This window comes from Nerophis lumbriciformis, linkage group LG28 (genome assembly GCF_033978685.3).
Source record: "Nerophis lumbriciformis linkage group LG28, RoL_Nlum_v2.1, whole genome shotgun sequence".
Lineage (NCBI taxonomy): Eukaryota > Metazoa > Chordata > Actinopteri > Syngnathiformes > Syngnathidae > Nerophis > Nerophis lumbriciformis.
This window is the reverse complement of record NC_084575.2, coordinates 22,152,746-22,224,834: the sequence shown is the minus strand read 5'-3', so window position 1 is coordinate 22,224,834 and position 72,089 is coordinate 22,152,746. Positions and strand designations below refer to the sequence as shown.

At 40.3% G+C, this 72,089-nt stretch overlaps 3 protein-coding genes across 3 annotated transcripts in view; 1 reads left to right on the top strand and 2 right to left on the bottom strand.

Moving 5' to 3' along the window:
• The window catches only part of LOC133570981 (blue-sensitive opsin-like), a 6,516-nt gene extending 5,346 nt beyond the window's left edge, over positions 1 to 1,170 (bottom strand). The window contains exon 1 of the mRNA XM_061923884.2: positions 700 to 1,170. Coding sequence (XP_061779868.2) covers positions 700 to 1,078 — 379 coding nt within the window. The 5' untranslated portion in view covers positions 1,079 to 1,170. The remainder of the gene's footprint in view (positions 1 to 699) is intronic.
• Positions 1,171 to 12,242: 11,072 nt separating this feature from the next.
• LOC133570982 (blue-sensitive opsin-like) lies at positions 12,243 to 14,938 on the bottom strand. Its single transcript, XM_061923886.2, has 5 exons — positions 14,390 to 14,938; positions 14,150 to 14,318; positions 13,912 to 14,077; positions 13,583 to 13,822; positions 12,243 to 13,489 (listed from the first exon to the last, which is right to left on the bottom strand). The coding sequence occupies exons 1-5, from the start codon at positions 14,766 to 14,768 to the stop codon at positions 13,388 to 13,390; spliced, it is 1,056 nt and encodes a 351-aa protein (XP_061779870.2). The 5' UTR covers positions 14,769 to 14,938; the 3' UTR covers positions 12,243 to 13,387.
• A 9,350-nt stretch (positions 14,939 to 24,288) lies between these two features.
• hcfc1a (host cell factor C1a) lies at positions 24,289 to 55,143 on the top strand. The gene is made up of 28 exons (XM_061923883.2): positions 24,289 to 24,445; positions 25,487 to 25,686; positions 29,728 to 29,876; positions 31,609 to 31,769; positions 31,852 to 32,060; positions 32,186 to 32,270; positions 32,391 to 32,497; positions 32,577 to 32,756; positions 32,847 to 33,089; positions 33,181 to 33,326; positions 33,398 to 33,580; positions 33,664 to 33,888; positions 34,504 to 34,608; positions 34,728 to 34,944; positions 35,891 to 36,027; positions 36,136 to 36,283; positions 36,379 to 36,599; positions 36,832 to 37,567; positions 39,174 to 39,331; positions 39,455 to 39,589; positions 42,389 to 42,605; positions 42,718 to 42,993; positions 43,080 to 43,186; positions 43,271 to 43,405; positions 43,482 to 43,667; positions 46,484 to 46,781; positions 52,832 to 52,895; positions 52,973 to 55,143. The coding sequence occupies exons 2-28, from the start codon at positions 25,491 to 25,493 to the stop codon at positions 53,010 to 53,012; spliced, it is 5,064 nt and encodes a 1,687-aa protein (XP_061779867.2). The 5' UTR covers positions 24,289 to 24,445; positions 25,487 to 25,490; the 3' UTR covers positions 53,013 to 55,143.
• Positions 55,144 to 72,089: the final 16,946 nt, after the last annotated feature.

Below are 72,089 nucleotides of genomic sequence, written 5' to 3'. Positions count from 1 at the left end.
ATAACTTAGATAAAATTATTCTGACACTAATAACATGTGATTAATTATAATTAATCGAACTGCATATGCATTTAATTATTCTATTTTTTTATGTATAACTTGCTTTAAAATCATAAATAAAGGTGACAAGCAGATATTTAACTATTTGTTTTTATCTCACAAAAATAGTCTTGCAATACAGTATATAATAATATAATTGGCATGATCCGATGATATTAAAGTTTAAAATATGCATTTTTTCTGTCAAAATTGAAAGAACTAATGCATTTAGTAAAAAAAAAAAAAATAAATAAATAAATAAAAAGTATTTTATTGAAACCCATTTTTTCCAGGCTTTAGCGGGCCACATAGCCAGAACTGGCCCCCGGGCCTTGAGTTTGACATCTAAATAAATAAATGATAAATGTGTTATACTTGTATAGCGCTTTTCTACCTTCAAGGTACTCAAAGCGCTTTGACACTATTTCCACATTCACCCATTCACACTGTGGTCTAAATTGCAAGGTAGGATTGTTTATATCACCTGCAATATATTTTTCAATTGCACTAAAATGTATAAGTTAGCAACTGTCAACCCTTGACAACTTTATTTTGGTTGATAGGCTGTGCAACAGATGAGATAAAGACGTTTCAATATGCAAATAAACACAACTATTTTTTGATGATCCTACAAAAAGAAAAAAACTTTATCTTACTTACCCCCAACAGTTGCGGTAAATCCCTCAATCTTGCACCCGATTGGCCCGAAAATCATGTATCGGAACGCAAAGCAGTAAAAACACGTGAAGGAGCCTATCGAGGAGACCAGCAGGTTTGCCACAGCTAGGTTGACCAGGACGTAGTTCAGGTGAGACCGTAGCTTCTTGTATTGAACAGTGCATGCGATGGTGAGGACGTTGACGGTCGTGCCGGTGACAAATATGAAGAGCATAAATGCTGACATGGCATAAAAGATGCTCTTGTTCCCGAGGTGATCCTGGGGAACGAGGTAGGGGCTGAATAAAGTGATGTTATCTGTGTCCAAAGGGACAGGGATCCAGAAGTCTTCTGGGAGCTCCATTGGGTAATTTCTTCTCATTTTGTGTTTGTTTCTCAAATAAAAAAGAAACAAGGAAAAAAAACAACTAAATTTTGCTTTTTTTTCTGGAATGTAGATCTTCTCCTGTAGATGTAGCCTGGTAGGTCTCTCTTATTGTGACCTAAAGCTGTTTTTGTAGGACCTTTGTATGTTACTTAGGCTTCAATTAATTGGCTCAAGGAAAGGATTTAAAAGATTTGGTTTAAACCCTTGTGAAGGAGCACACATAATGCTTGATTTTCAGAAGCAGACAGGTAGACCATTTGACCCTATTGTGGACGTCATTTAGATGTCAATTTGACATCACTCATCAATTACAAACAGTCTCCCAATTTCCTTAATTACTTGGGCATAAACAAAGCTATACTCTGTCAAAAGTGCACTGATTAATTGAGCTCTGATCCAATCCACTCTCATAACTTGTTATCTGCAAAAAATTGAATGTTGGTTTTGTGCATATTTGCATACTTTAAACATAGCTAAGTTTTAAGGTGGATTTGTAACTTTTTGAGAAAATTCCAAAGCGTCAAAGGAAGACGCCAAACATTTGCTCATGCTTAATATGAAATATTTTTGCATTGTTTTTTGTTCTTGTTATTTTTGGGTAACAGTTAACCATGCAGTAGGGTTGTATGGTATACCGGTTGTAGAAGTCGCTGTCTTGCGGTTCCACAGATATGCACGTCAAAGTACACAAGCGTACAGATTTGACAACAAAACATGGCTAGCTAATGTTTTTCAACACAACCATCAAATACTATGCTTTCTTCCAGGACTTTCCAATCTCTCTCCAAACTTCCTCTCCCTCCTGCACTCGGCCGCTCACTGTTAAAGACAACAGATGATTAGAATAACACATACCACCTGTGAAATCTAATCACCTGCCAGCTGTGTCTCGCCGTCAGCACATGTCCCGCCCCTGCCCGATGGCGCTCATCCTAAGCACCACGGACAGCAGCGGTGACTTTTACTCCTACAGGCAGCACTGGCTACATCTCCCCCCACACTGGTAAAGGTATAGTATCGCGGTACTAATGAATCAAAAACGGTACTATACTCTGTTTGAAAAATAATGTTCGCCATATTTTTTTTTCACAGGCATGACGGCGCGTCGTCGTCACGCCGTGAGATTGCTGGAGCATGTTCGGCAGTGCACAATCACAAAGTACTTACAAACAGACACAGTGTGTGGACAGAAAAGGGAGCTTGGACGCATTTTGGCTTAAAACTAACGACCCCGGAAGGGACAAGCGGTAGAAAAGGTATGGATGGATAAAGGTGAAGCTATAACACAGGAAGAGGTGCTTTAAAACATGGCTAGCTAGTTAGCGGGTAATGTCCATCCACAATTGGCAGTGTTTTAGCTACTTCTAAATCACTAATCCTTGCCTCCATGGCGACAAATAAAGTTCGTTTTTTACAAGTATCATCCTTGCAGGACGAGGAATAGCTAAACATGCTTCACTACACACCATAGGAGGATACAATAGCTCACCGGCATCGCAGTGTAAACAAATGCCATGGGCATACTTGCCAACCCTCCCGAATTTTCCGGGAGACTCCCGAATTTCAGTGCCTCTCCCGAAAATCTCCCGGAACAACCATTCTCCCGAATTTCTCCCGATTTCCAGCCGGACTTAAGGCCCGCCCCCTCCAGGTCCGTGCGGACCTGAGTGCGGACAGCCTGTCGTCACGTCCGCTTGGCCAACCAAAAAGTAACCATAGAACACTATACCGTATAGTGTTCTGTGTTTACTTTTTGGTTGGCCAACGGTTTACGTTGTATTGCGCACCCTGACGGCAAGTGTGGGAGCCGGTTCTGAAGTATGAAGTAAAGAGACGTAAGTTTGTCACCTCGCCTGGTTATTGACTCCAACCCGGAATATTACACTGCCCATACTTACGCTCCTTCAAAGGCTGTGCTACTGGCTGCAAAGCATTGCACTTTCAAATACAACAATGAGTAGAAAGGAGTGTTATGTGTGTATATGTGTAAATAAATGAACACTGAAATTCAAGTATTTATTTTATTTATATGTATATAAATATAATAAAATACATATATCAATACATATAGCTAGAATTCACTGAAAGTCAAGTATTTATTATATATATATATATATATATATATATATATATATATATATAGCTATAAATATACTCCTCCCCCTTAACCCTCCCCCCCGGCCCCTAACCCCGACCCCGGAGGTCTCAAGGTTGGCAAGTATGGCCATGGGTGGATCTACACCTGACATCCACTGTAATGATACTAAGTACAAGAGCGTATCTAGTACTATGATTACATCAATATATATATATATATTGTTGTGATCCGCTGCCCGGATCATATTTTTTATTAAGGGGGGGGTACTGTTGTGATCCGCTGCCCGGATCATATTTTTTATTTACGTTTTCAAGATACTTGTGTTTTTGGTTAGTTTTGGACTCCTTGAGTACCTGTTTTGTACACCTGAGTTTGTTGCCATGGCTGCTTATTATTTTCACCTGCCGCGTTTGTTCCCGACACGCACCTGTTTGTCATCACTGACATTATTATTTAAGTCTGTCCTCCCTGTCATTCGTTCTGGCTTCGTAGTTTGTTTTCGTGCAACAGTTGACGACTTTTGTTCCGGCTCTGTACCTGTTAACTTCCATGCTAAATTCATTTTTTTACCTTCTAGCTCCCATGCTAGCTCTTTTAGTTTTTGCCTTATGTGCTATGAGCACCCTTTTCTTTTTTCCAGTATAAGTTATTTATTAAATAAATACTTTCTTACCTGCACGCTGTGTCTGACGCCCGTCTGCATACCTGAGAGAACGAACCCAGCATCACAGTACGAAGTCAGCAAAAAGTTCTTTCACATCGGACCTGACGGAGGTGGATGAAGAAGGTGCGTGGATGGTCCTCCGAGCGATGGAGGCAGAGACGCTCCGCTGCAATCCAGATGAGGAGATGATATGGGGACCTGGAGGTGTTCTGGTCCCGATCGACTCCATCTGGCCCGGGGAGGTCCGCTCTCAGCCCGCTCGCACGCGTCAGCGAAGGCGGAAGTCGCACAAGTCGGCTTCAGCTCGCGACAGAGACGCGCCACCCCCGCAATTCTTCCCTCCGGAGCACAGCCAAGCAGCCCGGGATTCCCCTCCGCCGATGTTTGGTAATCCCATCACTCACTTTGCCAAACAGTTCACTGATTGGGCTGTCAGTCAGCAGGAGACCCGCGCGGATGACGTCATCCCGTCCACTGGTGATGACGTCATAGACGAAGACATTTTTTTAAATTCAGTCACCTCTTTCTGTCAGCCGCCTCCAAATGACTTTAATTCAACAATTAAATACTATCAGGACATTTGTGTTAATTATAAGTCTAGTCAGCACCAGTCACATTCTGGTTTTCAAGCCCCACCTCCTATGGCTCAAGCTCCGCCCACTCCTCTGTTTTCTCCCTCTTGGTCGTCCCTACAGTCCACTATTGAAGAGCAGAATAGTCAATTTGGACAATCAAAAGGGGAGGAGCTTACCCACCTCCTCACCTCCTCCCTCCCACCCCTAAAGACTTTTCCAGACTGCACAAGACACGTCTGGGATCCGCTTCTTGAGGGGGGGGCTAGTACTGGGTGCTTTGCTAGTGGGCGGGCACAGCTGCGCCCAGCCAAGCCCAAAACTCCATGCCGGCCTCCGCCACCAGACATTCGGCATGCTAAGCCGCAACCCCCGGCCAGGCCACCTCCGCCAAAGTCACGCCCAGCACCTGCTCCAAGTCTGGTTCCCACACCAGCACCGACTCCAAGTCTGGTTTCCGCACCAGCACCTGTTTCCACGACAACGACAGCCCGGACGCCTGCCACTCTGACGCCACCATCAACCCTGGTGGTCCTGCAAACACCATCCTCTCCACCTCCTGCTCCATCGCTGCAAGGCACACGAGACCCCGCAGTGACCGACCAAGTCAAAAGGGCATTGCACCAACAGGCCAAACAACTTGGACAACAGGAGGAACAGTTTGGCGTTCTTGGGGCTTGCGTCAACGCCATGGCGGAACGCCAAGACGCCCGCCTTGACGCTTTGGAGAGACAGCTGGGAAGTATTCTCACCGCGCTGCAGGTGATGATTCCCCCTACGGCCAACACAGCAGTCCAGCTCAGACATCCACCACCCGCAGATACTCCGTTGCCTGCTCCGCCTCTGACTCCGCCCACGACGACAGACGAGCCGCCTGCTCCGCCTCTGGCTCCGCCCACACCGACAGAGACGACGCCTTCTGTTTCCACGGCGACGACGCCTTCTGTTTCCACGGCGACGACGCCTTCTGTTTCCACGGCGACGACGCCTTCTGTTTCCACGGCGACGGCGCTTCCTGCTTCCACGGCGACGACGGCGCTTCCTGCTTCCACGGCGACGACGACGCCTCCTGCTTCCACGGCGACGACGACGCCTCCTGCTTCCACGGCGACGACGACGCTTCCTGTTTCCACGGCGACGACGACGCTTCCTGTTTCCACGGCGACGACGACGCTTCCTGTTTCCACGGCGACGACGACGACGCTTCCTGTTTCCACGGCGGCGACGACGCTTCCTGTTTCCACGGCGGCGACGACGCTTCCTGTTTCCACGGCGGCGACGACGCTTCCTGTTTCCACGGCGGCGACGACGCTTCCTGTTTCCACGGCGGCGACGACGCTTCCTGTTTCCACGGCGGCGACGACGCTTCCTGTTTCCACGGCGGCGACGACGCTTCCTGTTTCCACGGCGGCGACGACGCTTCCTCCTGTTTCCACGGCGGCGACGACGCTTCCTCCTGTTTCCACGGCGACGACGACGCTTCCTCCTGTTTCCACGGCGAGGACGACGCTTCCTCCTGTTTCCACGGCGAGGACGACGCTTCCTCCTGCTTCCACGGCGAGGTCGACGCTTCCTCCTGCTTCCACGGCGAGGTCTGCTCTCTCCTCGTCTCAGCGACCTCTGGTGTTCTGGCGGCGCAAGCGGCGCTCTCGGAGGTTAGAGTATGGACGCCAGTGGCGCAAACAGCAGCGACACCCGAGACGTAGTCGCAGAACTCTCCGGCTGCTGAACTTCTGGCGCCACTCACGCCCACCTTCTCGGCAGCCACAAATGTGGCCTTTCCGTGGTCGCCCGCCTCGCCTCCGGCAGCGGCGTTCCATTCGCCGCCGCCACCTGACTCGTCCCCGGTGGATTCGGGGACATGTGACCTGGCGACCCTCCGCCAAATCCTCCCTCCACCCTCCCTGGACTCTTGAACTTTGTTATAGTTGGGGGGGTTTTAGTTTTTCAAGGGGACATCTGGAATCTGTCCCTTAAGGGGGGGGTACTGTTGTGATCCGCTGCCCGGATCATATTTTTTATTTACGTTTTCAAGATACTTGTGTTTTTGGTTAGTTTTGGACTCCTTGAGTACCTGTTTTGTACACCTGAGTTTGTTGCCATGGCTGCTTATTATTTTCACCTGCCGCGTTTGTTCCCGACACGCACCTGTTTGTCATCACTGACATTATTATTTAAGTCTGTCCTCCCTGTCATTCGTTCTGGCTTCGTAGTTTGTTTTCGTGCAACAGTTGACGACTTTTGTTCCGGCTCTGTACCTGTTAACTTCCATGCTAAATTCATTTTTTTACCTTCTAGCTCCCATGCTAGCTCTTTTAGTTTTTGCCTTATGTGCTATGAGCACCCTTTTCTTTTTTCCAGTATAAGTTATTTATTAAATAAATACTTTCTTACCTGCACGCTGTGTCTGACGCCCGTCTGCATTCCTGAGAGAACGAACCCAGCATCACAATGCGCCCCGGTCGTCACAATATATATATATTTTTTAATTCATATTTTATTAATAAACTCAGGAAATACGTCCGTGGACACATGGGAACTTAAATTATGACCAATGTAAGACCCTGTAACTACTTGGTATCAGATCGATACCTAAATTTGTGGTATCATCCAAAACTAATGTAAAGTATCTAAACAACACAAGAATAAGTGTTTTTACATTTTAACAGAAGTGTAGATAGAACATGTTGAAACGGAAAATAACCAGATATTAACAGTAAATGAACAAGTTGATTAATAATCCATTTTCATAGCTTGTCTTTTATAATTTTGACAAAATAATATAATGAGAAATGACACTATGTTACTGCATACTTGAGCAGACAAATTAGGAGCCTTTGTTTGCTTACTTACTACTAAAAAACAAGTCGTCTAGTACGTTTACTATTTGTTTTAAGGACAAACTTGCAACAAGAAATATATGTTTAATGTACCCTAAGATTTTTTGTTAAAATAAAGCCAATAATGCCATTTTTTGTGGTCCCCTTTATTTAGAAATGCATCGAAAAGTATCCAAAAGTATCGAAATACATTTTGGTACTGGTACCAAATTATTGGCATCGAGACCCCTACTATGCAGTAAAAAAAACATCCATAAAGTGAGGACTTAATTTAGTATGCTTTCATGACACACTATGTGATGTGACTCAAATATTCCAAACTACAATGCAATCTGTTGGGTTAATTTGTGTGTTTTTTTTGTATTTGGTGTTTGGCTAGATTTTGTCAGAATTGTTACTGACAGTTTGGTTATGTTTGTGGTTTTCCTGTGTGTTTGTGTTTATTTCCTGTCAGCGCTCTTATTTTAGTTCCACTTCCATGCATGTCTCCCCGAGCGCTCGTTTCCCTCACCTGTCCCCGATTGGCATCCTGGCACACCTGGTTGCAGTTGCCAATCAGGCTGCTATTTATGCCTGCCTCGCCCTCCAGTCAGGGCTCGATGATTGTTTCCTGTTTCCCCTGCATGTGCACTTACCAGATGCACTATTTCCTTTTAGACATTAAAGTCATGTTTTCCTGCGCTACATCTTGGGGTTCAAGACCAACAGCACCTGACAGATTTGTCAGCTTTGATTTCACAAAAAAATTACAAATAATACTCTTAAGGAGTTTTTTTCCTTTAATTTCTGTATGCTTTTCGCTCTTGTTGTATGTCACTGGTCCGTGTCTTCTGTCTAGCATTCACATATGTGCTCAAGTGTGGAGGGCTGCATGTTTGAATTAGGAGAGATTCCAGTCTGCTTCTTGAGCGCTGTCAACATGGCCTTTGAACAAGGACCCAAACCACTAAATGTTCAAATGTGCTACACCCTGGCACATTCTCCTTCACTATAGATCAGGGGTGCTCATTACGTCGATCGCGAGCTACCGGTCGATCGCGGAGGGTGTGTCAGTCGATCACCAGCCAGGCATTAAAAAAATAGTCCTAAAAATGAGCGATCATAAATCTTCACTATGACGTCACTTTCGTCACTTGATTGACATTCACGGCACCCGAGTGTCAGAGTTTGTAGGTGACGAACCCCAAGATGCAGAGAAGGCGGAAGGCACTGTACGAGAAAACATGATTTAATTATACACTAAGGCAAAACAACAAACGAAAAGGTAACAAAAGGCGCGCACAAGGCGGAGAACAAACTTGGCTATGAACTAAAATAGCACAGAGGCTAACTGTGGACAAGAAACCAAAAACACTTACTGTGACACGAAGGAACTAGGACATGAGCAGAGTGAAACCAAAAGTAGACAGAGCTACAACGACAAGTATTAAGAACAACGACACGACAGGTAGGAACGACAATGATCCAGCAATGACTGGAGGAGAAGGCAGGTTTAAATAGTAGCTGGCTGATTGACACCAGGTGTGGCCAGGTGCCAATCAGCCACAGCTGAGGGGAAGCAGCACTCAGGGAGACACTCAGGAAATGAAGACAAAATAAAAGCGCTGACAGGAAACTAAGACAAACACAGAGAAAAAACTAAAACAGTCAAACTGTCAGGGACAAGCCTGACAGTAGCCCCCCTTCCTACAACGGATACCAGACGTTCTAGAACCCTCCCCCAAAAAGTCCAAAGTCACGGGAGGGTGGAGGGAGGACAAGGAGGTGGGCCACCAGGCCAAGTGTCCCCGCAGCCAGCGGGGAAGAGTTAGGTGGCGACGGCGAGTTGAACGCCGACGCAATTGGCGAGGCGGCTCGACCGCCGGCATGGGAGGACCCACCGGAGACGATGGTGGCGCCCTCTGCTGGCCCACCGGAGAAGATGGTGGCGCCCTCTGCTGGCCCACCGGAGAAGATGGCGGTGGCGCCCTCTGCTGGCCCACCGGAGAAGATGGCGGTGGCGCCCTCTGCTGGCCCACCGGGGAGGATGGCGGTGGCGCCCTCTGCTGGCCCACCGGAGAGGATGATGGTGGCGCCGTCTGTTGGCTCACCGGAGAGGAGGATGGTGGCGCCCTCTGCTGCTGGCCCACCGGAGAAGAGGATGGTGGCGTCCTCTGCTGCTGGCCCACCGGAGAAGAGGATGGTGGCGCCCTCTGCTGCTGGCCCACCGGAGAAGAGGATGGTGGCGCCCTCTGCTGCTGGCCCACCGGAGAAGAGGATGGTGGTGCCCTCTGCTGCTGGCCCACCGGAGAAGAGGATGGTGGCGCCGTCTGCTGCTGGCCCACCGGAGAGGAGGATGGTGGCGCCGTCTGCTGCTGGCCCACCGGAGAGGAGGATGGTGGCGCCGTCTGCTGCTGGCCCACCGGAGAGGAGGATGGTGGCGCCGTCTGCTGCTGGCCCACCGGAGAGGAGGATGGTGGCGCCGTCTGCTGCTGGCCCACCGGAGAGGAGGATGGTGGCGCCGTCTGCTGCTGGCCCACCGGAGAGGAGGATGGTGGCGCCGTTGGTTGTAGACCCACCGGAGTGCATGGTGGCGTCTGCCGGCCCACCGGACTGCATGGTGGCGTCTGCCGGCCCACTGGACTGCATGGTGGCGTCTGCCGGACCACCGGACTGCATGGTGGCGTCTGCCGGACCACCGGACTGCATGGTGGCGTCTGCCGGCCCACCGGACTGCATGGTGGCGTCTGCCGGCCCACCGGAGTGCATGGTGGCGTCTGCCGGCCCACCGGAGTGCATGGTGGCGTCTGCCGGCCCACCGGAGTGCATGGTGGCGTCTGCCGGCCCACCGGACTGCATGGTGGCGTCTGCCGGCCCACCGGACTGCATGGTGGCGTCTGCCGGCCCACCGGAGTGCATGGTGGCGTCTGCCGGCCCACCGGAGTGCATGGTGGCGTCTGCCGGCCCACCGGAGTGCATGGTGGCGTCTGCCGGCCCACCGGACTGCATGGTGGCGTCTGCCGGCCCACCGGACTGCATGGTGGCGTCTGCCGGCCCACCGGACTGCATGGTGGCGTCTGCCGGCCCACCGGACTGCATGGTGGCGTCTGCCGGCCCACCGGACTGCATGGTGGCGTCGTAGGTTGCAGACCCACCGGAGATGATGGCGCCGTCTCTTGCAGACCCACTGGGGCGAGAAGTAGCTGTGCCTCCCCAGCTGCACTGCTACTCATAGCCCCTCCCCCAAGGGACGGATCCCAGACGTCCCCAGATAGGACCACAGACGACAGGGGTGGGAGGGAGAGGGCTTGAAAAGCGGCCGAACTTTTCTTCAGATTAGCCACTAAGTCCAAAACTTTGTTAAGCCTCTCCGCGATGGACATCTCTGCGAGATTCGAATTTGGCTGGATCATTATGTCAGAGTTTGTAGGTGACGAACCCCAAGATGCAGAGAAGGCGGAAGGCATTGTACGAGAAAACATGATTTAATTATACACTAAGGCAAAACAACAAACGAAAAGGTAACAAAAGGCGTGCACAAGGCGGAGAACAAACTTGGCTATGAACTAAAATAGCACAGAGGCTAACTGTGGACAAGAAACCAAAAACACTTACTGTGACACGAAGGAACTAGGACATGAGCAGAGTGAAACCAAAAGTAGACAGAGCTACAACGACAAGTATTAAGAACAACGACACGACAGGTAGGAACGACAATGATCCAGCAATGACTGGAGGAGAAGGCAGGTTTAAATAGTAGCTGGCTGATTGACACCAGGTGTGGCCAGGTGCCAAACAGTCAAACTGTCAGGGACAAGCCTGACACCGAGGGTCTTCTGAGATGACGCTGGCTGCTGCCAGCTCATTAAAATTACCGACTGGAAGGCGAGAAACACTTTATTTCAACAGACTCTGGCGCCGTACCTGTCGTCAAAACTCCAAAGACCGACTGCACAGTTGCAAAGTTGCGCTAACAAAATAAGAGTCTCAGAAAGCTGGCGTGCACAAGCTAGCAAGCTACGGAGTTTGCCGACAATGTATTTCTTGTAAAGTGTATACAAAGGAGTACAGAAGCTGGACAAATAAGATGCCAAAAACCAACCACTTTCATGTGGTATTGGACAGAAAGGAGGACTTTTTTTCTCCTCCATTCGAAAATGCGGACGTTATCCGCACTACTGTCTGATTCCAATCAATGCAAGTCATCAGAATCAGGTAATACACCAACTTATACTGTATTCTTGTCTTCATGAAAGAAAGGAATCTATATGTGTTAAACATGCTTGTATTATCTTTAAACACCTTTAACTTGTTAACAATATTAACTATATGTGTTAAACATGCTTGTATTATCATTAAACACCTTTAACTTGTTAACAATGTTAACTATATGTGTTAAACATACTTGTATTATCTTTAAACACCTTTAACTTATTAATGTTAACTATATGTGCTAAACATGCTTGCATTATCTTTAAACACCTTTAACTTGTTAACAATATTAACTATATGTATTAAACATACTTGTATTATCATTAAACACCTTTAATTGATTAACAATATTAACTATGTGTTAAACATGCTTGCATTATCATTAAACACCTTTAACTTGTTAACAAAAACATATATTTCATAAATAAGTAAATATAAATTATATATATGAATGAGGTAGATCCCCACGACTTGATCAATTTAAAAGTAGCTCGCCTGCAGAAAAAGTGTGAGCACCCCTGCTATAGATTATATTTATTTATGCAAGTGGACTGCATGGATGTAAAATACCTGTGTGAGTCAAGATACCAAAATCTACATATGAATAAATAAATAAAAAACAAATGAGTTCACTTTTGTCGGCGTATGTACTTTATGTGAGGAGTGCTTAGCAGTAGCTTGAGAGATGAATCTGTGATTAAAAAACAAAAAACAAATGCTGGATGCATATTTTCCATTATGAACATAATGTTTTTCATTGTGTTGAACACAATACAGAAACTTGCTGGGAGAATCTGTTTTTATTATTTATTGTCTGGTCAAATCCCTGTCTGTGTGCAACAATGTCAAATATTTAGGCCACATCATCATTGACAAGATGGAAGATGATGCTGACATGCTTGGACAGAGAAGAATGCTGTATGTCCAAGCCGATATGCTGGTAAGAACATTTCACTACTCTTCTGATGAAGCCATGGTGTACTTGTTTAGAGCTTACTGCACCCCTATGTACACAGCACCCCTCTGGGTGAGGTTAAAAAAAAGAGAGCTTGCACAAACTCCAGGTTGCATATAATGACCGTCTCAGAATCCTGCTCAGAAGGGGTAATAGTGCCAGCAAGCTTTTTTGTGATTTAAGGATAAACACCTTCTACGACACCCTGAGAAAACTGATGTTTAAATGTATATGTAGACTGCAGGGGTCCGAGAATGATCTTATTATACAGATAACCAATCCTAGGTGTAGTTCTGTTAGGTACCAATCGTATGTATGGAAACACTGGTATCTGTGCCTTTTATAGAATGTGTAGACACATTTTTTTTAAGTATATACAGTATATATATATTTTTTAAATGTTTTATTTTTTTATTGCTGCTTTTATTTATTTATTAGATGCCTTTTACTGAATATGCACAAGCACTGTTTTTAATAGTATGTGATTTTACCTTTTATACTGTATTTTGTTTGTTTTATATACTGTATGTGATTGTATGTCTACTTGGACATTGGAGTCTGCAATAAAGCTTGATTGATTGATTTATTAAAGATGTCAAAAATAATGATTTAACTCATGTGATTAATCGGCATCAATTATCAGGTCAATGCGTAGGTTTGAGCAAAATAAATGATGCACATTCAAGTAAAACATTATTTTTAAATGTTCCTGGATGACCTTCTGACAAAACTGCATTTGTGTAGATTGGGGTCATTTTTAAAATGTAATTTCAACTATGCGAGCGACTAATAATCTGTGATTAATCATGGTTAATCCAACTGTGATTAATCTGATTAGAAAATGTAATCATTTGACAGCGGTAGTTTTTATTATGAGTATTATTTTTTTTATTTTTTTTGAATATGCGAAAACATACATTTATAGGTATTTACAACTGACTCATGCAACTCATTAGAAGCGTACAAATCAACAAGTCCAAGGTCTAAGCAGGCCCAACTTTGGAGACTTCAGTCACTGATGATGTTGTTGATGACTCTTCTTCGCCGCTACTCATTCCAATCATAGTCATCATGCATGAACGGAACTGTTGTTGGAGGCGGGGAGATGGGGAATTAAGTTATTAACACCATACTGGACTCGTGCTTTGAAGTCTGTGTTTGTACTACTTTATACACACCTGTTTGTTGAATAGGACGTAGATGATCGGGTTGTAGACTGCTGAGGATTTTGAAAAGCAAGCAGGTATGGTGGCCATTCGCAGGTCAAAGGTTTGCCCACGGTTAAAGACCACCCAAAGAGAAAAGGTGGTATAGGGCAACCAACACACCAGAAATCCCAGCACCATGAGGACCACCATCCTGGTCACCTCCTTCTCTGCTTTCTGGGTAGAGGCTGAATCTGCCTGGGCTTTTGCCGCCTTTGAGGAAGGAAACAAAATTTATGAGACACCTAAACATACAGAAAATTTACAAAATTAGGTCACTGCCAATCTATGCTTTACCTCACCATTTTCATTGTAATGAGCAGCTGACCATAACAGAAGACGATGGTGGCAAAGGGAACGGCGAAGCAAAAGCCGAAGAGGAACATCACATAGGACTCGTTGTTGTATTTATTGTTGGTGGTATACCAGTCCGGACCACAGGAGCACTGCAGGCCTTCGGGAATGTATCTGTAAAAACAGAAATCACCGTCTCCATCTCCTTCTACCGCTAATTATGGTGTGGGTTTGCTTAATACTGACCGGCTCCAACCGAAAAGTGGAGGAACTGAGGCAATAAGTGCGAAGATCCAAGTGAAAACACAGCATGCCATAGCATGGTCCGGCTTGAAAACAAAGTTTCCGAGTGGCTTGCAGATGACCAGCCATCGTTCAAAGGCAATCACAGCAAGAGACCACAGGCTTACCATACCTGGTGTAAAACAAAAACACGGGTTTTTAAATCTGTTTCATATTGTTATAACTAAGGTTATTATTGCTCACCGCCAAGTGTTGCCATGAAACCTTCAATCTTGCACGCCAGCGGTCCGAAGATGAAATATCTCGACGCAAAAGAGCAGCAAGCAGTGAAAGAGCCCACACAAGACACAAGAAGGTTCGCCACCGCCAGGTTCACCAGGATGTAGTTCAGGTGGGACCGGAGTTTCTTGTATTGTATGGTGCAAGCGATGGTTAGAGTATTGATGGCGGTGCCGACCGTAAACACAAAGAACATGAATCCAGCCATGCCGTAGAAGGTGGCTGTATTCCCCAGATGGTCCTGAGGAACCAGGAATGGACTTAGCATTGTGATGTTGTTGGTGTCCAGCGGGATGGGTATCCAGAAGTCTTCCGGCAGCTCGGTGGCACGAGAGCCCCTCATTTTGCTGTATCTTTTTTCTTTCTTTCTACAAAACAAAGTCAAAACCACAACTCGGCAGTTGCTTGCTTGTGATGACCAGCTCAAACAACCACATGCATGAGGAAGCAGAATAAATAAATTCTGGTTTGTTTGAAAAAAGAAAAAGGGATACTGCAACACAATGCAGGTCCCTAATGTCTTCCTCAGCCCCTTTGGAGAAGCATTTATATAAAGAGCGAAGAAAACCACTTAGCCACATTAACGGATAAATCGCTTCGATAATTGACTAAATGATTTAAGTTTGCATCTATTGATGTAATTCATTTAGTGGTTTCCGGTTCTGTCAGCTGCCAAGTCGGCAAAACCGCTCTAGGATTAAAGTTTTCTTGCGTGTCTGAGGGTGACGTCAATGTCACCGCAACACATATACTCCGACAATGACCATATGGGTTGAATCAAATCAAATACAGTATATTTTGCTCTGTTTTTTTGTTTCTAAATATGCTATATTCAAAGTTATTACACTGTTACAAATAAAGGCCGAAATGTTTCAAGCAGAGACATTTACAGATACACACACACCCTAGTTCTCAACAACAAATCTCATAAAACAGGTTAATCCCACTTTCTTAAGGAAGCGCACAGCAGGCCTTTACCTACTAATCTGGTTTCCAGCAGCATCAAATCCTATAATCTCACTTACTGTAGCACCGCGTAATCCACTCTGCGGGTTTAACTAGAGATTTGCGTTACCTCTTTGGCATTTTGCCTTCTTGACTGCACAAGATAGTCACAACATCATATACAGTAATTGTGCTGAACAAGACATCAATACAGCCCATCGTTGTAGACCAATACAAGTAAGGAAAGAAGAATGACTCATCTGTTGTTGTCGTCTCTTCTTCTTCATAAAGTTCTGGTACTTCCTTTTCACTAAAATCAGTTAGTTGTTCTGAACAATCCTAAGGGTCTGATCTACTAAGACCAAAATGACATGCTCTAAACAGCATGTGCAAACTATAAAATTGTGTTTATCTATTAGTGGGCGTGTTGCAAGTGATCTACTAAAACGGTGTTTACAATTGAAAAGTGGTGCAGACTACACTATTTAAATGATGTGTTTGCCTAATGGCATTTTGTGCCCTCCACATTTATGTTATTGTTCTCTACAACCTGTGTGTGATGTTGTTAAACCAGCAGCACACATTTATAATCTGTACCACCTTTTTTGCAATATAGAATCGCAATCTATACACAACAGACCAATCCAATCCACTTTATTTTACAAAACGGAAAACCAGTTAAGTTGGCACGTTGGGTAATTCGTAAATAGATATTTAATGTTCGAACTGAGAAACTTAATTTTTTTTTGCAAATAACCATTAACTTTGAATTTAATGGCAGCAACACATTGCAAAAAAGTTGGGGTAACACTTTAGTATGGGGAATATATTCACCATTAATTAGTTGCTTATTAAAGTAACACAGATTTAATTTACAGTTATTGGGACACTAGGGGAACATATAAGGGTTAGGGTTAGGGTTAGGGTTAGCTTTGGGGTTAGGGTTAACGTTGGGGTTAGGGTTAGGGTTAGGGTTGGGGTTGGGGTTAGGGTTAGAGTTAGGGTTGGGGTTAGGGTTACTAATAAGCAATATTTCTGAGGTTATTGAGGGAAGACTCTTAGTTAATGGTTTACTGGTTGTATAATAAGGCCATGCAGAATAAGGCATTAATTAGTACTTAATAATGACTAATTAAGAGCCAATATGTTACTAATTTGCATGTTAATAAGCAACTAAATAATGGTGAATATGTGTTCCCCCTACTAAAGTGTTACCAAAGTTGGCACAGGGGCATTTTTACCACTGTGTTACATGGCCTTTCCTTTTAACAACACTCAGTAAACGTTTGCAGTGAGTAATAATCAGTGAGTAACAATCAGTGAAGAAGAAAAAAAAAGAAAAACGTTGTGATGCGTTTTTGAAATTAATGCGCCGCGTATGCTTAAAATCAGCAAAATACGGAAATATTAAATGTTATAATAAATGTATATAAAACTTTAATGGAGTTGTTTGGATGTTTTTTAGGCGCTCTATAGGCAGAATGGAACGGCTCCCATAGGCTCCATTGTAAGCATACTTTTGATCGAATTTATTTAACATTTAGAATGCATTTTTTTTCAATCCGTCATTATGTCGTTTATAATGATTGTGAATGATAGGGAAAAATCCAAAAATAGAGCAGTTACCCTTTAAGAGACGTAATCCTCTGCTCATCACCCTAGCAGATAACATTTCCGTGTGCTATCATGTTTACACGCGTTTTAGTACATGCAAACCTTTAGTAGATGAGGCCCTAAATATGTTTTTTTACACATTCCAGCAAAAGTAACTCCTAAAAGAAGAATGTCATGAGAGTACTACAGAAGAACTTGTGAGTTGATAGAAGCTTCTTGTTACACATAGAAGTTAATAATACCAGAGGTCCAGGATTCTTTGGTCTTCAGCCCAAAGAACTAAACTTAACTCTGAATGCTTGCCAGCAATGTAGCACCAAATTCTGGGCCCATTTATACAAGACTTCTAAAGGGCCCCTCAATGTTGACGCACCCATACAAACCTTATAGGTCAGGGATGGGCAAATTATGGCGTTTTGGTGTTTTTATGCCGACTTGCCAAATATTAGAACAGAATTCAGCAAAGATCTGTTATGAGAATTGCCACAAAAAAACTGATACTAGACTTCTACGCACGGGCAAAAAAGGGTGATCAACAACACAGCTCCCACTAAAATACAATGTAAGTGTTAACCCTTTAATAATACCATTTGTATGTTTATTTGATGTTCTGATATGATATTGTTGAAAATGTATGTACTATGATTAAATCAGCTCATGTTTGAGAAGCCTACTCTTAGTTCCAACAGAAATGATATGCTTTGAAATGCATCACGTGCTCGCCTGGCCTGTCTGTTAAAAATTCCAAAAGCCAATGTGGCCCCTGAGCCAAAGAGTTTTCCCACCCCTGTGATAGGCTTACACACACACACTAAAAAAAACAAATAATTGCATGAATTTGGTTGAAACCAGCTTTTTCGAAAACATGTAAAAGCCGTAATTAGGTTTTGGACTTTTTTAAAGCTGGGATGAACATATCTAGATAATCCCCCCTCCAAATGTTTGGGTTTTGTTTAAGAAAAAGTTTGTAATTTCTAACAATAAACTGCCAACAAATTCAATATAAAGTGGCAATTATATGAATTTAAATAATCATATAATCTGACATTGTTCACTTATTATTATGGTATTCTGAGTATATTATTATCTGTGCATCTCCTGGGGCTTAAGTCTCCCCTGTTTTTTTTAAAACCAAATGACACCTCTTTCTAACTCTAATCCTTGTGGTCCTTGAACGCACCACAATCATGTGCAATGAGACGCAAAAGTGAAACTTGTACATAACTTTCTCCTATGCTGCAACAGATAGATGTATTTATTTTTTATCTTTATTCTATCACTTCATCCTTGTCCCTGCTGTGTGTGAATACCTAAATGTGAGCTATTTCTCTGTATTTCCTGTTTGCAAGCATGCAGTGCCTCCGCAAAAGCTCACAAGTGAGATATAACCTACATGCTCATTACTGGGAAAGCATGAAAAAAGGCGATCATCAAGCCAATCATCAGATTTATAGACACACATATTGAACACTAGGGTGAATAAAATAGCAGAGTTGTCAACTGGCACACTTCCTAATAAGTAGAATTGGTAGCTGGTTGGACTGAATGTCTTGGCATGTTGGCCCACATACACAGATTCTTAAACTCTCATTAGTGGAAGCCAAGTTCATCCCAATATAGTTCATGATCTGCCAGCGCTGTTGGTCATGCCAAACTAAATACCAACAAGGACATCCTTTCATTTTGTTTTTTAAATAGTCTGGGAGGGTCCAGAATTGTCTACCAGATGTAATGTTGAGTTTACCTGACACAGTGGTGAAACCCCTTACTTTAACCTAACCTAAAGCCAAGCCAATAAAACTCAAACCACTCACACTTTTTTGCATCCACAAAATTGTACCTGCGCGTTTAACCTCGTGGTCCCAATTGTTCATCCTGCCCACGGGGTGAAGATATGTCTTCAAGCTAAAATTCTAGTGGGAGTATTTCATTTTGGCTAATCTAGTCTCTGAGACACTGTTTCAGATCGAATACTGTCAGGTTCAAACACTGATGACATCTATTAAACAGACAAAGAAGCAAGGAATTAAACAGAGACAGAATTAAATTTGGCTCAATGAGGAGAAACGCGTAGACCTGTACCCTTGTACAGTGTCCCACCATGCTCTGACGAAAGATTGTACGCTTCCTCTTTTATTTGGACTTTCCCTGATTACATGGCAACAGCTGTTTCTAAAGGTACGGGGGCCGTAAATAGCCGCTGCCTTTGGTCACAAAACAGTTCAAAGAAAAGGTGCCTGGAGGGGGGTCAGGTCCTGCTTCCTCTCCGCTTTGTAGATCTCGGGTCAAGACAAAATCTTCCTGTGGATTACAATACATCAAAGAAACAGACGCCTTCATGTCGCTTCCCATCCTACACAGTGGAGTTTTACAAGCCTTTTGATTGGTAAGATCAAAGACAGCTTTTGTCTGCTCGCCGGGAACTCATTGAAACACAAAGTTTTCTGATAACTTAGACACAAATATTCTGACAAATACCCAATTTGTTAAAAAGTGACTTTTCAAGAATGTATTTGGTCAAATTTCCTAATAACCCTCAAAGCATGGGTCCACAAAGGTTTTGACTCGGGGGCCACATTGATTTAAAATAATTAATCAGTGTTCTTATGATTCTAGTCGCTACAGCTTGAGGTCATAGGACATGTTTGTTCCTAGAGCCAATACAGAGGTTTGAAAAAATGATATCAGATATGCTGCTCCCTGGTCATGGAATGACTTACAAAGGTGAGCTGATCGCTTTAGGGGAATTTCAGGCCATTTTAAAGGATCGAGAAACTGTTTCTATTGGGCATTGTACCTGTTTTTAAAATATTTTTTACTGAAATATTCATATCACGTGTTTTTATGTTAATAAAATATAGTTGTTGTTTTTTTTAAATTGTGGTCTGTGACTGCTGCTGTTTTTGTTGTTGTTTTGTGTATTTCTGTAACTTTGTTTTGCAGCCCTCTTGACCAAACACTACAAATGATGCAACAAGAGAAGTATCGCACACACTTTTCTGTACAGTAAATCTGTACAGCAGATTTGGGCATCTACATCAACAATATGATTTGCCTGAGCGACTGGACAGGATAGATTACATAAAATTCATAAATACAATTAAAAAGTATATATATTAATTGGCAACACTAATTTGGCCCTAGTGTGTGAATGTGAGTGTGAATGTTGTCTGTCTATCTGTGTTGGCCCTGCGATGAGATGGCGACTTGTCCAGGGTGTACCCCGCCTTCCGCCCGATTGTAGCTGAGATAGGCTCCAGCACCCCCCGTGACCCCGAAGGGAATAAGCGGTAGAAAATGGATGGATGGATATTAATTTATTTATTTTGTAGCAGATTGAAGATGCTGGCGGGCCCTTGCCTTGGAGTACCGTATTTTTCGGAGTATAAATCACTCCGGAGTATAAGTCGCACCGGCCAAAAATGCATAATAAAGAAGGAAAAAAACATATATAAGTCGCACTGGAGTATAAGTCGCATTTTTTGGGGAAATTTATTTGATAAAATCCAACACCAAGAATAGACATTTCAATGGCAATTTAAAATAAATAAAGAATAGTGAACAACAGGCTGAATAAGTGTACGTTATATGAGGCATAAATAACCAACTGAGAACGTGCCTGGTATGTTAACGTAACATATTATGGTAAGAGTCATTCAAATAACTATAACATATAGAACATGCTATACGTTTACCAAACAATCTGTCACTCCTAATCGCTAAATCCCATGAAATCTTATACGTCTAGTCTCTTACGTGAATGAGCTAAATAATATTATTTGATATTTTACGGTAATGTGTTAATAATTTCACACATAAGTCGCTCCTGAGTATAAGTCGCACCCCCAGCCAAAGTATGAAAAAAAACTGCGACTTATAGTCCGAAAAATACGGTATATTAGGATTGTTTTCTTCCTTACATGTAAATTGTTGCTCTATTTCTGACCATGACTTTTATTGTGGTAGTCAAAATAGAATATTTTTTTCCTACGAGGCTTATTTTCATGTTGAATTTTCATATTTTTCTCTCAATTTTTTTTATATATCAATGATAATCAACACAATGACAGCCACTTATTGTTAAAAACATTCTAGAAGTCAAATTAAATAACCCAAAAAGAATCCAATTGTTCAACACTTTTTAATGTTTCGTTTACAGCGCTTGATGAGCCTATACTTCTGATCCCTGGCTTTTACATCATGATCTCTTTAGGGTTTCAAAGTTGTTTTAATGATTGTGCCCTAATGCTCTTACTGTGTGTAAACCCTTACAGGCAGCTCAAGGCAGTGCAGAAGATCAAGGCATTTCTCTGAGCCTTACTGACCCATTTAAACCACTTGCACACTCCCAGTACAGACCCGTGCACCGAAAACTTTGCAATGCATGTGTTTGTTTGAAAGCATACTCAAAATGAAAATGGAATTCAATAACAAAACAATATGTTCGAGCGTTCATCTATGAACCTGGTAACATGAATATAGGAGGGTTTTAACTGCCATGGTAAGTATCTATTCTTAATTTTAGAACCTAAAGAACTTGTTTCTTGCAAACATTCCAATAATTTACCAATTACCATCTGAAAGGGAGCCAAATTAACAGTAGAATAAATACACCACTGGGCAGGCTTCGAGACAAACTGAACCAAGATTAAAAATGAATATGCACAGTGCATCCGGAAAGTATTCATAGAGCTTCACTTTTTCCACATTTTGTTAGGTTACAGCAATTAATTGTTTTCCTCAAAATTCTACACACAACTACCCATAATGATGATATGAAAAAGTTTATTTAGAAGTTTTTGCAAATGTATTAAAAATAAAAAACAAAGAAATCACATGTACATAAGTATTCACAACCTTTGCTCAATACTGTGTCGATGCACCTTTGGCAGCAATTAGAGCCTCAAGTCTTTTTGAATACGATGCCACAAGCTTGGCATACCTATCTTTGGGTAGTTTCGCCCATTCCTCTTTTCAGCCCCTCTCAAGCACCATCAGGTTGGATGGGAAGTGTTGGTGCACAGCCATTTGGGATTCAAATCTGGGCTCTGCCTGGTCGTTGTCCTGCTGAAAGATGATCCATCGCCCCAGTCTGAGATCAAGAGCACTCTGGAGCGGGTTTTTATCCAGGTAGTCTCTGTACCATGAATTGATTAACGTGGACCCCGACTTAAACAAGTTGAAAAACTTATTGGGGTGTTACCATTTAGTGGTCAATTATACGGAATATGTACTGTACTGTGCAATCTACTAATAAAAGTTTCAATCAATCAATCAAATACATTGCTCCATTCATCTTTCTCTCTATCCTGACTAATCTCCCAGTTCCTGCCGCTAAAAACATCCCCACAGCATGGTGCTGCCACCACCATGGTTTACTGTAGGAATGGTATTGGCCTGGTGATGAGCGGTGCCTGGTTCCCTCCAAACATGACGCAAAATAATTTTGTTCCAGATGGTCTGAGAGTCTTTCAGGTGCATTTTGGCAAACTTTTACGAAGGAATGGCTTCCGTCTGGCCACTCTACCATACAGGCCTGATTGGTGGATTGCTGCAGAGATGGTTGTCACTCTGTAAGGTTCTGCTCTCCCTACAGAAGAATGTTGTAGCTCTCACAGAGTGAGAGCTACAACAGGTTTTAGGTCGTCTCCCTGACTAGGGCCCTTCTTCCCCAATTGCTCAGTTTAGACGGCTGACCAGCTCTTGGAAGTGTCCTGGTGGTTCCAAATGTCTTCCATTTACGGATGGTGGAGGCCAATATGCTCATTGGGAACTTTAAGGCAGCAGATATTTTTCTATACTATTCCCCAGATTTGTGCCTCTAAACAAAACAGTCTCGGACTGTCCAGATGCACTGACTGTATTTGTTTATTGATTCATACATCTTTTTACTGCATCAGTATATAAAGTCTTTTTGGTGGGATCTGATCTTCATTCATAAAATTACCATTTTAGACTGACCTGGTGATACCCAAAATGGTAAAAACAACTAAACTTATCCACAGAAAAATAGATAAATAAATAATAATTGGTGAAGTAATCATATGAAATATAGCTTAATTTTATTTTATTTCTGATTATTATTATTATTAATGTATTAATATTTATTTTCTTTTTTTTCTTTGTTTATTTAATCGATCGTTTCTTTCTTTTTTGGGGGGGGAGGGGGGTGGTATGGGTGGGATATAAACAAAAATATTTTGACATTTAGGGCAGACAATAGATATATGATTTATGTGAATATGATGTAATGGATAGGAATGTCTGATGCTGGATGTCAATAAAAATAAAATGAAAAAAAAAGAAGAAATATAACTCACTTCACTAATTATTATTTATTATTTATTTTTTTATTGTGATTACTTATGGAGTATATTGTGAATAAATTGAGAACAGGAAGTGAACAAAAGTTTTAGCAACTGTTATGTAAAAGCAAAGGGGTAGGATTAAATAAGCTCTGCATCTTCCTACTCCTTTTCGAACATGTTGAAAAGAGAAACTGGAAATTGTGATGTATCATGTTGTATGCTTGCGTGTTCGACATAAACTCAAACTCAACTCAACTTAATAGGCAATGGAGAGAAAGCCTGACATCTAACGGACAAATAACATATTGCAATTATCGGTGTAATTACTTAAACAGCTTTCGGTATCATTTTTTCATTTGATAATTATGCTTACTTTGGTATGTTATTTGTGTTATCACATGAGCACTATTTATGACTTGTATTTTTCCAATGTTGCTATTATTCTTTTTTTTTCTCGTTTGACCACATTAACGTAAATATTATTTATTTTCGGTTTTTCACTTTTATTATAGTAAGTTAAATACCATTAAAATATATGAGAACGTGACTAGAATTGTTTGTGCAACATAATTGTGGCGGGCATGATTATTAATACAGTCAGTGTGGGCGTGGTAACTTTGTAATATATGAACAAAAAAATCTATTTTTTAATGCTCGATTGCGGTAGTTTTGAATTGACGCACATGTTGATTTGTGTGGCGGCGAAAAAACAAGCCACTGCAACATTGAAATAAAAAAATAGATTCAAAAAAACGATGTCGCCATCTTTAGTAAGGGACAATAAACCTCGGACGATATTGCAACTTGTTGTAATTTGTTGTAACTCATATTAAACTGTGCCGCCGTGGTAAAAATCGAGTGTTTAATAAATCCCCTCGTCGCAAGTGGAATCGCACGCCGATTCACTGACGCGAAAATAAAACCGTACATTCGTTTATTTCCAACATAGTCAGCAAGTTGTTTCTCGGTCGCCATGTTTGCTTTGGGTGACGCCAAACTCGCTGCCATTTTCCTCCGCCTCTGGTTGTCAAGAAGATGGCAGCTTCCAGGCAGGCATGAGAGGAAATATTTCTTCGCAAATTGAATGAATCTGGATTATCACCACAACCTCAGACCGCCTATCAGTGCTTTTGCAATTCCTGCATCGAACTAGGTACGTATGTGTTGCATAGATCCGCTCGCCTCCGTTCTGTGGTGTTTTGTTGTGGCAAAACCGCCCGGCCATTTTTCTTGAGGGAGCCGTAGAACTAGGCCAAATGGTGAAAAGATGGCTGCTTCCACTGACGGCATGAAACACAATAACACTCGGTTTATGCACTCGGACGCGGTTTAGCTGCATTCTAAGAGTCGTGTTGCAACGCTGTTCGTATAAGGTAACGTGTGCATGCCGGGATAGATTAAAAACACATTGCATTTAATTGTCAAATTGCGCGACGCTTTGACAGATGCTAGCCGCTCAAGCTAACGCTATTAGCACATGCTAATGGTTGAGCAAGTAGCCGCTTGTGTTAACAAAATGCGAGCTGTCGAATGTTTTGTTTGTTTAACTGTAAATGTGTGTTGCAACACTGGACATTTGCGGTACTTTGTGTGGTATAGGTGAACTTAAATGCCGTGTGCTGTTGTTAGTAAATGCTTCGGAACGGCTCTAGCGAATGCTAAGTTTGTTAGCTACAATATGGCGACTTCCAGAGAGGCATGAAAAAAGCCGACTCCTGTTTATGAGTTTTAACCGTGATTTAAACGTGACTTGTCGTTTTGTACGCGTCTCCGTGTTGACACGTTGTGTTATTTTCCCAGTTGCAGTACATTTGAACGGTTCTATGTAAATGTATTCGGCGGTTGTGTATTTTCCCCTTTCATTCGCTTCCGCCATTTTTCAGACTGGCACTAAAGCGTAAGCGGGGGCTTGTTTGGTTACAAGATGGCTGCTTCCATGAATCGTATTCAATGGTTAGAAACAACTCAAACTTGTTTTAATAGATATTTTATTAATCTGCTGTTTTGTCCTACGAAGTATCAACAAGTGTACGTGACATTAAGTTATCATATTTTGTGAGAGGGGTTTATCTCAAAACAAAGCTAACTGTAAAAGTGAGAGGCGCACCAACTGTCAAGTTATTGTTTTTTCTTCTTCTACGGGTTATAGTCGTCATTTCGGTGAATTAATGCCCCCGGTTTCATTTTCTGACAGAATCATGTCTGTCCCTGGTTCTGCGGTGACTGGGACCTCGGCGTCGGTTCTGCAGCCGCGGTGGAAACGGGTACTCGGATGGTCCGGTCCTGTCCCCCGGCCCAGACACGGCCACAGAGCCGTGGCGATTAAAGAACTGATGGTTGTGTTTGGCGGAGGAAACGAAGGGATTGTGGATGAATTGCATGTCTACAATACTGGTAAGAATACTTTTTTTTCAACTTATGTTTACTCCTTTTAAAGCAGAAATGTACATAGAAACATCACTTTAAAAATGTTAACCCTAACCCCTTTTTGATATGTATTGTTTACGTCTAGAAATGAGACTAAAATGAATGATTTGAGTGCATGATATTGAGTTCAGGCCCTAAACAGTGTAGTCTACTGTGTCGCCCCCTGCTGGAGAAGGGTCACTACTGATTTATTAAAAAAGGCGGGCTAAAGTAAAATGGATGATGCTCGTTGAAGTACTTGTACAATTGACTGACAGCTAGGGGTGTAACTGTATACAAAAATTTCGGTTCAGTTCGTACCTCGGTTCAGAGGTCACGGTTCGGTTCATTTTCGGTACAGTAAGAAAACAACAAAATATACATTTTTTGGTTATTTATTTACCTTTACCTTTATCCTTTTAACATTGGGAACACATAACATAATTCTGCCCACGTTAATCAACATTAAAGTGCCTCAAGTTGATGCTCAGATTAAATAGAATGACAAAACTTTTCTTCTACATATAAAAAGTGCAACATTAAACTGTTTCAGGTCAACTCATCATGCTTAATTTATTACAGTATTTGGGAAGTTGATTTTTATTACCGTATTTTCCGCACCATAAGCCGCCCTGGGTTATAAGCCGCGCCTTCAATGAACGGCATATTTCAAAACTTTGTCCACCTATAAGCCGCCCCGTGTTATAAGCCGCATCTAACTGCGCTAAAGGGAATGTCAAAAAAACAGTCAGATAGGTCAGTCAAACTTTAATAATATATTAAAAACCAGCGTTCTAACAACTCTGTTCACTCCCAAAATGTACGGTAATGTGCAAATGTGCAATCACAAACATAGTAAAATTCAAAATAGTGCAGAGCAATAACATCAATAACTTAATGTTGCTCGAACGTTAATGTCACAACACACAAAATAAACATAACGCTCACTTTCTGAAGTTATTCTTCATTCATAAATCCCTCGAATTCTTCTCCTTCGGTGTCCGAATTAAAAAGTTGGGCGAATACGGGATCCAAAATGGCCGGCTCCGTCTCGTCGAAGTCATTGCCTTCCGGAAAGCTCGGACCACAGTTGTGACCGAAATATCCGCCCAGGCATTTACGATCCACTGGCAGATGTTGGCGTATGTCGTCCGGCGCTGTCTCCCTGTCTTAGTGAAGGTGTGTTCGCCTTCGGTCATCCATTGTTCCCACGCCGTTCGCAGTCGTACTTTAAATGCCCTGTTGACACCAATATCGAGCGGTTGGAGTTCTTTGGTTAATCCACCCGGAATGACGGCGAGTGTTGTATTTGTGTGCTTCACTTGTTTTTTGACACCATCTGTGATGTGGGCGCGCATGGAGTCGTATATCAACATGGAACACACAAAGGAAATGAAACGTATTACCCGCGCGCTTCTTCTTCTACGGGGGCGGGTGGTTGCTTACCGTAGAAGAAGAAGCGCTTCCTCTTCTACGGGAGCGGGTGCTTACCTTGGCAGTTGCTTACCATAGAAGAAGAAGCGCTTCCTCTTCTACGGGGAAAAAAGATGGCGGCTGTTTACCGTAGTTGCGAGACCGAAACTTTATGAAAATAAATATTTATATTAATCCATATATAAGGCGCACCGGGTTATAAGCCGCACTGTCAGCTTTTGTGAAAATTTGTGGTTTTTAGGTGCGGCTTATAGTGCGGAAAATACGGTATGTAGTGAAGTGAATTATATTTATATAGCGCTTTTACATAGTCGTCCCCAAAGTAAGAACTGAACTGGGCAAGAAAGCATTTAGGTTTTCAGCACCGAAGGCTTGGAATAACCTACAATCGAATATTAAACTTCAAACCCTAGTTACGTTGAATGAGTTTAAAGCTTCTGTGAAAGGACTGCAGTCTACCTTGTCTGTATGCACATGTGTCATGTGAGCAAGTTTTAATGTTGTAAATGTGATGTTTTATGTATTTGTTTACTGTTTTTAATGTAACCTTGCTGCTGCTCTCTTGGCCAGGTCTCCCTTGGAAAAGAGATCTTTGATCTCAATGGGATTTTACCTGGTTAAATAAAGGCTAATAATAAAATAGTGAACCCCAATATCTAAGTTACATTTAAAGCAGTGTGGGTGGCAGTGGGAGCAGGTGGCTAAAGTGTCTTGCCCAAGGACACAACGGCAGGGACTCGGATGGCAGAAGCGGGGATCGAACCTGGAACCCTCAAGTTGCTGGCACGGCCACTTTACCAACCGAGCTATACCGCCCCATGTAAATGTTATATTTTTTATCAACATGTGATAGCAGGCACCCTGCCATTCAAAACTAGGCTGCTCCATTACTAATGATTAATGTAACTCTAGCTGAAAAAATAGTACAATAGGAGAGACTACACACACACACACACACACCGCAAAATGAGCTAACGCTACGCTAAAAGCTAATTAGCCTTCACCTCAAGCCAGGACTGCGAGCGAGCTGAGCTGCAGTTTTAAGTTTCTAGAAGGTCAACGGGCTCAAAGTGATGTTACTAGTAGTTGACTGGGAGGTGTTTATTTTAATTTGGGGAGAATACACTGCCTGATGCTCACCTGCTAAACACCTATCTGCTTGAAGCTGAAGCGCTGACTACCGTATTTTCCGCACTATTAGCCGCACCTAAAAACCACAAATTTACTCAAAAGCTGACAGTGCGGCTTATAACCCGGTGCGCTTTATATATGGATTAATATTAAGATTCATTTTCATAAAGTTTCGGTCTCGCAACTACGGTAAACAGCCGCCATCTTTTTTCCCCGTAGAAGAGGAAGTGCTTCTTCTTCTACGCAAGCAACCGCCAAGGTAAGCACCCGCCCCCATAGAACAGGAAGCGCTTCTTCTTCTACTGTAAGCAACCACCCGCCCGGGTAGAAGAAGAAGAAGAAGCGCGCGGATATTACGTTTCATTTCCTTTGTGTGTTTACATCTGTAAAGACCACAAAATGGCTCCTACTAAGCGACAGGTTTCCGGTTCATGAAAAGACGCAATCTCTCCATCCGCACACGGACTACTATTTCACAGCAACTGCCTAAAGACTTTCAAGAAAAGCTGGCTACTTTCCGTGCATATTGTAAAAACAAGATAGCTGAAAAAAAGATCCGGCCAGAGAACATTATCAACATGGACGAGGTTCCACTGACTTTTGATATTCCTGTGAACCGCACTGTGGATACAACGGGAGCACGTACGGTGAATATTCGCACCACAGGGAATGAGAAGTCATCCTTCACTGTGGTTCTAGCTTGCCATGCTAATGGCCAGAAACTTCCACCCATGGTGATATTCAAAAGGAAGACCTTGCCAAAAGAGACCTTTCCAGCCGGCGTCATCATAAAAGCTAACTCGAAGGGATGGATGGATGAAGAAAAGATGAGCGAGTGGTTAAGGTAAGTTTACGCGAAGAGGCCGGGTGGCTTTTTTCACGCAGCTCCGTCCATGTTGATATACGACTCCATGCGCGCCCACATCACGCTGGTTTTTAATATATTATTAAAGTTTGACTGACCTATCTGACTGTTTTTTTGACATTCCTTTAGCGCAGTTAGATGCGGCTTATAACACGGGGCGGCTTATAGGTGGACAAAGTTTTGAAATATGCCGTTCATTGAAGGCGCGGCTTATAACCCAGGGCGCCTTATGGTGCGGAAAATACGGGTACATGTGCTCTGAATACGCACTGCTGATTGGCTGTTACCACTTTGTGTGTACCAATCAGATGAGTGTGTGGGTGGGACAATGCTGGGTGCTGAAACAGAGGCAGAAGAAGCAAAGTAGCTTGTTAAGACTTTAGCTTAGAAACTCGTTCGGTACACCACCGAACCGAATCCCCCGTACCGAAACGGTTCAATACAAAACACGTACCGTTACACCCCTACTGACAGCTGATGTAAATCTATTGTATGTGGCTTCAAGGCTTACATACATTTAATGCTCCATTGGGGGCACAATGCCATTCGATTTTTTTCATGACTAAATGTAATATAATATGATTGTTTTTAATTCCCAGCAACAAACCAGTGGTTCATCCCTGCTGTCCGTGGTGACATTCCACCGGGTTGTGCTGCATATGGATTTGTCTGCGATGGCACGAGATTGTTGGTGTTTGGTGGTATGGTGGAATATGGAAAGTACAGCAACGATCTTTATGAACTCCAGGTAACTCATTTATTTCCACTTGTTTGTCTGCAAATTGTTTTTGTTTGCACGCACACACATATATGTATATATATATATATATATATATATATATATATATGTATATATATATATATGTATGTGTGGGGAAAAAAAATCACAAGACTACTTCATCTCTACAGGCCTGTTTCATGAGGGGTTCCCTCAATCATCAGGAGATTGAGGGAACCCCTCATGAAACAGGCCTGTAAAATCTTGTGATTTTTTTTCCCCACACATACATATATTGCGCTCTACTACGGTATCGAGCACTATTTTTTGGATAACCTTATTAAGACATATATATATATATATATATATATATAGTAGGGCTATGAGAGGCGGTCAATTTCACTTCAAAACACACTCCAATGGAACTTTAGAGAAAACTCAGGTAATTTTTTGGAAATGCAGCGACAAACTGTTTTTGATCGGCTTACAAGTTTTGAATAGCGTCTTAAAGCAAATCACCTACGTGACGATGCTGCTAGAACAGTGGTTCTTAACCTTGTTGGAGGTACCGAACCCCACCAGTTTCTTATGCGCATTCACCAAACCCTTCTTCAGTTAAAAATACAAATAATTTTTTCAAATTCAAGACAGTTATGTTTTTTTACTGGTGCACAAAATGAACCGTGCATGAACATCACCTTGTTCAAAGAACAAAACCAACACAGTGCATAAACTCACAACAAATTACACACCTGCAAATCAGATGGAAAATTAGAGGGAACATTGTTTGGGGGTATCCATAATACGCCGATGGGGGGAAGTTTTTATTTACACGATGAGTCGGGTGTATCTTGACCTCTGCGGCGGAGGCTCCGCCGAACCCCTGAGGCCGACTCACCGAACCCTTAAAGTTCCATCGAACCCAGGTTAAGAACCACTGCGCTAGAATGAATGCTACATCGACACCAACTTAACCAAATAGAGAACAACAACTTCAACACTGGAGTTTACCTGCGTCAATGTCGCACAGATAAGTTAAACGTAGCCTTTCGCTAAATGGGCAGCCAGCGCATGTAAGCTACTTAGCATCAGTGAAGACAAAGTGCTGCAAGAAGATGTCATTCATATCACCACAGCTGATAGCATTGTACCAAAAATAGAGATCAGCACTTTCATCTGAAAAGGTGAATAGCTTGTTTTAAGAATTGGTTAAAGAAAGAGTAAATGCTGATTTAAATAGTGCACTATGTAAAGTTCTTTATGGGAGTTTTTACTGTCTATACCTTGTTTGCTATATATTATTGGAAATCTTTTGATGATGTGAACTTATATCTTAATATACTTACTGTCAACAAAGTTTTGAGCAAATTAATGACTTGCAGTTAAGTAAAATGTTCCTGACAACAAAATTGCATTTGTGTCCAAATATTGGGGTTTTTTCTTAAGCAAATTTTAACTATGCACGCAAGTAATACCCTGTGATTAATCATGATTCTTCACAATTCAAGATCGTGATTAATCTGATTTAAAAAATAATGACATGACAGCCCCAAAATGTGTGTGTATGTATGTATATATGTATATATATATATATATATATATATATATATATAAACACTTTAATTAATGAGTGTTGAAATGGCTTGAAAATGTTTCTGGTTAACACAATCTTCCACTATAGTTAAATCATCTTTAGTTGTCAGGAATTTGCATGTACATCATTTTAATCAATTAACAAATTTGCGGTTGGTTTCTGTTTTAGGCCAGCAGATGGGAGTGGAAAAAATTAAAAGCCAAAAATCCTAAAAATGGCCCCCCTCCCTGTCCACGTCTTGGTCACAGTTTTTCTCTGGTGGGAAACAAATGCTACTTGTTTGGTGGACTTGCCAATGACAGTGAGGACCCCAAAAATAACATTCCCAGGTACTGTCACCGATGTGTTTGACCTTGTGTTTTTCTGTTCTGCGACGTGAGCATGACTAATGTGCGGTATGATTGTTCTCAGATACCTGAATGATCTGTACGTACTCGAGCTCCGTGCTGGATCCAGTGTGGTCACATGGGATAGTCCCATCGCTTACGGAGTTCTGCCTCCTCCCCGTGAGAGCCATACGGCGGTGGTTTACACAGAAAAGACAAGCAGAAAATCTCGGCTTATAGTCTATGGAGGGATGAGTGGATGCCGTCTTGGAGATTTGTGGACTCTTGATATTGGTAGGCTATGACCTGTTGGTGTAATATACTTGAGGGACAGTGGATGACAGCCCTTTTAAGACATTGTGATTATGTTTTTTTTTTTTCATAATGTTGAATAACAAATGTATTATTCTTGCCTCCAGATACCCTGACGTGGAACAAACCGTCAGTAAGCGGTACAGCTCCACTTCCCAGGAGTCTTCACTCTGCCACTACCATCACAAACAAGTGAGACAACTACTGTTCCTAGCCACCACACACTTGCTTATTGGTGGTTTGTTTTGAATTCCCCAGATAACATGCTGTCTTCCCAAGCATCTCAATGTGATTCATGTGTTCGCTGTGCAGGATGTATGTTTTTGGTGGATGGGTTCCATTGGTAATGGATGATGTTAAAGTTGCCACACACGAGAAAGAGTGGAAGTGCACTAACACTCTGGCTTGCTTGAATCTTGGTAAGTCTGTCTGCATTTTTATATATTATCTTAAAAAGTATTTTGAGGGTGCAAGTTAATTTTTGTCAATTGCCTGTAGACACTATGTGTTGGGAGACAGTGTTGATGGACACCCTCGAAGACAACATTCCCAGGGCTCGTGCTGGCCATTGTGCTGTGGCTATCAATTCCAGGCTGTATGTTTGGAGCGGCCGTGATGGATACCGTAAAGCATGGAACAACCAAGTCTGTTGTAAAGACCTTTGGTACCTGGAAACTGGTATGCTTGTCTTGAATGTTTTTTTTATTTTTTTTTCACCATCTTGTCTTAATCAGATTTGTTAACATTTATTGTTCTTTATGCCACCAGAGCGGCCGCATGCCCCTGCTAGGGTGCAGTTGGTCCGCGCCAATACAAACTCCCTGGAGGTGAGCTGGGGTGCTGTATCCACTGCAGACACGTACTTATTACAGCTGCAGAAATACGACATCCCTGCAACTCCAGCTGCAGCCTCGCCAGCCATGAGTACAACCCCTACGCAGCCTCTGAACTCTCCCAGGAGTCCTGCACTGGCTGTTGCAGCCCCCTCCCCACAGAGCCTGACACAATCTGGTATTACAATTGTCCTTCCCCCTCTAAAAGGAAGCTTGACTATTTACGTTTTGTACATAAAAGCTTATTGCATTTTTGTCCATTTTTACAGCTGTGTTGAAGGTTGCTCAGCAATCTGCCACAGGTGCATCTGTTGTCACAGTCCGCCCAAGCCAACCTGGGAAGTCCCCTGTCACGGTGACGTCCCTTCCCCCAGGTGTCAGAATGGTTGTTCCTGCCCAGGCCACCCAAGGAACGGTATGTCCATGTTTAACATTTGTTCGTAATCGTGTGGAGCGATGTGTAAGTTTACTTTCCTCTAATTTCAGCCAATTGGAAGTAATCCACAGATGAGCGGTATGGCAGCACTAGCTGCTGCCGCCGCAGCAACACAAAAGATTCCGCCTTCCTCTGCAGCAACCATGCTCAATGTTCCTGCAGGCGCCACAATTCTTAAAACCGTAGCCGTTTCCCCTGGCACAACCACAATGAAGGTGGCTTCCCCACTCATGGTACGTATTGAAACCGTTTATTTTTCAAATGTCCACCCACGTACAGCAGTCTCGAGCCACAACTTGTGTTTGTGTGACTTCAGGTCAGCAACCCCGCCACCCGCATGCTGAAGACTGCTGCAGCCCAGGTGGGCACAGCAACTGGCTCCTCTCCCACGACGACCACCAGGCCTATCATCACTGTGCACAAGTCTGGTGCGGTCACTGTGGCTCAGCAGGCCCAGGTAGTAACCACTGTGATGGGAGGAGTCACAAAGACCATTGCCCTGGTAAAGAGTCCCCTTACCATGGGCAGTGGTGGCACTCTGGTAAGAAGAAAAGCAGATTCTGCACAACTAGGAATGTGTGTAATTAACGATCAGTGTGTCAAAATTTTTTAGATCATAAAGATAATATTGTCCTATTGGCTACATGTTTAAGTGATGGAGAGACAGGCATTTGCATGCTACATGGCATCAACAATTTTTGCTCAAACTTGTTTGCAGACTAAACAATGAGGTGTTGGTTGGGGCTATTTTAAACTAAATATTTTTTGTTTTCAGCGGTCACTGGGTCACATTTTTCGGAGATTACCGTACTTTGCAAATGCCCATCCCTAGATAATGAATGGTGTTGTGAGCATCATTTGATGATTTCATGCACTTTTTGAAAATTCCAATTACACTCTTGATAAATGTGTTTTTAACATTACAATGGTATGTTTTGTGCATGTTGAAACACTTGTTGTGAGTTTGTAAAGGCCTTAGAGACACTTGTGATTAAGGACTATATAATTTAACTTGGATCGATTGATGAGTGACAGCTCGTGAGCACTGGGGGAGTAATGAAATGTTGACCTAAAGAGACTGCGAAATGTTAGTGATCTGAATGACAATGAGTCTGTTAAACTCTGATGAGTTCAGTTTTTATTCTTATTTTGGTAGATCTCCAACCTTGGCAAGATGATGTCAGTGGTTCAAACCAAACCAGTGCAGACAGGGGCTGTCACAGGCCAGGCTTCCACTAACCCTCTCGCCCAAATCCTACAGGTCAGTTGTCTATAGTAGAGCAGGAATAATCATTTTAGATTCTTGCTCAGTACCTCAAACAGACCGAAAAATATTTTTCGCCAGACTGTTTGCGTAACTTTTGCCTTTTCGCTCACTAGTCCAAGGGATCCCTGCCACCCGGCACCATTCTGAAGCTGGTGACCTCGGCAGATGGAAAGCCTGCAACAATCATCACCACTTCCCAAGCTGGAGGCGCAGGAAACAAGCCCACAATTCTCAATATCAGTGGGGTCTCTCCAAATACTACTAAACAGGGCCCCACTATCATTAAAACCATCCCGATGTCGGCCCTCATTAACCAGCCTGGAGCAACAGGTCTGAATTTCTTAACTTTGTTACAGTCAAATAACATTTAAACCAGGGGTAGGGAACCTATGGCTCTAGAGCCAGATGTGGCTCTTTTGATGACTGCACGGCGTGGCGCAGTGGGAGAATGGCCGTGCGCGACCCGAGGGTCCCTGGTTCAATCCCCACCTAGTACCAACCTCGTCATGTCCGTTGTGTCCTGAGCAAGACACTTCACCCTTGCTCCTGATGGGTGCTGGTTAGCGCCTTGCATGGCAGCTCCCTCCATCAGTGTGTGAATGTGTGTGTGAATGGGTAAATGTGGAAGTAGTGTCAAAGCGCTTTGAGTACCTTGAAGGTAGAAAAGCGCTATACAAGTACAACCCATTTATCATTTATTTATCTGGCTCTCAGATAAATCTTAGCTGACATTGCTTAGCACGATAAGTAATTAATCATTCCGCTGGTAATCACAGTGTTAAAAATAACGTTAAAATTATAAAACATTCTCATGCATTTTAATCCATCCATCCGTTTTCTATCGCACCGGTTCAAGAAGTCGCATTAATGGTAAGAAGTATTATATTTATTATTGGTTAGCTTTAGAATAAGAATGTTATTAAAAAGAATAAGAGACTTATTATACTCTAAAAATGTTGGTCTTACTTAAAAATGTTTAATTGTTTAGTTGTATTCAGTGTTAAAAAATATTATTTGGCTCTCACGGAAATACATTTTGAAATATTTGGCTTTCATGGCTCTCTCAGCCAAAAAGGTTCCCGACCCCTGATTTAAACTGTTAAAGAACAACACAGTTTATCACATTTGAAACCATATTTAAAATTTCTCTTATTGTTGGTCATTACATACTAAAAAAATGCTACAACTTGCTTTTTAGGGCTAAGCTTGTAACAATTACAACCGTGACATAACACTTAAAAATGAATGTCCATTAATTGTTTTGTCGGCCCTGTAGGTGTAACGAGCAGTACAGGCATCAAAACCCCAATAACAATCTTTACGACTAAGGTGATGACCACTGGAACACCTGGTAAAATCATCACTACAGTGCCTAAGCTGGCCACTGCAGTGGGCCAGCAGGGATTGACCCAGGTACACAGCATTAAATTCAATAGAAAAAAAAATGCTGATACTTTGTGATGCTACAGACTATGTGTGTGTTTTATGGCAAATAATACTCATCCTGAATCTTGCCTGTAGGTTGTGTTGAAGGGCGCTCCTGGCCAGCCCGGCACTATTTTGCGCACTCTTCCCATGAGCACAGTTGGTGGCGTTCGACTCGTTACGCCAGTGACAGTATCCTCTGTTAAACCCACGGTCACAACCCTCGTTGTCAAGGGAACTACTGGTATGAAAATAATTAAGTAGCAGTATTTATTTTATATTTTTTTAAATAGCCTATGCTTTTTTTTTGTATTCAACTCTTATTTATCTCCTACCTAGGTGTGACGTCTCTTGGCTCAGTAACCGGTACGGTCTCCACGAGCCTGGCAGGTGGTGCTGTGAACACGACTAACGCATCACTGGTTACTCCAATCACCACGTTGGGGACCATTGCTACCCTTTCCAGCCAGGTCATCAGTTCACCTGCAATAACCGTGTCAGCTGCCCAGACCAACCTAACGTCTGCCACCGCACTGCCCTCGTCCACCATCACAGTGCAGGTGACTTGCTGATATTTTTTTGTGTGCTTTCAGCCTTGACAATGTAATATTTTTTCAACTGAACAAAATATAGGGAACCTTTTATTTATGCCTTTTTAAAGTAATTTAATTTCTGAAATTGCAAATAAACTGCCTTCAGAATAAGAATGGCAATCAAAAAGTAAATTCATATTTCAAGTAGCTAGAATGATTTTTAAAAATGCTTAAAATTTTTCATGATTTTCCTCTGAAGCAACCCACCCAGGTGACATTGATCACAACTCCCAGTGGTGTCGAAGCCCAGCCGGTGCAGGATCTACCAGTGTCCATCCTGGCTTCACCCACCTCGGACCAGCCCAGCTCCTCTGAGGCTGGAGCTGCTGGAGACGGGTCGGGGACAGTAACATTGGTCTGTTCTAACCCGCCTTGTGAGACACACGACACGGGAACCACCAATACAGCCACGACATCCTCTGCCACCATCGGAGCAGGGCAGGTGTGCTCCAACCCACCCTGTGAAACCCATGAAACGGGAACCACCAACACAGCTACAACGGCGTCATCAAATATGACTTCTCTGCGCGTGTGCTCTAACCCGCCATGCGAGACACACGAAACTGGGACAACCAACACGGCTACCACAGCATCTGCCAACATGGGAGGAACCCAACAACTGTGCTCAAACCCTCCCTGTGAGACCCACGTGACCGGCACCACCAACACATCCACCCAGGCGTCTTCCAACATGAGCGAAGGCCAGACTAGTACAGTGCAGAGGGCTTGCTCCAACCCGCCTTGCGAAACCCACGAGACGGGGACAACTAACACGCCGTCCACAGCCACCTCCAGCATGGCAGGAGACCAGACCAGCACGTCAACTGGTGCAGTTCAGAGGGTTTGTTCTAACCCACCTTGTGAAACACATGAGACTGGGACCACCAACACAGCCACTACTGCCACCAGCACTCTTGAGACAGGAGAGAGCACAGGTACTAAGACTCTTATCTTTTATTATCACTGGTTTTTGCATCGTGTGTTTATTCTGGGAATGTAACGATATGAAAATTACGTATTACAGTTATCGTGACCAAAATGATCACAGTTATCATTAGGGATGCTTACCAAATTTGGTACTTTCAAAAGCACCAACCGAAATCCGTCAGTACTACCAAGTATCGATTCACGTGAAATAAAATGGTGCCATATTTCGATACTTTTTGTGGCACGCGACATCACGTGCGGCTGCAGTCTAAACACAGACTCACATACATAATCATTCAAGCAGCACTCAGGACGGACTCAGTCAAACTCCCTCTAAGTATGGTAGAACTTTTCAACATCAACAAAAAAGTATGCTTGGTGGAAAACACTCAAACGTAAAGTAAGGCTCCACTCTTCCAAAATGCGCTAGCTTGATGCTAATTTACATTGGATTTCCCATGGACAGGCTACTATTAGCATTAGCCATTTGACATGGCGATTTCAACACCTCCAAATGTGGTAATGAAATCTACAACTAAGATGAATGTTACAAACAGCTGGTGTGTAAGCACAATATTTGCAGTGTAAACACTTTTTCGGGCACAACAAAACACATTCAAATTCCTGAAAAAAGCTACTTCAGAGTTAGCTAGCCTATACAGTACTGCCATCTAATGTCTTAGAAGTGCAACTGTAATGCAAACTCAAACGGTATTGGAAAACAAGATGTAACAACTGGACAGCAGTTATCATAAGTAGCTAATTTTTAAATGTTACATTGAAAATAAAATGTTATTCTCAAACAATTAACCTTTATCAACACACAAAGTATCAAAAATTGCTACTGTTGAATACCCAGGAATGTGTACTTTATCGGTTCAAATGTAAATGGTACCCATCCCTAGTTGTCATTATCACAGTTTTGTGCAATGATACACACACTAAAATCTTGTCACCAAGTTGTTGTTTTTTTAATACTTAAAATAGACACACTGTTAGAAAATTCTCTATGTTACCGGTACATGTTTTGTGTTTCTTATGCTTCACTGATAGTGTTTTAGTCTCAGTATTTTATTATTTTATTGGCTAAGCTTTTATTGTTTTAAATATAAGTTTATACTGTAGCACTTTAAAGATTTATTTAAATAAAGTGCACAACAAATATATTCTAATATTAATTTTCCTGGCAGGTCCTGTGGTGTACTTCAACGCACCGAAAAAAAAACCTTGGTTTCGTAAACCTCTGAGTTTAGAACGATCATTTTGTTCTATGAGAGCACAACTTGTAGGTTAAATATGCCCAATTAAATAGCATTGTTGCTCAAAAAGCAATGTGTTCGGGGAATGTTGTTTATTAATGGGTTAAGACTTGAATAAATCTTGTTTTCATGTTAGCAGCCAAAGTAGTGGCGCCAGTCAGTTCAAGAGTTTATCAGAGTGCAGTTACCCTCACAGTTTTTCAATAATTTAAATTTAAAACAGTAACAGTAACCGTCGGGAGTATTACTGCGGTTATCAATATTATCATTTATTGTTATATCTGTAGTTTATTTACATGTTCTTGCATATTTTATTTATATATGTATATTTTTTAATGTTATATTTGTCTGTCAGCAGCACAGCAGCCAGAGGATGTAACTGAAGGCACCAGCAGCACTGAAGAAGCCTCCTCCACCGCAGCAGCTGGCGTAGTTACCACCACCACCACCACCCAGGGCAGGGCCATTACTACTGTCACTCAGTCTACACCTGCCCCCGGACCCTCTGTACCTGTAAGAATAGCTCCCATTGTGTAGCAAGATAAAGCGAATCTTGAACTGTTGAAGCTGCGGGTGGAAGTCAGTTAGATTTTTGCCAATTATTTTGGGTTTTTTTCAATGTCCATTCTCCTCTAGTCGATTTCATCAATCACAGAAGGAGGGAGTACTGCTCCTAGCTCAACAGACGAACCCATGCAGACTGAAGAAGCAGCATCAGCAGAAGCCGCACCTGCAGTGGAAGGAGCGACTCCCATGGAGACTCAGGCAGAAGTATTTAAACTTTCATGTTACTATGCATGTTTAATTAGAGAAACAATTTTTGTAAATTATCAAAGCAGACAGTTAAGGATGGGAATTGATAAGATTGTTCCGTTTTTGATTCCCCTTTCGATTCTGCTTAACGATTCGGTTCTTTATTGGTTCTCTTATCGATTCCCTTTTGGATAAAAAGATAACAAATAAATGGATTAGGATCAATTGTGTTTAGTTCAGAGCTAACATGACCTTACAAAGCCAACAGTGAGGTCTTAAGAGGCACATAGCATAGAAAAAAAACTTTTGAAAATAAATATATAAAAGAAATTCTGAAGAATTTAACAAAATAAATCCTGTGGAAATTACAGAAAAATTTAACATTTCATAACCTTTTTTAAAACTTTTAAGAATCTTTGTCATCTACCGAGAAAATATACCGTGCAAAGGTTTGTTTAGATTTACATGGTGAAATTAATATGACATAAGCTCATAACAGGCAACATGAGATATTTCAAACCTTCTTTTGATATCACGTTGATGTTTATTGCTTACAGCTTATGAAAACCTAAGAATTGTTTTTTCTTTTCTTACCTGAGCAGTGATCATCAGAATTATATTAAATAAAGGCTTGACATATGTCACTTTGCATGTAATTAGTTAATATCACATTAGTTATGAATTAGTAATGAATGGACTTTTACACGATCATTTTGTGGGTTTTACCTGTATAATATAATGACTGGGCGAAAATGTGGTTGGTGGAAAACATACAACTTTTCTCTGACAACAATTGAACATTCACTTACCGATGGAGCAAATTGTTGTAAGTTTTTGACCACAAACTTAGTCACTGCTCGGTGACATTTGTTCCTGATGTAGTGGCACTCTTCCCTGCCGCAGTGAAAGCTCGCGGCAGAAGTGAACTGGAGTTATTACTCCACGCCTCCAAACCAGTCAGAATATTTCTCCTCATGCTCATTTGAAGGAGAAGGCATTTATTTCAATTTAACAGGTAATAGCGCTAAAATTATCGGCTGTATTTTTACCTGTTGTGTTTACGTCAGATGACTGCTGCTGCCTGGGATTAGATTGACATTGCTACATGCTTTATGTTCAAATGTTTCAGAATATTGCTTGTATGTCCTTTTCTTGATGAAACCGCAACCTTGGAATTATTAAAAGTAGTGCGGTTGCTTTCTTTTTCAGTAAAATGCTGGTAAACTTTGATTCGCCCTTTCCACCCGTGCAGCACCGTGTTGCTGACGTCACTAAGCACGTTGCATAATGACGTCATCCCCGCCCGGAATAATCGTTAAGAGAACTGCAAGATAAAATACAAAACGATTCCAAGGAATTTATATATTGGGAACAGAACTGGTTTTCGATTCCCATTCTCACAGCATTACCTTCGGTACCCAAACAAACCTCTCCAGTCCATCACTCAAATACGTCCGTGTGCAACATTAAGCAAAATGTCCTAGATCTTACAAAAAAGCCTGCTCAACAAGGTAAATGTGGAACATTATTTTTACATCATTTCAACTACTGTAGTTTGTAGTACAGCTATTGTGACAAACAATACTTTGTATCTAAAATTAGTTTTTGTTTTTAAAAGGTAATTTTAAGTGTTAAAATTATGGTGTTTTGGAAGGGCACAGCACGAATAAAATTGATTTTAAATTAATTTTCAATGGGCGAGGCTGATTTGAGATACGAGTTTTCTAGGATGCAACGATAAATGGTATTAATGATAACCGCGGTAAAACGCCTGACGGTTAATATCACCATTTGAAATTAAAATTATCGAAAAACAGTGATTGATAACTGCATTTTGATAAAATCAAGGACTGACTGGTGCCAGCTTGCTAGCTAAAATGCTAACATGAAAACAAGAGACATTAACGTCTTTCCCCATTTAAAAAAAAAAAACGACATTCCTCGTTGTTGACTTGCATAAACACTGTTGTTTTAGCATCTAAGCTATTCAATGGTGTACACTGAACCTACAAGCTGAGCGCTCTTAGCACAGATTGATTGTTCTATTGCTCAAATATGACACAAGATGTGCTCTCTCTTCTTTTTGTTGTTTCTTTCTTTTTTGGGGGGGGGGGGGGGGGGGGGGTATGGGTGGGATATAAACAAAAATATTTGGACATTTAGGGCAGACAATAGATATATGATTGATGTGAATATGATGTAATGGATAGGAATGTCTGATGCTGGATGTCAATAAAAATAAAATGAAAAAAAAAAAGTTGTGCTCTCTTAGCACAGATTGATTGTTCTATTGCTCAAATATAAGATGGTGGTTTTTAACGTGGCGTCCTGCTCTGTTCAGTGGTCCTAGAACGTTTTCTTTGTCACACACTTTTCATTTAAACAAATCTGAAAGTGCTACAGTACAAACAAATATTTAAAACAATAAAAGCTTAGCCATTAAAACAGATACATTACTAAGACTAAAACACTATCAGTGAAGCATAAGAAACACAAAACATGGAAAGTAGTGAGTTTTCTAACTGTGTTTTTATTCATTCATATTTCAGTGTGTGTGTGTATATGTGTACTTTTTGCGTACATTTAACAATACCGCGATAATTGTAACTGACAGTTTTGGTTTCACGATAACTGATATGAATTTTTTACATCAGTACATCCCTAGAGTGTTTTGGGTTACGTGCTCAGTCAAGGAATGGAATGTGCTTTTAGAGTTGAGGTACTACAGTATTTTGAAAACCAGGACGCATGTCAAATTGAAGAGTTTCGGCTGTCTCTCAATGTTATATATAATTGCTATAATGTTTTTTTTATCAGGGTGACGCGTCAGCAGTAGCCACAGCCGCAGCCTTGAACCTGCCATCAGAGCTCATGTCTGAGGGCCAGGGAACCACACTGATGGTGACGGGCCTGTCTGACGAGGAGCTGGCTGTGACCGCTGCAGCAGAGGCTGCCGCTCAGGCAGCAGCTACTGAAGAAGCTCAGGCCCTAGCTATCCAGGCTGTCCTTCAGGCTGCACAGCAAGCCGTTATGAGTAAGTCTTGTTTCCTTGGATTTGAATTTACCGGTAAATAAATAATTTTGCAAAAACCCAAAATGTTGTGTCTGTATGTAAAGACACTTGACAAAAAACACTGTTTGCGCAGATGAAGGTGATGCAGCTAGAGAGGCCCAGCAAACTACCACCATCCCCATCATGTTGACTCAGCAGGAGCTTGCAGCGCTGGTGCAGCAGCAGCAACAGCTGCAGGAGGCCCAGGCTGCTGCCCAGCAGGCCGCCGTAGATACAAGCGTGCCCACTGAGGGCCTCGCTCCTGCCGACAGTCTTAACGACCCATCTGTAGAGAGCAACGGACACAGTGAGATGGCTGCTGCAGTCACGAGTGCGGTGGCCTCTCTGCTGCCTCGTACCACTGCAGAGAGTAAGAGAGAGGACTTTTTCTTTCTTCCACTGGTGACGTTATAACCATAACATGTGGATTGATCTTGTATTTTTCCTCTACCTCAGCGCTAGCTCCTTCGAGTACTTTTGCACCCTCTGTGCCGGTGGCGAGTCCCGCTAAACTGCAAGCAGCAGCTGCACTAGCTGAAGTAGCCAATGGCATTGAAGGCGAGGTGGGTCACACTCTTGCCGACTATGGTACAAAATGTCAAATTGTTCAAATTGAGCTGAATGTGTAGCATTTTGTCTGTACACAGAAGCCAGCTCCTCAGCCGGCCCCAGTTAAGCCTGTTGTGAAGAAAGATAACCAATGGTTTGATGTTGGGATTGTCAAAGTGACAAATATGGTGGTCACGCACTTCTTTGTGCCCGCTGATGATTCTCAAGGAGACGTAAGTATCTCCAGTGGCCCCTTTTTATGCTTCATTCACGAATATGTACTCATTCTACCTTTGTTATGTTCAATAGGATGACTCGGGCGTCATGCCAGACTACAGCCAGATGAAGAAAATGGAGCTTCAGCCCGGGACTGCATACAAGTTCCGTGTCGCTGGAATCAACGCTTGTGGCCGTGGAGCCTTCTCAGAGATTTCTGCTTTCAAGACTTGCCTACCTGGGTTCCCTGGGGCACCCTGCGCCATCAAAATCAGCAAGGTAAGCTCACAAGTAGTGACTGTGGTTCTTCGGTTTTCATTAACGATCCGTTCCAAAAGGTCCAATGAAATATAAGTATACTAAATCAATTTTCTCAGAATACGAACATTCAAATATAACTAAGCTGTTCCAACTGCAACCTGATAACTATTAGCCTTTGCATTACAATCCCACTGCAAAAGACACTACCTTTTGTACTTTGCTACCTGTGTTTAATCTTGAGTTCAATAGTGTTTCTTACTTTATTCATCAAAAAGTGCTGTCACTCGCAACTCTCTTTGGCCCCATTGTGGCTTATTTTCCAGTTGCACTCAATTTACAAAAGTCACAGAGAGTTGATTCGCCAAGGCATGGGGTTCTTTGGAATGATACATGGGCAGTAGAGATGCGCGGATAGGCAATTTATTTCATCCGCAACCGCGGCAGAAAGTCGTCAACCATCCGCCATCCACCCGATGTAACGTTTGATCAGAACTGCATCCGCCCGCCATACGCCCGTTGTTATATATCTAATATTAATAAAAAAAAAAAAAAAAAGGGTGAAAACTACGCGAATTGCACCTTGTGCAGACAAGATTTTTTGATCGGACACGGAGGAATTAGTGATGTAAAAGACCACGTTGGGACAAAAAAAACACAAGTCTAATGCCGTTGCTAGCGATACAAGTGGAAAACTTTCAACGTTTTTCGTCGCCCAAACAGATTCTTTGGATGTGATAAATGCCGAAGTTTTATTTACGGAGGCAATAATTGAGCATGGACTTCCAATCGCACTGGCTGATCACATGGGACAGTTAATAATGTAATGCAACCTTTAAAAATCATTACGCGGTGATCGCGATCCCAAAAATAAACTTTTCTTGCATGATAATGTCCAGAAAAATTCGCTTTATATTACTATAGAGTCCTTTTAACGAATGAGTTTGATGGTTTATCACAAACCTTAAATGAAAGAAGTCCTTAATTGTTCTCCTGCAGCATGGCCTTGCTTTGTGTTTGGTGCGCCATCCTGTCGGCTGTATTTCACAGCACGACATACTGTTAAAAGTGTTTATACTATTTATACTTTCAATTAACAAATTGAAGTCTTGTGAAAGGTTGACAGGATAACTGGCATTAACTGTCAAAATAATTTCAAACTATTGAAGTTAGCTTACAGAATAAACATGTCAATCAACCCATATGATTTTTGCTGTAATATTTTTGTTTTGAAAAGTCACTGTGACTGATAGAAAAGTGATGGTTTTAGCAACATTTTAACCTGTCTGAATGCTAATAATCATTTTGCGAGCAAGCAGGTAAGCTGCGCGGGCGGAGCGCGCGGAGTGACCCATGTTACGAGCCCCCGGCCACGGGGGTGGCGGGCAGCTAAGCTGCTTACCTGCTGCGCGTGACGCCGGCCGCGGCGAAAGCGGACGAGGCGGGGTGTCGGTGCGGTGGGCGCGGTAGTGACCCTGGACGTGCGTCGGGCCCTTCTCGCGGATCGCCTCAGCTACGGCTCCCGGTGGGGCCCTCTCGGGGGAAGGAGCCTCGGTCCCGGACCCCGGCGAGGCGTCCCTCCGCTCCGTAAAAGTGTCCATCTCTTTTTTTTTTTTTTTTTCTGTTGTGGCATATGCTGCAGGTGCCTGCTCGTTTTTCGTATGTGGGTAACAACATTTAACTATGTATATATATTTCCCAATTGGTTTAACTGCCACCCGCAAAAAAAAAAAAAAAAAAAATCTAATTAATCCGCCCGACCCGACCCGCGAGCGGATAAAATCTTATTTTTTTTAATTTCATCCGCCCGATCCGCGGATAATCCGCGGACTCCGCGGTTGTGTCCGCAAACCGCGCATCTCTAATGGGCAGACAAACTAATTTGTTAAGCGCAATGTTTCGCTGTATGAAAACTTGGGATGGGTACCTTTCACAGTTGAATCAATATGGTATCAATTCCCGGTAGCTGGGAATTGATATCGGTACTTAGTGGTGCAAATATTCGATACTTTTGTGTGTTTGTGTTAACAAAGGTTAATTGTTTAATCATTAAATAGTTTTTATTAATGAACATTTACCAATGTTAGATTATGATAACTTTGCTGTACAGTTTGTATATCTTGTTTTCTTACGCTTTTGAGTACTATACAGCAGACTTTGCAAGCAGCTGCAATTTTAATATGTTAGTTAGCAGTAGTGTGTGTTGTTTAGTCGGGAAGTAGTTTTTACCAAGAAGCTAAATGTGCCAGTCTAGCTTTATGCTGAGTCTTACAAAGTGTTTATACTGTAAGTATTGTACTTATTAGACACCAGCTATTTGATTGCAACGTGCCTCTTAGTTTCATTACCAAATTTGGAGGTGTGGAAATTGCCATGTAAAAACGTTAATGCTAATCAGTAGCATGTCTATGGCAAATCCGATGTAAATTAGCATCAAGCTAGCACATTTTGTAAAAGTGGGGCCTTACTTTATGTTCGAGTGTTTTCTATCAGGCATACTTGCTTTGTTGCCATGAAAAATTGCAATATTACCTAGAGGCCATTTGGCTGGGTCTGCTCCGCTAGTTTCCCCACCAAGACATCACAGGCAACCAAGGTATCAAAATATGGTACCATTTAATATTACGTGAATTGATACCTGGTAGTACCGACAGAATTTGGTCGGTGCCTATAAAAATACCAAATTTGGTACCCATCCCTAACGATAACCAAGACTGCATACGTTTAAATACGAAAAATGGCGCATACAAAACCGAGGTACTACTGTAATTCCTCAAAAGTTTTTGGCATTGAAGTTTGGACATGTGAATACTGCAACACTTACTTGTCTCATACAGAGCCCGGATGGCGCTCACCTGACCTGGGAGCCTCCCTCCGTGACGTCAGGAAAGATCATCGAGTATTCCGTGTATCTGGCCATCCAGAGCAACCAGACAGCTGAAGCCAAGGCCTCCACCCCGGCGCAGCTAGCATTTATGCGTGTGTACTGTGGACCCAACCCTTCCTGCTTGGTGCAGTCGTCCAGCCTCTCCAACGCCCACATCGACTACACCACCAAGCCTGCAATCATCTTCCGTATCGCTGCCCGTAATGAGAAGGGCTATGGTCCAGCCACTCAAGTTCGATGGCTGCAGGGTAAGATCCACCTTTTCACAAACTGATTGTTGGATAAAAGACTGCAACGGTGAAAATGTTGAAACTGGGGTTGCGTGATGTATACAATATAAATAATATACATTTGGCCGACGATAGAGATTTTAATACTATTGTCATATCGTGATGATGCGTGTTGATGACACATTCTAGCTGTGTCCTGCAAATTTGACAGCAACAAGCGATCAACCGCGCCCTGATAGCAATGTAGCATTCTTGCTAGCGGCTAGCATCTTTCCACAGTGCACAGCCACTTGTAATTCAACAATCCTCGCCGCCAAATACACTACTTACATGTATCATCCCAAGAGTACGAGGAATAGCTAAACATGCTACACGACACACTGTTGGAAGATATGCTAACCGCAAGCTACAGCTCTTGAATGCAAAAGTTGGGTGGATCGATACAAAAATCAACAGTAACGATCGGTAGGTTGTGAGTTCAAACCCCGGCCGAGTCATACCAAAGACTATAAAAATGGGACCCATTACCTCCCTGCTTGATTGCCGGGCGCGGCCACCGCTGTTGCTCACTGCTCCCCTCACCTCCCAGGGGATGATCAAGGGTGATAGGTCAAATGCAGAGAATAATTTCGCCACACCTAGTGTGTGTGTGACAATCATTGGAACTTTAACTTTAACTATGCGCGGCTTCCCCAGATTGCTAATGTACGTGTGGTGGTAGGGGCGTGGCCAGGGCGTTGTGAACATGACATCATCACATAATTAGCATAATTGGTGAAGATGCATATATTTTCCCTTAAAAGGCTGAAAAAAAGTACATATTTTAAAAACGAATCTGTTAAGTAATTTTCGGTGCATCGCTAGTCAATAGTGTGTAAACAATAGGCTACATACAGTACATGTCAAACGTTTGGACACACCTTCTCATTCAATGCGTTTTCTTTATTTTCATGACTATTTACATTGTAGATTGTCACTGAAGGCATCAAAACTATGAATGAACACACGTGGAGTTACTGTATGTACTTAACAAAAAAAAGGTGAAATAACTGAAAACACGTTTTATATTCTAGTTTCTTCAAAATAGCCACCCTTTGCTCTGATTACTGCTTTGCACACTCTTGGCATTCTCTTGATGAGCTTCAAGAAGTAGTCACCTGAAATGGTTTTCACTTCTTCTTCTGGGTGTCTACAGGAGAGGTTCAAACCTAGGGAGAGTCCCTATGACCTCAGAGGTTCAGCTGTCTTTCAGAAAGCAAACATAAGAACGAGCTTAAAAAGTAGATGTGTTTCTGTCAGGGGGGTTCATCTGTGGAACAGCTTGGATGATTCCTTAAAATGTTCCAGTTCCATTCACACATTTAAAAAACACTTTAAGACCAATGTCTTGGAAAAATGTATCACTCTTGAATCAACACAGTAGTTAATACTATGATCAATGTTAATTACAAACTAAATGTGGGATATAAATAATAATGGAAACATAATTGTTTGTATATAGTATATAATTGGTACAAAGGTTTAACCAGCATTTGTACAAGGATATTTCACATGTTTTTACTGTGTATATACCGTATTTTCCGCACTATAAGGCGCACCGGATTATTAGCCGCACCTTCAATGAATTACATATTTCATAACTTTGTCCACCAATAAGCCGCCCCGGACTATAAGCCGCGCCTACGCTGCGCTAAAGGGAATGTCAAAAAAACAGTCAGATAGGTCAGTCAAACTTTAATAATATATTAAAAACCAGCGTTCTAACAACTCTGTTCACTCCCAAAATGTACGCAAATGTGCAATCACAAACATAGTAAAATTCAAAATAGTGCAGAGCAATAGCAACATAATGTTGCTCGAACGTTAATGTCACAACACACAAAATAAACATAGCGCTCACTTTCTGAAGTTATTCTTCATTCGTAAATCCTTCGTCTTCGGTGTCCGAAGTGAAAAGTTGGGCAAATTTACGATCCACTGGCAGATGTTGGCGTCGTCTGGCGCTGCCTCCTCGTCTTAGTGAAGGTGTGTTCGCCTTCTGTCTTCCATTGTTCCCACGCAGTTAGCAGTCTAGCTTCGAATGCCCTGTTGACACCAATATCTAGCGGCTGGAGGTCTTTTGTCAATCCACCCGGAATGACGGCGAGTATTGAATTAAGCGCGTAAGCGTGTCTCTCAATGTGCTGTTATGAGCTAGCAAATATAACAACTACACTACCCAGCATGCAACGATAGTTACGAGCATGCGCGGTAGCCCTGAGAAGTTCCCACGCAGTTAGCAGTCTAGCTTCGAATGCCCTGTTGACACCAATATCTAGCGGCTGGAGGTCTTTTGTCAATCCACCCGGAATGACGGCGAGTATTGAATTAAGCGCGTAAGCGTGTCTCTCAATGTGCTGTTATGAGCTAGCAAATATAACAACTACACTACCCAGCATGCAACGATAGTTACGAGCATGCGCGGTAGCCCTGAGAAGCGTTGTTGTATGCTGGGAGTTCGAATGTGGTTATGAGCACGCTGTGAGAAAACGTTGAGAACTCAGTTAACACGCCTCGTCTGCATTATTTATAATTAGACAGACAACACACTTAATAGGAGCCATTTTGGGGTCTTTACATAAACACACAAATGGAAATGAAACGTCACATATCCCAGCATGCACCGCGCGCTTCTTCTACGGGGAAAAAAGATGGCGGCTGTTTACCGTAGTTGCGAGACCTAAACTTTATGAAAATGAATCTTAATATTTATCCATATATAAAGCGCACCGGGTTATAAGGCGCACTGTCAGCTTTTGAGAAAATTTGTGGTTTTTAGGTGCGCCTTATAGTGCGGAAAATACGGTAATTGAACAGTGTTTATGTTGTGTACAAGGTGTATTTATAATATGCTGTGCAAAGGAAATGTCATAATTTTTGGAAGCTGATCTTTATAGGGTTAGGCGCAATAAGTGCTCAACTTGAGCCTAAATCCTTTTTAATTTATGAATGTACAACTGTTTGTTTATTTTGTTGACCACTGACCAAAGAAAAAAATAAAAATAAACTAAACTTCACAGGTGTCATAGTTTGGATGCCTTCAGTGACATTCAACAAGGTAAATAGTCATGAAAATAAAGAAAACCCATTGAAATGAGAAGGTGTGTCCAAACTTTTGGCTTGTGCTGTATATTCATTAGTACAGTATATCACTTCAATTTGTTTTCAAGTTTAAAGGGGAACATTATCACAATTTCAGAAGGGTTAAAACCATTAAAAATCAGTTCCCAGTGGCTTATTTTATTTTTCGAAGTTTTTTTCAAATTTTTACCCATCACGCAATATCCCTAAAAAAAGCTTCAAAGTGCCTGATTGTAACCATCGTTATATACACCTGTCCATTTTACTGTGACGTCACACAGTGATGCCAATACAAACAAACATGGCGGTCAGAACAGCAAGGTATTAGCTCGGATTCAGACTCGGATTTCAGCGGCTTAAGCGATTCAACAGATTACGCATGTATTGAAACGGATGGTTGTAGTGTGGAGGCAGGTAGCGAAAACGAAATTGAAGAAGAAACTGAAGCTATTGAGCCATATCGGTTTGAACCGTATGCAAGCGAATCCGACGAAAACGACAGCCAGCGACACGGGAGAAAGCGAGGACGAATTCGGCGATCGCCTTCCAACCAACGATTGGTATGTGTTTGTTTGGCATTAAAGGAAACTAACAACTATGAACTAGGTTTACAGCATATGAAATACATTTGGCAACAACATGCACTTTGAGAGTGCAGACAGCCCAGTTTTCATCAATAAATATATTCTGTAGACATACCCTCATCCGCTCTCTTTTCCTGAAAGCTAATCTGTCCAGTCCAGTTGGAAATGCATCTGCTTTGAGTGTCGCAGGATATCCACACATTCTTGCCATCTCTGTCGTAGCATAGCTTTCGTCGGTAAAGTGCGCGGAACAAACGTCCAATATCTTGCCACTTTCGCATCTTTGGGCCACTGGTACAACTTGAATCCGTCCCTGTTCGTGTTGTTACACCCTCCGACAACACACCGACGAGGCATGATGTCTCCAAGGTACGGAAAACAGTCGAAAAAACGGAAAATAACAGAGCTGATTTGACTCTGTTTGTAATGTGTTTGAGAAAATGGCGGATTGCTTCCTGGTGTGGCGTCACAACGTGACGTCATCGCTCCGAGAGCGAATAATAGAAAGGCGTTTAATTCGCCAAAATTCGCCCATTTAGAGTTTGGAAATCGGTTAAAAAAATATATGGTTTTTTTTCTGCAACATCAAGGTATATATTGACGCTTACATAGGTCTGGTGATAATGTTCCCCTTTAAGGTGTGGTGGCTTTTATTTTGCCGTGGCGGTGCACCACGATTAATTGCATGTGAGCCTCACCATGATATCGTTATGAAGTATATATACAGGTAAAAGCCAGTAAATTAGAATATTTTGAAAAACTTGATTTATTTCAGTAATTGCATTCAAAAGGTGTAACTTGTACATTATATTTATTCATTGCACACAGACTGATGCATTCAAATGTTTATTTCATTTAATTTTGATGATTTGAAGTGGCAACAAATGAAAATCCCAAATTCCGTGTGTCACAAAATTTGAATATTACTTAAGGCTAATACAAAAAAGGGATTTTTAGAAATGTTGGCCAACTGAAAAGTATGAAAATGAAAAATATGAGCATGTACAATACTCAATACTTGGTTGGAGCTCCTTTTGCCTCAATTACTGCGTTAATGCGGCGTGGCATGGAGTCGATGAGTTTCTGGCACTGCTCAGGTGTTATGAGAGCCCAGGTTGCTCTGATAGTGGCCTTCAACTCTTCTGCGTTTTTGGGTCTGGCATTCTGCATCTTCCTTTTCACAATACCCCACAGATTTTCTATGGGGCTAAGGTCAGGGGAGTTGGCGGGCCAATTTAGAACAGAAATACCATGGTCCGTAAACCAGGCACGGGTAGATTTTGCGCTGTGTGCAGGCGCCAAGTCTTGTTGGAACTTGAAATCTCCATCTCCATAGAGCAGGTCAGCAGCAGGAAGCATGAAGTGCTCTAAAACTTGCTGGTAGACGGCTGCGTTGACCCTGGATCTCAGGAAACAGAGTGGACCGACACCAGCAGATGACATGGCACCCCAAACCATCACCCAACCATGCAAATTTTGCATTTCCTTTGGAAATCGAGGTCCCAGAGTCTGGAGGAAGACAGGAGAGGCACAGGATCCACGTTGCCTGAAGTCTAGTGTAAAGTTTCCACCATCAGTGATGGTTTGGGGTGCCATGTCATCTGCTGGTGTCGGTCCACTCTGTTTCCTGAGATCCAGGGTCAACGCAGCCAAGTTTTAGAGCACTTCATGCTTCCTGCTGCTGACCTGCTCTATGGAGATGGAGATTTCAAGTTCCAACAGGACTTGGCGCCTGCACACAGCGCAAAATCTACCCGTGCCTGGTTTACGGACCATGGTATTTCTGTTCTAAATTGGCCCGCCAACTCCCCTGACCTTAGCCCCATAGAAAATCTGTGGGGTATTGTGAAAAGGAAGATGCAGAATGCCAGACCCAAAAACGCAGAAGAGTTGAAGGCCACTATCAGAGCAACCTGGGCTCTCATAACACCTGAGCAGTGCCAGAAACTCATCGACTCCATGCCACGCCGCATTAACGCAGTAATTGAGGCAAAAGGAGCTCCAACCAAGTATTGAGTATTGTACATGCTCATATTTTTCATTTTCATACTTTTCAGTTGGCCAACATTTCTAAAAATCCCTTTTTTGTATTAGCCTTAAGTAATATTCTAATTTTGTGACACACGGAATTTTGGATTTTCATTTGTTGCCACTTCAAATCATCAAAATTAAATGAAATAAACATTTGAATGCATCAGTCTGTGTGCAATGAATAAATATAATGTACAAGTTACACCTTTTGAATGCAATTACTGAAATAAATCAAGTTTTTCAAAATATTCTAATTTACTGGCTTTTACCTGTATATATATATTTTAGGCCGTATCGCCCATCCTTAGTTGTGACCCATGTTCTGCTTTGTAGAAACTGGCAAAGATGCTGCCTCTGCAAAACCAGCTCCCAAAAGACCAGGCACCTCTCCTGATACGTAAGTACCTCGTTTTCCCTTCAGAGAGCATGTGGCACATGCTGTACTTACTCTGCTGTTTACATCCACTCTTCCAGCAAGGCTACTGGTCCAAAGAAAGCAAGGACGGACCAGTGAGGTCGGCCCTGCGATTCTTCCCCTTTGTCCATTTCCTTCTCCTTTTATCAGGAAGACTGAGCTTCACCCCTCTTCATCCTCGATGCCATCCTTTATCTCGTCGTCCTCCACCTCCAAGTCTCAGACCATACGGCAGAAGAAGCGAATAAAGCAGAGATGAAAGTCAATCTGAGCGATGTTTCTGTAGATAAAACCCTCTTTCGTCCTCATTCTGTTGGCCGTGCTATTTGTAGAGCAACATAAATTTAGAAGCACATTATCCTTTTAAGTCCAAATCCCCCCTGCCGTCATTTTAATTTTTTTTTTGTGGCTTGTTTCAGTAGTTGAGCAGTATAGAGAAGCATTTACATCTTTCACAAACTGGGAGGCAGCCTGAGTGCTATGTTACTACTTTTTTTTGTCTTTTGTGAATCGTTGGGGATGTAGAGAGAGACTACAAGAAATGTACAGTGTTGGAACGAGGCATTCGATTAAATGAGAGGAAAAATCGGTATGGAAACAAATAAAGCACTTGTCCTTAAAGAGAGGACATCATCCACCCCCCCTTCCTTTATGCTCCACTTTGCTTCATGGAGTCCATCAAGTCATCGTAGTGGACTCTTGGTTGCGTCATCACTGTGCGATTTTTACCCCAAGATGAGGACTGGTGGCACCTGGACGTGGACAAAAAGGAACATATTTGTAGAGTCGACCGTGAACTTTGCTACGACTGAGACTTGCAGCACACACAAAAAAAAAATCTTAAAAAAATAGCAAGCAAATGGCGCCTTGTGTAGTTTATTTTTGTATTTTTTACGCTTTTTTTTTTCTTCCTTTGTGTGTGTATGTTGTCTGCATTTTAAAGAAAAAAAAACATCACTTTTTTTTTTTTAAAGTATTGTTCTCACCTCCCCCATCTTCCGATAGTTTGTGGGCAGATTGGTGGCCGTTGAAGTTGCCGCTATATTTTTAAAAGTCAGCATTCGGTGGGTTGTATTTTCTCGTTAACAAGACTGGCCGTGCGAGAGTGAGACTTTTGTATTTGTTCCAAGTAGAACCGCAGAGGTTATAGGACTGAAGGGAACTTTAAGTGGACCCAGGGAGAGATTTTACTTTTGTTTACTGCAACTTCCTCAATGTGTTGCTTTGTTTTGCCAAACATGGAGTTTCATGCCCTCCCCTTAACAACCCAATCAGTTGCTTTTTACACTCATGAATGTGGTTTCTCTTTCTTTTCTTTTTTTTTTTTTTTAGAATGTCAAATTATATTAGCAGGCATATTTCCCTGATCCAAGGATGTATGTGAGTCCATATAATATTATTTTTTTCTTTCCTTCCACAACTGTATTTCAGACCAGGCCAGCTGTGATGTGCAAACTTGGGCAGAAAGCTTCCAGAACGTGTAAACTAGTTCATTCATACAGCAAGAATAAAACAAAAACATCTTGGCCTTTTTGTATAATTACTGTTTTTACATCATGGTCTTCTCGATTGCCTTTTTGTGTCTTTACTTGTGAGAGGAAGAAATTCTATAAAATATATACATATAAATATATATACAGTCTCCCTAATTGTTTTCAGCTTGTGTCCAGTCTGAATGACGTCACAACGTACCAACTTGTTCTGGGAAAGCACATGTCTGTGTTTAGCCAGGCTAGCATTTTTCTTGTGATGATTCTGGCCAAGCATTGCCTTTTTTTTTCCTTTTCTGATCGCATCTGCCCCACTTCATTTTTCTGTGCGTGTTGGTGTGTCTGTTGAACAAAACTAGACATGCATGCAAAAGCAGTGTATTTTAGTAGTGATGCCTTAAGTTAGTTCATAAACTGAAGGTTGTACAAGAAAAAAAAAACATTTAATAAGTTTGTTCCTCTCTCCATGTGGTATACAATTGTGTCCTTTCCTTCCTCAGTACCTTTGCAGGGTCACTCTTTTTGCACCCTTGTTAAATAGGTCATCATCAGCGGTGCCCAGATGTCGCTGAACTTTGACCTCCCGCGTTGGGACGAGTGCTCCTCCCAAGCACTGACGGTTGTTTCTCTCGGCCGATTGCAGGTTACCTGGAAATGTCCTGTATTTTCCAATGTGTGTTTTTTTGTACTGTAGGAAGTAATGTATCTTTTATCATCGAAAAATAAACATGTTAAACATACGGGTGCTTTGTGTTTATGCGTCAAACTACTGTGTACTTCACAGGTGTCAAACTGAAGGCCCGGGGGCCAAATGTGGCCCGTAACTTCATTTTATTTGGCCCTTAAAAGCTTGGAAATAATATGTATCAATAAAGTACTATAACCTTTCTTATTAAATGTATTCTTTCTATTTGGGAGAAATAAATATATGTACTCCATGTAATTGCAAATTATGTTACCTTAAATATTCTCTGATTATGTAAAAATGTACTATCAAACATTCAAATCATTTTTTGAAATAGAAATACATACTAATAATAATGATTTCAAAGCAAGTTATTCATCAAATTGTGCAATGTAAAAGTAGCAATATATTTCATTGTGAAATTTACTGTGGTTTTTACAGCATTTTTCTCTAAATTAAAAAAAAACTACTTTTTTCACAAACTGGTGCTGTTTATGGCATTTACAGTAATACACCGAAAAATGTACAGTTGTTGACTTGTGGTAAAACAAAACAAAACACAGAAAACAAACTGGCAGCTCAGGTGCCAAAATTTTACTGTAAAATTGCATTTTTTTAAATTTACAGTAAAAAAAAAAACAAATGTAAATTTTAGAGTACAATTCTGGCAACTTTTTTTTTTAACCATAAAAACAGCAGTACTGTTTTTCAATTTACAGTAATATACACTACATTTTGAGCTGAAATTACTGCAACTTACCATATTTTTTTACATTTTAGTTTTTAAAAAATCTACTAAAAAATGCATAAAAAAATTGTGCACTGTAAAGGTAGCAATAGATTTCATGGTAAAATTGTGAAATGTACTGTGGTTTTTACAGCATTTTTATCTGAATGGAAAAAAAAACAATACTTTTTTTTTTACTGTAATAAACTGTGGTGCTGTTTTGGCATTTACAGTAATACACCGAAAAATCTACAGTTGTTGATTTGCGGTATTAAAAAAAACATAAACAAAAAACTGGCAGTCAGGTGCCAACATTTTATTGTAAAATTGCATTTTTTTTAATTTACAGTAAAAAAAACAAATATACATTTTACAGTAAAATTCTGGCAACTGAGCTGCCTTTTTTAATTTTATTTTTAACATAAAAACAGCAGTACTGTTTTTTCATTTACAGTAATATACACTACATTTTGAGGTGAGATTATTGCAATTTACCATATTTTTTTTACATTTTAAAAAAATCTACTAAAAATGCATTAAAAAATTGTGCAATGTAAAGGTAGCAATAGATTTCATGGTAAAATTGTGAAATTTACTTAAATGAAAAAAAAAACAGTACTTTTTTCACTGTAATAAACTGTGGTGCTGTTTTGCCATTTACAGTAATACACTAAAAAATCTACAGTTGTTGATTTGCGGGATTAAAAAAAACAAACAAACTGGCAGCCAGGTGCCAAAATGTTACTGTAAAATTGCATTTTTTTTTATTTACAGTAAAAAAAACAAATGTAAATTTTACAGTAAAATTCTGGCAACTGAGCTGCCTTTTTTTTCAACCATAAAAACAGAAGTACTGTTTTTCCATTTTCAGTAATATACACACATTTTTGAGTTGAAACTATTGCAACTTATCTTTTTCTTTTTTTTTATACATTTGTTTAAAAAAAAAAAAAAATTATAAAATGCATTTAAAAAATTGTGTAATAATAGTTTTCACTGTTAGAAGCGGCCCTCTGGGGCCAAACATAACTGCGACGTGGCCCCTCAGTGAAAACGACTTTGACACCTCTGGTTTACTTCCACTGACAAAAGGATGTGAAATCCTCTCCTGCATCATTATCATAAACTAGTACAACCGCGTGGTTTCTCCCAGCCAATCAGAGACGATAATAAGAAACATGTGTGTAGTTCATCAGTTGATTAAAGCAATTATTCAACTTACCGATAGTTTGTTTTCCTCTTTAAAAAAAAAAAAAAGTGTCTTCTTTGTAAACTATCATCATCAACATGATTAGAAAATTAAATCTGGAAATGTTTTTCTCTGAATGTAGTGAATTAATGCGAGATTACACATTGTGCACAATGTTACATTTTATTCATGTATTTAATTTGTATGATTGTATCTTGTTTGTTGAAACACAAATATTTGTTTCATATGTCCTGAAGACCTCCGAAAACTAATAACTGTATTTGTCATTTGCAGGCGGTGTCGGAATCTGCCGCTAGAGAGCAGTATAGTCTATAGTTGTGGCATTTGTCTTCTAGAAAACTTCCTTGTCCGTCAAAATAAGTCAAATTTAAATCTTTCGCATGACAATGATTTAGTGTTTCGTTCGACTCTTTAGAATAATTGTACTAAGTTTGACTTTGGGACCTGTTATGTATATTTTCAACTACTTCTTGATAAATGTCGCCACCTTGTGGTCATTAATGAAAACGACCGATCATTGCGTTTATGTTACGTAACACAAGCAGTACAACATTTTTGGTGATTTTATTTTGGGCAAGTACACGCATAAATATACAGTGCATCCAGAAAGTATTCACAGCGTGTCTCTTTTTTCCACATTTTGTTATGTTACAGGCACAGTCTTATTCCAAAATGAAAAAAATAAAAAAATAAAAAAAATAAATCCTCAAAATTCTACACACAATACCCCACAGTAACAATGTGAAACGTTTTTTTTTTAAATTTGCAAACTTATTAAAAATAAAAAATAAAAAATCACATGTACGTAAGTATTCACAGCTTTTGTCAATACTTTGTTGATGTACCTTTGCCAGCAATTACAGCCTCAAGTCTTTTGAATATGATGCCACACACCTATTTTTGGATAGTTTTGCCCATTTCTCTTTTCAGCGCCTCTCAAGCTCTATCAGGTTGGATGGGAAGTGTTGGTTTTCATCCAGGATGTCTCTGTATATTGCTGCATTCATCTTAGTCTACTCAGGGAGGTGACCAAGAACCCCATAGTCACGCTGTCAGAGCTACATCATTCCTCTGTGGAGAGAGGAGAATCTTCCAGAAGGACAACCGTCTCTGCAGCGGAAGCCAATTCTGTGAGCAGATGAAGACAAATATTGAGCCTTTTGGCGTGAATGCCAGGTTTAATAATTGGAGAAGACCAGACAGCGCTCACCACCAGGCCAATACCATCCCTACAGTGAAACATGGTGGTGGCAGCATCATGCTGTGGGGGTGTTTTTCAGCAGCAGGAACTGGGAGACTAGTCAGGGTAGAGGGAAAGAAAAGAAAGGAAAAGCTTTCAGATTAAAAGTATCAATTTGTTTATTTATCTAAAAATATATGTATATATATAGTCGAGGTTTCTGTGGTTTATCCGTTATACAGTGCTCAATACTGGGGTAGAGCTGTAAATCAAAACAGGCTTGTAGGGATGATATAGCCTCTGTATTTTTGCCTGACCTAAAGTATATATATATATATATATATATATATATATATATATATATATATATATATATATATATATATATATATATATATATATATATATATATATATAAGGGGTGTGGGAAAAAATTGATTCGAATTCAAATCGCCATTCTCACGTTGTACGATTCGGTATCGATTCTCATTTTTCAAAAATCGATTTTTATTTTTATTTTTTTAAATTTTTTTAATTAATCAATCCAACAGAACAATACACAGCAATACCATAACAATGCAACCAAACCCGACCGAGCAACACTCAGAACTGCAATAAACAGAGCAATTGAGAGAAGACACAAACACGACACAGAACAAACCAAAAGTAGTAAAACAAAAATTAATATTATCAACAACAGTATTAATATTAGTAACAATTTCAACATAGCAGTGATTAAAAATCCCCCATTGACATTATCATTAGACATTTATAAAAAATAAAACAATAAAAAATAAAAATGAGCAATAGTGTCACAGTGGCTTACACTTGCATCGCATCTCATAAGCTTGACAACACACTGTGTACAATATTTTCACAAAAATAAAATAAGTCATATTTTTGGTTCATTTAATAGTTAAAACAAATGTACATTATTGCAATCAGTTGATAAAACATTGTCATTTACAATTATAAAAGCTTTTTACAAAAATCTACTACTCTGCTTGCATGTCAGCAGACTGGGGTAGATCCTGCTGAAATCCTATGTATTGAATGAATAGAGAATTGTTTGAATCGGAAAAATATCGTTTTTGAATCGAGAATCGCGTTGAATCGAAAAAAATCGATTTTTAATCGAATCGTGACCCCAAGAATCGATATTGAATTGATTCGTGGGACACCCAAAGATTCGCAGCCCTAATATATATATATATATATATATATATATATATATATATATATATATACATATATATATATATATATATATACATATATATATATATATATATATATATATATATATATATATATATATATATATATATATGTATATGTATGTGTGGGAAAAAAAATCACAAGACTATTTCATCTCTACAGGCCTGTTTCATGAGGGGGGGTACCCTCAATCATCAGGAGATTTATATTTATATATATATATATATATATAATTGTGTTTATTTTTTATTTTATATAATTACATTATACAATGTAGGTCAGTCTGAACAAAATACCCACATATTAGCCTCGTATTATAGATAACAAAGCAAATTAGATTAATTCATGATTCTTTTCATGTTGATTTTAGTTTTATTTATTATTTTATTCACCCTCATAATTGTATGCATCATTAAGCCACTTTCATTTCCTTTTTTATCTATCTCCTTCATTGATGTGCATCTTTGATCAACAGACAATTAAACCTCAGAAACTAAACACACATTTACACACCAATGCCTGAGAAGGAGCAGGATGAAAAAAAATCTTATATTTTCCTGCCCCCTTCAACATAATACATAGTCCTACTTATTGGATATCATACAAACCAAACAAATACATCCAAATATAATGAAAACAAACAAAAAACACACAAAAAAACACAACAAGCGCAAAACTTCATGAAGTACAAACCGAACAAAAAAAAGTAATATACACTTCACGGGATGATAAAAAACAAATACAAAACCAGACAAAAAAATAAGTAAAATAATAAATATAAAGCAAAATGTAAACACTTATGACTGTCCATATGATCGTATTGTTCTGTCTAGGGCCGGTTACATGTTTTCATAGTTTTGTGTGTAATGGTTTAATCTGGAATGAGTTCATTTGGTGTTTAGAATATGTTGAGGGCCGATAAAAAAATAAAGCTGCGGGCGGCAAATGGCCCCCGGACCGCATTTTGGACACCCCTGGAGTAATCATTGAATGGGTAAAAGAATTAAAATTTTTAGATGACATAATTAACTGCAAATCTCATATAAAAATATACAATGTAAAGTAGTGAGAAATATTTCAATAATGAATAAAGCAAAACATGTTCTGGACCAAAAATCACTTCATATTCTTTACTGCTCGCTAGTGTTACCATATCTGAGTTATTGTGCAGAAATATGGGAAATAACTACAAAAGTACGCTTCATTCACTAACTGTGTTACAAAAAAGGTCAGTTAGAATAATACATAATGTTGGATATAGAGAGAACATACACACCCTTTATTTATTGACTCCAAAATACTGAAATTCAATGATTGTGTGCATATGCAAACAACTAATATTAGGCACAAAGCAAATGAAAACATGCTACCCAAGAATGTACAATTCTTCTCAACAAAAGAGGAAAAATATAATATTCGAGAAAAATGTAACTTACAACATTTGCATGCACGTACAACACTTACAACATTTAGTATATCAGTAACCATCCATCCATTTTCTACCACTTGTCCCTTTTGGGGTGGCGAGGGGTGCTGGAGCCTATCTCAGCTGCATTCGGGCGGAAGGCGGGGTACACCCTGGACAAGTCGCCACCTCATGCGGAATTGAATTATGAATGGATTAAGCAAAAAAAAAAAAACACTTTAAGAGGCTGTTCAAACTAAAAGTGTTTACTTATTTATGAGAACTTCAATTATTGTTGATTTATCCATCCATCCGTCCATCTTCTTCCGCTTATCCGAGGTCGGGTCGCGGGGGCAGCAGCCTAAGCAGGGAATTATTGGGAATTATTATTGGAATTATTATTAACAAATTATTGTTGATGTATGTATTTTATAATTATTTTTCAAATGTTTAGATTTTTTTTATATAAATGGCTGTAATGATAACGTCATCGAGGGATTTCTAATCACTCCTATGTTGTCATTGTTATTAATATCCATACTGTTGTTGATGTTACTCAATTTTGTTTGACTACTTTTGGATTGTTTTGTGTCATGTTTGTGTGTCCGCTGGATTGCTTTGTTGATTGCTATTCCGAATGTTGCTGGGCCGGGTTTGGTTTTGGAATTGGAATTGTTTTATTATGGGATTGTTGTGTATTGTTTTGTTGGATTGATTAATTAAAAAATTAAAAAATTAAAAAAAAATAAAAATACAAAAATACAAAAATACAAAAATACAAAAAAATAAAATATTGTTGATTTATGTATTTTATAATTATCAATCCAATCCAATGCACTTTATTTGTATAGCACATTTAAACAACAAAAATGTTTCCAAAGTGCTGCACAACAATAATGATTTTATTTTTCATCTAATATTAATACATTTATTTACTGCTGTGTTGCAAATAAAGAACAAACAAATGTGTTAAAAACTGCTATAATACGGGAAAAAGGTAGGATTAAATAAACTCAGTTTCCTCCTACTCCTTTTCGGACCTGTTAGAATGAAAAACTGGAAATATGTGATGCAGCACATTGTAATTGTATGCATGTAGGAAATAAAATGACACCTAACCAAAACCAAAAGTATATTCAAAATGAACGAACTTTCCTTCATTCCATTGAAAGGTGGTGTTTTTAGAGCCAGCATGGACATAGAATGTAATGTAAAAGTCCCCAATATACTTAAAGTCAAGTGTGTGAATGTGTGTGTGTGTGTGTTCTGGCAATGCTTACTTAATGGGGACATCGCTCTGTATACACAGTCACCTTTAGGGGACCTCTGACGGTATGGGGACAAAAAAAACAGGTCCCCTAAAGCAGTGGTCCCCAACCACCCAGCCCGGTACCGTTCCGTGGATCGATTGGTACCGGGCCGCACAAGAAATTATTTTTTATTATTTTTTATTTTTTTAATAAAAAAAAAAAATTAAATCAACATCAAAAACACAAGATACACTTACACTTAGTGCACCAACCCCCCAAAAAACCTCCCTCATTTACACTCATTCACACAAAAGGGTTGTTTCTTTCTGTTATTAATATTTCTGGTTCCTACATTATATATTAGAGATGTCCGATAATATCGGCCTGCCCATATTATCGGCCGATAAATGCGTTAAAATGTAATATTGGAAATTATCGGTATCGTTTTTTTTTTATTATCGGTATCGTTTTTTTTTAATTATCGGTATCGTTTTTTATTTATTTATTTTTTTTAAAAATTAAATCAACATCAAAAACACAAGATACACTTACAATTAGTGCACCAACCCAAAAAACCTCCCTCCCCCATTTACACTCATTCACACAAAAGGGTTGTTTCTGTCTGTTATTAATATTTCTGATTCCTACATTATATATTAGAGATGTCCGATAATATCGGTCTGCCCATATTATCGGCCGATAAATGCGTTAAAATGTAATATAGGAAATTATCGGTATCGGTTTTTTTTTTTATTATAGGTATCGTTTTTTTTGTTTTTTTTAAAATTAAATCAACATAAAAAACACAAGATACACTTACAATTAGTGCACCAACCCAAAAAAAAAACCCTCCCCCATTTACACTCATTCACACTCATTCACACAAAAGGGTTGTTTTTTTCTGTTATTAATATTCTGGTTCCTACATTATATATCAATATATATCAATACAGTCTGCAAGGGATACAGTCCGTAAGCACACATGATTGTGCGTGCTGCTGGTCCACTAATAGTACTAACCTTTAACAGTTAATTTTACTCATTTTCACTAATTACTAGTTTCTATGTAACTGTTTTTATATTGTTTTACTTTCTTTTTTATTCAAGAAAATGTTTTTAATTTATTTATCTTATTTTATTTTATTAATTTTTTTTTTAAAGTACCTTATCTTCACCATACCTGGTTGTCCAAATTAGGCATAATAATGTGTTAATTCCACGACTGTATATATCGGTTGATATCGGTATCGGTAATTAAAGAGTTGGACAATATCGTAATATCGGATATCGGCAAAAAGCCATTATCGGACATCCCTTTTATATATCAATATATATTAATACAGTCTGCAAGGGATAAAGTCCGTAAGCACACATGATTGTATTTTTTTATGACAAAAAAAAACCTTTTTAAATGATAGTCAGATCCATTCTGAAGATGCTTAAGTGATGTTTAAGCTTTGGCCCATAAAACATGTTTACTGGTTAGTTCGAGTGTGAGACATTTGCACATTTTCCCTTTTTTTTAATTAAATAGTCCTCAGTAGTCACGTACAAATTTGTGTGAATTATGCAAAATTATTTAAATTTGGTCCCCCACGAACCATATTAACTCTTTTCCCCCCAGGGTCCCCAGTAAGAATGATCAGCACATTACTTCATCAATCCAGAGATTTAAAGACGTGTATGAGCTAACTGGGCAGTGGTCATTTTACACCTTTTTTTTTTATGCCTCCACAACCTGTAGAAAGGGTGGTCCCCACAAGTGATGATCAAAAACTTGGTCCCCATTTCAGATGATAACCAGTATGTGTGTGTGTGTGTGTGTGTGTGTGTGTGTGTGTGTGTGTGTGTGTGTGTGTGTATACTGTGGTGGACGTCCCAGTAGGTCCTGTGTGGCAGAGATAAGACTATTTTCTACACAGAAGTTGATTTCCTGAGAAGTGGCCGTCAGTCCCATGAATCCCCTGCAGTGACACACCACACGGTCCATCTCCAAAAGTAGTGCCACCACTACCCCACTACCCCACTACCCCACTGGCCCAACGGGGCCGCAACTGTCTCAACTTGTGTCGGACGCTTTGCAAAACCAACAGACGCTCTGCAATGCGTTGTGTGTGTGTGTGTGTGTGTGTAGTGTGTGAGTACGAGCATGTGTGTGTGTGTTAGTTGTGTACGACAGCGAGCGGCTAATTCCTGGCCTCCCTCCTTTCATCGTGATAAGCTCTTATCTGAGGGCAGCAGCACACTCACACTCCCTGCCCAGCTATCCTCATCTCACACACACTGACTGCTGCCCTGCCTTTCCCTACACACACACACACACACACACACACACACACACACACACACACACACACACACACACACACACACACACACACACATGCATAAACACTCCTCACAAAAAACTTATTCCTGCTAAACTTCTACATTTTTGCACCCACCAATATTCCGTACAGTCTCTCTCTCTGTGACACTCTAAGCCAGGGGTGTCAAACTGGTTTCATTGAGGGCCACGTTGCAGTTTTGGCTACCCTCCGGGGGCCGGCCGCTTGTAACATTAATTAAAAAAAGCATACATGTCACATGATGACTAGGGATGTCCGATAATGGCTTTTTGCCGATATCCGATATTCCGATATTGTCCAACTCTTTAATTACCGATACCGATATCAACCGATATATACAGTCGTGGAATTAACACATTATTATGCCTAATTTGGACAACCAGGTATGGTGAAGATAAGGTACTTAAAAAAAAAAATTCATAAAATAAGATAAATAAATTAAAAACATTTTCTTGAATAAAAAAAGAAAGTAAAACAATATAAAAACAGCTACATAGAAACTAGTAATGAATGAAAATGAGTAAAATTAACTGTTAAAGGTTAGTACTATTAGTGGACCAGCAGCACGCACAATCATGTGTGCTTACGGACTGTATCCCTTGCAGACTGTATTGATATATATTGATATATAATGTAGGAACCAGAATATTAATAACAGAAAGAAACAACCCTTTTGTGTGAATGAGTGTAAATGGGGGAGGTTTTTTTTTTGGGTTGGTGCACTAATTGTAAGTGTATCTAAAAAAAAAAAAAAAAAAAAAAAAGTAAGTGTATCTTGTGTTTTTTATGTTGATTTAATAAAAAACAAACAAAAAACAAACAAAAAAAACCCGATACCGATAATAAAAAAAAAACGATACCTATAATTTCCGATATTACATTTTAACGCATTTATTGGCCAATAATATCGGAAGGCCGATATTATCGGACATCTCTAATGATGACCTCTGCATTTGATTAGTAAATGTATATTTTACCTATACTGTAAGGGAAAAAAATCAGTGGATTTTGCGGTCAAAAAAAAAAGGCAGAATTTTACCCTAAAATTTGCAGTAAAATGGTCATGCTCTATTTTACTGTAAAATTCTAGTGATTGAGCTGCCAGTTTTTTGTTAGTTTTTTTTTTTTTTTTGCATAAAAATATGGTTGCTGTTTTCACAGTGTATTTTGATTGATTGATTGATTGAGACTTTTATTAGTAGATTGCACAGTTCAGTACATATTCCGTACAATTGACCACTAAATGGTAACACCCGAATAAGTTTTTCAACGTTAATTAATTCATTTACTGTACGGTAAATGTAAAAATGGTACCATTGTTTTTTTCTTACGGTAGGCTTCTGTTTTAAAAAAAAATTTCTTGAATGAAAAAGAAAGTAAAACAATATAAAAACAGCTACATAGAAACTAGTAATGAATGAAAATGAGTAAAATTAACTGTTAAAGGTTAGTACTATTAGTGGACCAGCAGCACGCACAATCATGTGTGCTTACGGACTGTATCCCTTGCAGACTGTATTGATATATATTGATATATAATGTAGGAACCAGAATATTAATAACAGAAAGAAACAACCCTTTTGTGTGAATGAGTGTGAATGAGTGTAAATGTCCTTGTGTCCCATGTCCATACTGTCATGGTACTCAGTCCGTCACATCAGGGGAATTTGTTGCTTACCTTTTTTATTGGAACCTGGTCAGTTTTGTCTAATGCTTTAGTTTTATAAACAATCCAACGATGACAGGAGGTACGAATTGTGGTTGTCATTCATTGACTAAGATGCTGACCTCCGACCCCCATCAGGAAGTTAACCAGGCTGCCAGGGGCGCCAGATTTCAGGGATATTTTTCTATAAAGACGTGAAGAAAGTTGGTAGAATGAAAAGTATTGAAAAGGTATTAAAAAAAATAAATCTATAGGCACTTGGATGCTGTTTCCAGTAAAATCTTTAGGAATGGACATTCCTCAGGTCAGGCTACACTGGGACCCTAAACTGAATTTTATTTAGGGAAAATATTTTCACACTTTTTTATTGATGTAAAATTATTTTTATACTTTTTAATCAAACTTGAAATTGAATTGGATTCATGGTTTGTACTAAAACAAATTCATGATAAAAAATTTTTTTTTAGCGCAAAACATCAATAAAATAAAACAAAAAATCAAGTATGACCAAGTTTATAACTAAGTAGCTTCTACATCATGAAACAACCACTAATGCTGTGTGCCACGAGAGCCACAAAGGGAAATTTGGCATGATATTCTTATCAGTGCTGCAGCAGGAAGAAGCTAGGATGCGTTTTTTGCTCAAATTCCATATGAAGCGCCCCGTCATTGATTAATTAGTATTTTACATGGAAAACAGGGGCTCTACGCACACCGCCGTGGACAACTTGCATATTGTTGCATAATTTCTCTCATGCAGTTGTTTGTTTTAATCAATCAATCAATCAAGCTTTATTGCAGACTCCAACATCCAAGTAGACATACAATCACATACAGTACATAAAACAAACAAAATACAGTATAAAAGGCATTATCACATAATAATAAACGCAGTGCTTGTGCATATTCAGTAAAAGGCATCTAATAAATAAATAAAAGCAGCAATAAAAAAAAAAAAAAAAAAAAAAAAATATATATATATATATATATATATATGTATATACTTTTTAGTGGGGCTGTGTGGGTTTTTGCCAATTGCAGCATTTAAAAAAAAATAATCCTGCAGCGTTTATGTGATTGCAGCATGTTCTTATTGCATTTTTTTTGATAATTTCTGTGAGAGGGAACTTCAGCAACGGAGGGAAGGAAAAACTCCCTCAACCTTGAACAGTCCAAAATCATATGTGGTCTACTTAGAATGATGCACAGCAAAAGTAAACAGAGTAGGTTAAGCCTAGGGGCCATTTTTTATCTGCAGTTTGTTATTGTGCCTCACATATTCTAATTATTACTTTTAGAATTTTTTTTTTTTTTTTAACTAAGTGTTGCTTCTTGCTTGTGTATAAAAAATGTTATATGAATAAAGTTTGATTGACGTCTAATTAGAAACTACACTAACTATTTAAATCAGGGATGTCAAACTCAAGGCCCGGGAGCCAGATCTGGCCCGCCACATCATTTCATGTGGCCTCAAAATAATATGCTTCAATAAAGTACTTTATCTTTGCTTTCTAAATGTATTCGTTTTTTCCATTTTAAAAGAAAAAAAATGCAGGTACCGCATGACATTGCATACCTTTTTAAACTCTAATATTATCCAATATAGCAAAACATATATTACCATACTCTCCAAACATTTTATTTTGTTAAAATACTTCAATTTCTGCTTGACTTATGGTTTTAGAGCAAGTTATCCATCAAATTGTACACTGTAAAAATTTTACTGTAAAATTTCCAATGTTTTTACAGCATATTACTGTGAATTGAGAAAACTCTACCACTGTTTTTTTACGGGAAATTCTGTCGACTGAGCTGCCAGTGTTATTACTGTAAGATCTATGGTTGGTTATTTTTACTGTTAAAGTTAAAGTTATATTCTCTGCATTTGATCCATCACCCTTGATCACCCCCTGGGAGGTGAGGAGAGCAGTGAGCAGCAGTGGTGGCCGCGCCCGGGAATCATTTTTGGTGACTTAACCCCCAATTCCAACCCCTTGATGCTGAGTGCCAAGCAGGGAGGTAATGGGTCCCATTTTTATAGTCTTTGGTATGACTCGGCCGGGGTTTGAACTCACAACCTACCGATCTCAGGTTAATGGTAAAACTGTGAGGAACTCGCATGGCTCCCGTATTAGCGACCCCAAGATGCAGGAACCAGGAGAACGGGGAGCAGGTAAGAAGAGTTTAATATACTCAAAACAGAAAATGAAGCAGTCTTGCATGACAGGCATAAATAGAAACATGCTGATTGACAACAGGTGTGGACCGGCTGCCAATCAACAGCAGGTGAGTAAAAAAGACAGCGCTGAACGGGACGAGCAGGAAATGGAAAAAAAATAAGAGCACTGATGGGAAGTAAATACGAAACAAAGAAGCACAAACAGAAATGAAGTGACAGATCGTCACAAAAAAAAGTGTCACAGTTTTTTAATGTTAAAAAATTGGCAGCTCAGTTGCTAGAATAGAATAAAAACGATGGTAAAGTTTTTCCATTTAATTTAATGTTGCAAAAAACACTGTACATTTTATAGTAAAATTCTGGTGATTGAGTTGCTAGTTTTTACTGTAAAAATACAGGGTTTTTTTACGATGTATGTAAAAAAAAAAAAAAAAAATCAAATACATAGGCAAATTAAATATATCATTCGTTGCTACAAAGGCAGCCATAACTACAATGTGGCCCTCAATGAAAATGAGTTTGACAAGCCTGGACTGTTCACCAGTCAATCACATGACACTAACAACTAGTGATGATGAATCCTATAAGTGTGGTTTGATTGGCATACTTTTCACAAATAGTTTTTCTTCCCCTCCCCTAATTTCCCTGAAAACTGTAAATGAACAAAGAGCAGAAAGTTGCGGAGCTGCTTTGACTATCAAATGGCCGCCAAAGCACAGCGCGGACCGGTCCACGTGCAGGCCGTGCGCTATCAAAGCCTATCTCTCTCCATGGCTGCAGTGCTTTGCATCGCCATGACAGTCTTTTGTATTTTAGATTTGTTTTATTCACTTGTCTGTCAAACTCTCCATGCGGTGCTTGGGAAGTCGGGGGATCCAAATAGCAACACGGTCGACGTGTTAATCTCCTTGATGGCTAAAAGTCAAAGTTTGGAGCTTTACAGCCTTAAATTGAGAATTCAGGACAGGGACCGGGGGAGCATACCAGCCCTACGAGTTCAGTTCAAGACCTGGGAGCCAAAACACCACCACCCCACACCAAAGTGCTCCTGTTGTGTAGAACAATGTTTTTCAACCACTAGTGTGCAGTGAGATACAGTCTGGTGTGTCGTGGGAGATTATCTAATTTCAACTTTTTGGGTTAAAAATATGTTTCGCAAACCAGTAATTATAGTCTGCAAATTATGTGTTGTTGTTGAGTGTCGGTTCTGTCTAGAGCTCGGCAAAGTAACCGTGCAACACTCTTCCATATCAGTAGGTTGCAGCCGATGGTTAATTGCTTTGTAGATGTCGGAAACAGAGGGAGGCAGGGTGCAGGTAAATAGGCGTCCAAAAATAAACAAAAGGTGAGTGCCCCTCAGAAAAGGCATTGAAGCTTAGGGAAGGCTATGCAGAACGAAACTAAAACTGAACTGGCTACAAAGTAAACAAAAACAGAATGCTGGACGACAGCAAAGACTTACTGTGGAGCAAAGACGGCGTCCACAACGTACATCCAAACATGACATGACAATCAACAATGTCCCCACAAAGAAGGATAAAAACAACTGAAACATTCTTGATTGCTAAAACAAAGTAAATGAGGTAAATATCGCTCAAAGGAAGACATGAAACTGCTACAGGAAAACACCAAAAAAAGAGAAAAAGCCACCAAAATAGAAGTGCAAGACAAGAACTAAAATACAACACACAGGAAAACAGCAAAAAACTCCAAATAAGTCATGGTGTGATGTGACAGGTGGTGACAGTACACCTACTTTGAGACAAGAGCTATAGTGGTGCATGGTTGGTTATGCTTTAAAGTCATATCCAACAATTGCGTCAACTGAGTTTCGTTTTTTAAAGATTTCTGCTGGTGGTGTGCCCCCGTATTTTTTCAACGCAAAAAATGTGCCTTGGCTCAAATAAAGGTTGAAAAACACTGGCGTAGAAGACCTTGGAGCACTGTAAAGACATTAGCAGATCTTTGCATCGACGTTCAACCTTGATAGCAAACACAGAACACTGAGCTCCAAATTTACATAACTAAGGTGTTCTTCAAGGCACCTCTTTAAAGTCCTCTCCTTTTTGGCAGTTACCAATATTTTTCGTAATGTCATTTAACTAAAGTGTTGCTGTAGTTTGTTTACTTCAGTCAGTCAGTTGTTCGACTTCTTTAGTTCTACTAGTGGTGTTCCTCAAAGTTCCGTTTTAGGTCCTCTCTTTTTCATCATGTAAGCCAGGAGCGTCAAACTCAATTTAGATCAGTGGTTCTTAACCTGGGTTCGATCGAACCCTAGGGGTTCGGTGAGTCGGGCTCAGGGGTCAAGACACACCCAACTCATCGTGTAAATACAAACTTTTCCCTATCGGCGTATTACGGATGCGGCAACAGCAGAAGTCAGACTGATTTGCAGGTGTGTCATTTGTTGTGAGTTTATGCACTGTGTTGGTTTTGTTCTTTGAACAAGGTGATGTTCGTGCACGGTTCATTTTGTGCACCAGTAAAAAAACATGGTAACACTTTAGTATGGGGAACATATTCACCATTAATTAGTTGCTTATTAACATGCAAATTAGTAACATATTGGCTCTTAACTAGTCATTATTAAATCAAATCAAATCAAATCAACTTTATTTATAAAGCACATTTAAAATTTACCACAGGGGTAGCCAAAGTGCTGTACAATGAGCAGGTTAAAAGATAAAACGAGTACCGAGCAAACACAACACAACACAAACAGTACTTATTAATTCCTTATTCGGCATGGCCTTATTATAACCCTAACCCTCTAACCCTAACCCTAACCCTAACCAAATAACTCTAAATTAAGTCTTTGTTACTTAGAATATGTTCCCCTAGTGTCCAAATAACTCTAAATTAAGTCTTTGTTACTTAGAATATGTTCCCCATACTAAAGTGTTACCAAAAACATATAACTTTGTCTTGAATTTGAAAAAAACAACATTTTATTTTTCACTAAAGAAGGGTTCGGTGAATGCGCATATGAAACTGGTTTAGATCATTTTAGATTAGGGATGTCCGATAATGGCTTTTTGCCGATATACGGTATTCCGATATTGTCCAACTCTTTAATTATCGATACCGATATCAACTGATACCGATATCAACCCATATATACAGTCGTGGAATTAACACATTATTATGCCTAATTTGGACAACCAGGTATGGCGAAGATAAGGTACTTTTTTTTTAAATTAATAAAATAAAATAAGATAAATAAATTAAAAACATTTTCTTGAATAAAAAAGAAAGTAAAACAATATAAAAACAGTTACATAGAAACTAGTAATTAATGAAAATGAGTAAAATTAACTGTTAAAGGTTAGTACTATTAGTGGACCAGCAGCACACACAATCATGTGTGCTTACGGACTGTATCCCTTGCAGACTGTATTGATATATATTGATATATAATGTAGGAACCAGAATATTAATAACAGAAAGAAACAACCCTTTTGTGTGAATGAGTGTGAATGAGTGTAAATGGGGGAGGGAGGTTTTTTGGGTTGGTGCACTAATTGTAAGTGTATCTTGTGTTTTTTATGTTGATTTAATTAAAAACAAAAAACAAAACAAAAAACGATACCGATAATAAAAAAAACGATGCCGATAATTTCTGATATTACATTTTAACGCATTTATCGGCCGATATTATCGGCAGGCTGATATTATCGGACATCTCTATTTTAGACTGGTAAAATCACGGCACGATAACTTACAAATAAAGACAACTTCAGATTGTTTTCTTTGTTTAAAAATAGAACGAGCACAAATGTACAAATCATAATGTTGTTAGGTTTTGTTTTTTTACCCTT

What these genes read in the sequence shown, in the direction of transcription:
- LOC133570982 (XM_061923886.2), bottom strand. Translation starts at nt 14,768, where the DNA reads ATGAGGGGCTCTCGTGCCACCGAGCTGCCGGAAGACTTCTGGATACCC. An exon ending in TTTCATGGCAACACTTGGCG is followed by an intron (nt 14,319 to 14,389) that starts GTGAGCAATAAT and finishes GTTTTACACCAG; the next exon opens with GTATGGTAAGCCTGTGGTCT. An exon ending in ACGTCCTATTCAACAAACAG is followed by an intron (nt 13,490 to 13,582) that starts GTGTGTATAAAG and finishes CTCCAACAACAG; the next exon opens with TTCCGTTCATGCATGATGAC.
- hcfc1a (XM_061923883.2), top strand. Translation starts at nt 25,491, where the DNA reads ATGTCTGTCCCTGGTTCTGCGGTGACTGGGACCTCGGCGTCGGTTCTG. An exon ending in CCCAGGCCACCCAAGGAACG is followed by an intron (nt 33,327 to 33,397) that starts GTATGTCCATGT and finishes CTCTAATTTCAG; the next exon opens with CCAATTGGAAGTAATCCACA. An exon ending in GCCTCGTACCACTGCAGAGA is followed by an intron (nt 42,994 to 43,079) that starts GTAAGAGAGAGG and finishes CCTCTACCTCAG; the next exon opens with CGCTAGCTCCTTCGAGTACT.